Here is a 72089-nt window from a genome sequence, read left to right as displayed (position 1 = left end):
GGTTGTGTTGTGCAGGTTCCACGTTGGCGCCGGAATCCCTGGTGTTGCGCCGCACTACATCTCGCCGCCATCAACCTTCAACGTGCTTCTTGGCTCCTACTGGTTCGATAAACCTTGGTTTCTTACTGAGGGAAAACTTGCTGCTGTACACATCATACCTTCCTCTTGGGGTTCCCAACAGACGAGTGCTTTACCGTCACAAGGAAGCTACTACGCCCACGTCAGCGTGCGCAAGCAGCTCTTTTTAAAGCGCCGTTCTTGCAGGGAGATCAAGACACGCTGCAAGGGGAGTCTTCACATCGCAATCTCTTTACTTTGTTTTTGTCTTGCTTTATTTTATTTACTACTTTGTTTGCTGCACTAAATCAAAACACAAAAAAATTATTTGCTAGTTTTACTTTATTTACTATCTTGTTTGCTATATCAAAAACACAAAAAAATTAGTTACTTACATTTACTTTATCTAGTTTACTTTATTTACTGCTGCTAAAATGAGTAATCCTGAAGTTGAAGTTCGTTCTTTTAAACAACAAGGTGGAGAAAGTTTTAAAGATGCTTGGTATAGAATTAGTGATGCTCATCATAGGTGCACTAAGAAACACTCCACTATTATCCTACTTAGGAACTTTTATGTTGGTATATCTAGTTGGAATAGGTATGTTCTTGATACTCTTTCGGGGGGTAATTTCCTAGGTACTCCTGCTTTAGAAGCTAGTTGCATCATTGAGAGTCTAGTTGGAATACCACCTGTTAATGGAACTAAAAGCGAAATCTCTCTTGAGGACGTTATGAAAAAATTGGAAACCATAGAGAAAAATTTTCCAAGCGTTGAAACTAAATTGGAAATGTTGCTTGATAAAACTGATGAACTTGACAAATCCTTAGGAGGAATTGATGAAAGAATTAGTGTTCTAGGAACTTGTGTTGTCCATGATAATCAAATCAATAGGATTGGTGAACTTGAAGAAGCTATGGGAACCTTGGGTTCAACTTTTTCTTCTCTTAAGTATAAGGAGAAAGCTTATGTGGGTAAGGAGCAAAAGTTTATGTATGTCTCTAAGGTGCCTAAACCAAAAAAATATTATTATAGGCCTAAAATTGACAAAGCCCTTAGTACCACTACATATGGGGGAGCTAATGATATCAATGCACCATCTCTTGATAATACTTGATACACACTTTCTGCGCCTAGCTGAAAGGCGTTAAAGAAAAGCGCTTATGGGAGACAACCTATGTTTTTACTACAGTACTTTTGTTTTATATTTGAGTCTTGGAAGTTGTTTACTACTGTAGCAACCTCTCCTTATCTTAGTTTTATTGCATTGTTGTGCCAAGTAAAGTCTCTAATAGAAGGATGATACTAGATTTGGATTACTGCGCAGAAACAGATTTCTTTGCTGTCACGCATCTGGGTCTAATTCTCTGTAGGTAACTCAGAAAATTATGCCAATTTACGTGAGTGATCCTCAGATATGTACGCAACTTTCATTAGTTTTAAGTTTTCTCATCTGAGCAAGTCTGGTGCCTGTTAAAAATACGTCTTTACGAACTGTTCTGTTTTGACAGATTCTGCCTTTTATTTTGCATTGCCTGTTTTGTCATGCTTGATGGATTTTTCGATTCCATTGACTTTCAGTAGCTTTGTGCAATATCCAGAAGTATAAAGAATGATTGTGTCACCTCTGAATATGTGAATTTTGATTATGCACTAACCCTCTAATGAGTTTGTTTTGAGTTTGGTGTGGAGGAAGTTTTCAAGGATCAAGAGAGGAGGATGATATACACTATGATCAAGGAGAGTGAAAGCTCTAAGCTTGGGGATGCCCCGATGGTTCACCCCTGCATATATCATGAAGACTCAAGCGTCTAAGCTTGGGGATGCCCAAGGCATCCCCTTCTTCATCGACAATATTATCAGGTTCCTCTAGTGAAACTATATTTTTATTCCATCACATCTTATGTGCTTTGCTTGGAGCGTCTGTTTGTTTTTGTTTTTGTTTTGTTTGAATAAAATGGATCCTAGCATTCATTGTGTGGGAGAGAGACACGCTCCGCTGTTGCATATGGACAAATATGTCCTTAGGCTTTACTCATAGCATTCATGGCGAAAGTTTCTTCTTCGTTAAATTGTTATATGGTTGGAATTGGAAAATGATATATGTGGTAATTGGTATAATATCTTGAATAATGTGATACTTGGCAATTGTTGTGCTCATGTTTAAGCTCTTGCATCATATACTTTGCACCTATTAATGAAGAAATACATAGAGCATGCTAAAATTTGGTTTGCATGATTGATCTCTCTAAGGTCTAGATAATTTCTAGTATTGAGTTTGAACAACAAGGAAGACGGTATAGAGTCTTATAATGTTTACAATATGTCTTTTATGTGAGTTTTTCTGCACCGCTTCATCCTTGTGTTTGTTTCAAATAACCTTGCTAGCCTAAACCTTGTATCGAGAGGGAATACTTCTCATGCATCCAATATCTTTGAGCCAACCACTATGCCATTTGTGTCCACCATACCTACCTACTACATGGTATTTCTCCGCCATTCCAAAGTAAATTGCTTGAGTGCTACCTTTAAAATTTCCATTCTTCACCTTTACAATATATAGCTCATGGGACAAATAGCTTAAAAACTATTGTGGTATTGAATATGTACTTATGCACTTTATCTCTTATTAAGTTGCTTGTTGTGCGATAACCATGTTCCTGGGGACGCCATCAACTACTCTTTGTTGAATATCATGTGAGTTGCTATGCATGTCCGTCTTGTCTGAAGTAAGGGAGATTTACCACTCATTTAATGGTTAGAGCATGCATAATGTTAGAGAAGAACATTGGGCCGCTAACTAAAGCCATGAATCATGGTGGAAGTTTCAGTTTTGGACATATATCCTCAATCTCATATGAGAACATTAATTGTTGCTACATGCTTATGCATTAAAGAGGAGTCCATTATCTGTTGTCTATGTTGTCCCAGTATGGATGTCTAAGTTGAGAATAATCAAAAGCGAGAAATCCAATGCGAACTTTCTCCTTAGACCTTTGTACAGGCGGCATAGAGGTACCCCTTTGTGACACTTGGTTAAAACATGTGTATTGCGATGATAATCCCGGTAATCCAAGCTAATTAGGACAAGGTGCGGGCACTATTAGTATACTATGCATGAGGCTTGCAACTTGTAAGATATAATTTACATGATACATATGCTTTATTACTACCGTTGACAAAATTGTTTCTTGTTTTCAAAACCAAAGCTCTAGCACAAATATAGCAATCAATGCTTTCCTCTTTGAAGGACCTTTCTTTTACTTTTATGTTGAGTCAGTTCACCTATTTCTCTCTACCTCAAGAAGCAAACACTTGTGTGAACTGTGCATTGATTCCTACATACTTGCATATTGCACTTGTTATATTACTCTACATTGACAATATCCATGAGATATACATGTTACAAGTTGAAAGCAACCGCTGAAACTTCATCTTCCTTTGTGTTGCTTCAATACCTCTACTTTGAATTATTGCTTTATGAGTTAACTCTTATGCAAGACTTATTGATGCTTGTCTTGAAGTACTATTCATGAAAAGTCTTTGCTTTATGATTCAATTGTTTACTCATGTCATTTACCATTGTTTCAAATCGCTGCATTCATTACATGTGCTTACAATAGTATTGATCAAGATTATGTTGGTAGCATTGTCACTAAGAAATTATCTTTGTTATCGTTTACCTACTCGGGACGAGTAGGAACTAAGCTTGGGGATGCTTGATACGTCTCAAACGTATCTATAATTTCTTATGTTCCATGCTACTTTTATGATGATACTCACATGTTTTATACACATTATATGTCATTATTATGCATTTTCCGGCACTAACCTATTAACGAGATGCCGAAGAGCCGATTCTTTGTTTTCTGCTGTTTTTGGTTTCAGAAATCCTAGTAAGGAAATATTCTCGGAATTGGACGAAATCAACGCCCAGGGGCCTATTTTCACACGAAGCTTCCAGAAGACTGGAGGACTAACGAAGTGGGGCCACGAGGCGGCGCCACAGTAGGGCGGCGCGGCCCAAGCCCTGGCCGCGCCGGCCTAGCGTGTGGGCCCCTCGTGACTCTCCCGACTCTGCCCTTCCGCCTACAAATAGCCTTCGTCGCGAAACCCCCAGTACCGAGAGCCACGATACGGAAAACCTTCCAGAGACACCGCCGCCGCCAATCCCATCTCGGGGGATTCAGGAGATCGCCTCCGGCACCCTGCCGGAAAGGGGAATCATCTCCCGGAGGACTCTTCACCGCCATGGTCGCCTCCGGAGTGATGAGTGAGTAGTTCACCCCTGGACTATGGGTCCATAGCAGTAGCTAGATGGTTGTCTTCTCCTCATGTGCTTCATTGTCGGATCTTGTGAGCTGCCTAACATTATCAAGATCATCTATCTGTAATGCTATATGTTGTGTTTGTTGGGATCCGATGGATAGAGAATACTATGCTATGTTGATTATCAATCTATTACTTATGTGTTGTTTATGATCTTGCATGCTCTCTGTTATTAGTAGAGGCTCTGGCCAAGTTTTTACTCTTAACTCCAAGAGGGAGTATTTATGCTCGATAGTGGGTTCATGCCTCCATTAAATCTGGGACAGTGACAGAAAGTTCTAAGGTTGTGGATGTGCTATTGCCACTAGGGATAAAACATTGATGCTATGTCCGAGGATGTAGTTATTGATTACATTACGCACCATACTTAATGCAATTGTCTGTTGTTTGCAACTTAATACTGGAAGGGGTTCGGATGATAACCTGAAAGTGGACTTTTTAGGCATAGATGCATGCTGGATAGCGGTCTATGTACTTTGTCGTAATGCCCAATTGAATCTCACAATACTCATCATGTCATGTATGTGCATTGTCATGCCCTCTCTATTTGTCAATTGCCCAACTGTAATTTGTTCACCCAACATGCTATTTAACTTATGGGAGAGACACCTCTAGTGAACTGTGGACCCCGGTCCATTCTTTTAATCGAATACAATCTACTGCAATACTTGTTTTACTGTTTTCTGCAAACAATCATCATCCACACTATACATCTAATCCTTTGTTACAGCAAGCCGGTGAGATTGACAACCTCACTGTTTCGTTGGGGCAAAGTACTTTGGTTGTGTTGTGCAGGTTCCACGTTGGCGCCGGAATCCCTAGTGTTGCGCCGCACTACATCTCGCCGCCATCAACCTTCAACGTGCTTCTTGGCTCCTACTGGTTCGATAAACCTTGGTTTCTTACTGAGGGAAAACTTGCTGCTGTACACATCATACCTTCCTCTTGGGGTTCCCAACAGACGAGTGCTTTACCGTCACAAGGAAGCTACTACGCCCACGTCAACTGTGCGCAAGCAAGCCCATCTTAATGGCTATAAAGAAAGCACTTCTTGGGAGATAACCCATGTGTTTATTTTGCTACAGTACTTTTCTTTTATATTTGTGTCTTGGAAGTTGTTACTACTGTATCAACCTCTCCTTATCTTACTTTATTGCATTGTTGTGCCAAGTAAAGTCTTTGATAGTAGAGTTGATACTAGATTTGGATTACTGCGCAGAAACAGATTTCTTGCTGTCACGAATTTGGGTTGAATTCTCTGTAGGTAACTCAGAAAATTCTGCCAATTTACGTGAGTGATCCTCAGATATGTACGCAACTTTCATTCAATTTGAGCATTTTCATTTGAGCAAGTCTGGTGCCTCTAAAAAATTCGTCTTTACGGACTGTTCTGTTTTGACAGATTCTGCCTTTTATTTCGCATTGCCTCTTTTGCTGTGTTGGATGGATTTCTTTGTTCCATTAACTTTCATAAGCTTTGTGCAATGTCCAGAAGTGTTAAGAATGATTGTGTCACCTCTGAACATGTGAATTTTTGATTATGCACTAACCCTCTAATGAGTTGTTTTGAGTTTGGTGTGGAGGAAGTTTTCAAGGATCAAGAGAGGAGGATGATACAATATGATCAAGGAGAGTGAAAGCTCTAAGCTTGGGGATGCCCCGTGGTTCATCCCTGCATATTTCAAGAAGACTCGAGCATCTAAGCTTGGGGATGCCCAAGGCATCCCCTTCTTCATCGACAACTTATCAGGTCACTTCTCTTGAAACTATATTTTTATTCGGTCACATCTTATGTACTTTACTTGGAGCGTCTGTTTGTTTTTATTTTTGTTTTGCTTGAATAAATGCTTGTGTGGGAGAGAGACATGCTCCGCTGGTTCATATGAACACATGTGTTCTTAGCTTTTAATGTTCATGGCGAAGGTTGAAACTGCTTTGTTAATTGTTATATGGTTGGAAACAGAAAATGCAATATGTGGTAATTGGTATAATGTCTTGAATAATTTGATACTTGGCAATTGTTGTGCTCATGTTTAAGCTCTTGCATCATGTACTTTGCACCTATTAGTGAAGAAATACTGTAGAGCTTGTTGAAATTTGGTTTGCATGATTGGTCTCTCTAAGTCTAGATATTTTCTAGTAAGGGTTTGAACAACAAGGACGACAGTGTAGAGTCTTATAATGCTTGCAATATGTTCTTATGTAAGTTTTGATGTACCGGTTCATACTTGTGTTTGCTTCAAACAACCTTGCTAGCCAAAGCCTTGTACTGAGAGGGAATACTTCTCGTGCATCCAAAACCTTGAGCCAAAACCTATGCCATTTGTGTCCACCATACCTACCTACTATGTGGTATTTCTCTGCCATTCCAAAGTAAATTTCTTGACTGCTACCTTTAAAATTTAATTCCTTGTCTTTGCAATATATAGCTCATGGGAAAATAGCCTTAAAAACTATTGTGGTGAAGAATATGTCGCTTATGTATCTTATTTCTTATAAGTTGCTTGTTGAGCGGTAACCATGTTTCTGGGGACGCCATCAACTATTACACCTTTGTTGAATATCATGTGAGTTGCTATGCATGTTCGTCTTGTCTGAAGTAAGGGTGATTTACCATGAGTTGAATGGTTTGAGTATGCATATTGTTAGAGAAGAACATTGGGCCGCTAACTAAAGCCATGATTCATGGTGGAAGTTTCAGTTTTGGACAAATATCCTCAACCTCATATGAGAATATTATTTGTTGCTAAATTCTTATGCATTAAAGAGGAGTCCATTATCTGTTGTCTATGTTGTCCCGGTATGGATGTCTAAGTTGAGAATAATCAAAAGCGAGAAATCCAATGCGAGCTTTCTCCTTAGACCTTTGTACAGGCGGCATAGAGGTACCCCTTTGTGACACTTGGTTGAAACATATGTTATGCAATGATAATCCATGTAAATCCAAGCTAATTAGGACAAGGTGCGGGCACTATTGGTAATCTATGCATGAGGCTTGCAACTTATAGGATGTCTTATACATAACACATATGCTTTATTACTACCATTGACAAAATTGTTTTTTGTTTTCAAAATAAAAGCTCTAGCACAAACATAGCAATCAATGCTTCCCTCTGCGAAGGGCCATTCTTCTACTTTTATGTTGAGTCAGTTCACCTACTTCTTTCTGTCTTAGAAGCAAACACTTGTGTTAACTGTGCATTGATTCTTACATACTTGCTTATTTGCATTCATCATATTACTTTGTGTTGACAATTATCCATGAGATACACATGTTACAAGTTGAAAGCAACTGCTGAAACTTGTATCTTCCTTTGTGTTGCTTCAATGCCTTTACTTTGAATTTATTGCTTTATGAGTTAACTCTTATGCAAGACTTATTGATGCCTGTCTTGAAAGTACTATTCATGAAAAGTCTTTGCTATATGGTTCAATTGTTTAGTCATTGTCTTTACCATTGCTTTGAATCGCTGCATTCATCTCATATACTTTGCAATAGTATGATTAAGATTATGTTGGTAGCATGTCACTTCAGAAATTATCTTTGTTATCGTTTACCTACTCGGGACGAGTAGGAACTAAGCTTGGGGATGCTGATACGTCTCCGACGTATCGATAATTTCTTATGTTCCATGCTTGTTTTATGACAATACCTACATGTTTTGTTCACACTTTATATCGTTTTGATGCGTTTTCCGGAACTAACCTATTGACGAGATGCCGAAGTGACAGTTCCTGTTTTCTGCTGTTTTTGGTTTCAGAAATCCTAGTAAGGAAATATTCTCGGAATTGGACGAAATCAACGCCCAGCATCTTAGAATTCCACGAAGCTTCCAGAACACCCGAAAGTCACCAGAGGAGGGTCCTATGGGCCCCACACATGTAGGCGGCGCGGCCAAGGGGTGGGCCACGCCCCCCTATTGTGTCGTTGCCTTGTCAGCCTTCCGACTCCGCCTCTTCGCCTATTTAAGCCGTCCTGACCTAAATCTTCGATACGAATAAACCACGGTACGAGAAACCTTCCAGAGCCGCCGCCATCGCGAAGCCAAGATCTGGGGGGCAGGAGTCTCTGTTCCGGCACGCCGCCGGGACGGGGAAGTGCCCCCGGAAGGCATCTCCATCGACACCACCGCCATCTCCATCAACGCTGCTGTCTCCCATGAGGAGGGAGTAGTTCTCCATCGAGGCTAAGGGCTGTACCGGTAGCTATGTGGTTAATCTCTCTCCTATGTACTTCAATACAATGATCTCATGAGCTGCCTTACATGATTGAGATTCATATGAGTTTTGTATCACTATTCATGTATGTGCTACTCTAGTGATGTTATTAAAGTACTCTATTCCTCCTCCATGATGTAATGGTGACAGTGTGTGCATCATGTAGTACTTGGCGTAGTTTATGATTATGATCTCTTGTAGATTATGAAGTTAACTATTACTATGATGGTATTAATGTGATCTATTCCTCCTTTCATAGTATGAAGGTGACAGTGTGCATGCTATGTTAGTACTTGGTATAGTTGTGTTGATCTATCATGCACTCTAAGGTTATTTAAATATGAATATCAAATATTGTGGAGCTTGTTAACTCCGGCATTGAGGTGCTCTTGTAGCCCTACACAATTAGTGGTGTTCATCATCCAACAAGAGAGTGTAGAGTGGTTTTATTATGTGATCAATGTTGAGAGTGTCCACTAGTGAAAGTATAATCCCTAGGCCTTGTTTCCGAATACTGCAATCATCGCTTATTTACTGTTCTGCTGCATCTTTACTTACCACACGCCAGCAAGCACTTTTCTCGGCGCCGTTGCTACCGCTCATATACATTCATACCACTTGTATTTCACTATCTCTTCGCCGAACTAGTGCACCTATACATCTGACAAGTGTATTAGGTGTGTTGGGGACACAAGAGACTTCTTGTATTGTGGTTGCAGGTTGCTTGAGAGGGATATCTTTGACCTCTTCCTCCCTGAGTTCGATAAACCTTGGGTGATCCACTTAAGGGAAACTTGCTGCTGTTCTACAAACCTCTGCTCTTGGAGGCCCAACACTGTCTACAGGAATAGAAGCGCGCGTAGACATCAATGGGCCGCAGTACCGCTCGGCCCACTCCGACACTCGCTGGCTCCCGCACGCAGCACTACCGGGCCACGCAAGATGGCACCTCCGGCCTGCCCCCTGGCACCGCCGGCCGGCCCAGCCTTCGCGCCCTGGCTCCACCGCTCGCTCCTGGCCGCCTACCGCGTGCCTCTAGCCTAGCCGCGCGTCGCTCACTGGCCCAGCCAAGCGCTCGCTCGCGTGGTGCGCTGCGTCGCTCGCTCGCCAGCCTTAGCGCTGCGCGCCGGCACGCATGCTGCTGCTTCTTGCTAGCGGCACTGCCGGCCTTAGCTGGCCGGTACTGCCGGCCTTGCCTGAAAAGCCCCAACGGGCAGAATTTCTGGCAGCCCCTTTAAATAGCCTTCTTCGTCCTCTCGTATTTTAGGGTTCCTACACACTTTTTGCTCTCTTCCATTGCCAATATCTGAGATCCTCCTCTACCCCAAATCCTTCCACGATTCTTGCTCAAATTTTAGGAAAAGAGAGAGGAGACCTAGATCTACAATCCCACCTATCATCTTTCCCTCTTTGTGAGGGAATCTCTAGATCTAGTTCTTGGAAGAAATTTGGTGTTCATCTTCCTTTTTGTTCTTCCGCTCTTATTCTCCCAATAGCTTTTGTAGCTTTATTGGAATTTGAGAGAGAAGGACTTGAGCATCTTTGTGGTGTTCTTGCCATTGCATTTGGTGCATCGGTTTGAGTTCTCCACGGTGATTCGTGGAAGTGAAAGCAAGAAAGTTGTTACTCTTGGGTTCTTGGAACCCTAGACGGATTTGAGGCCTTTGTGGCTATTTCTTGGGAGCCTCCAATTAAGTTGTGGATGCGTGCCCTAAGCTTTGTGTAAGGCCCAGTCTCTTATTAAGTTGCTTGTTGTGCGATAACCATGTTCCTGGGGACGCCATCAACTACTCTTTGTTGAATATCATGTGAGTTGCTATGCATGTCCGTCTTGTCTGAAGTAAGGGAGATTTACCACTCATTTAATGGTTAGAGCATGCATAATGTTAGAGAAGAACATTGGGCCGCTAACTAAAGCCATGAATCATGGTGGAAGTTTCAGTTTTGGACATATATCCTCAATCTCATATGAGAACATTAATTGTTGCTACATGCTTATGCATTAAAGAGGAGTCCATTATCTGTTGTCTATGTTGTCCCAGTATGGATGTCTAAGTTGAGAATAATCAAAAGCGAGAAATCCAATGCGAACTTTCTCCTTAGACCTTTGTACAGGCGGCATAGAGGTACCCCTTTGTGACACTTGGTTAAAACATGTGTATTGCGATGATAATCCCGGTAATCCAAGCTAATTAGGACAAGGTGCGGGCACTATTAGTATACTATGCATGAGGCTTGCAACTTGTAAGATATAATTTACATGATACATATGCTTTATTACTACCGTTGACAAAATTGTTTCTTGTTTTCAAAACCAAAGCTCTAGCACAAATATAGCAATCAATGCTTTCCTCTTTGAAGGACCTTTCTTTTACTTTTATGTTGAGTCAGTTCACCTATTTCTCTCTACCTCAAGAAGCAAACACTTGTGTGAACTGTGCATTGATTCCTACATACTTGCATATTGCACTTGTTATATTACTCTACATTGACAATATCCATGAGATATACATGTTACAAGTTGAAAGCAACCGCTGAAACTTCATCTTCCTTTGTGTTGCTTCAATACCTCTACTTTGAATTATTGCTTTATGAGTTAACTCTTATGCAAGACTTATTGATGCTTGTCTTGAAGTACTATTCATGAAAAGTCTTTGCTTTATGATTCAATTGTTTACTCATGTCATTTACCATTGTTTCAAATCGCTGCATTCATTACATGTGCTTACAATAGTATTGATCAAGATTATGTTGGTAGCATTGTCACTAAGAAATTATCTTTGTTATCGTTTACCTACTCGGGACGAGTAGGAACTAAGCTTGGGGATGCTTGATACGTCTCAAACGTATCTATAATTTCTTATGTTCCATGCTACTTTTATGATGATACTCACATGTTTTATACACATTATATGTCATTATTATGCATTTTCCGGCACTAACCTATTAACGAGATGCCGAAGAGCCAGTTGCTGTTTTCTGCTGTTTTTGGTTTCAGAAATCCTAGTAAGGAAATATTCTCGGAATTGGACGAAATCAACGCCCAGGGGCCTATTTTCACACGAAGCTTCCAGAAGACCGGAGGACTAACGAAGTGGGGCCACGAGGCGGCGCCACAAGAGGCGGCGCGGCCCAAGCCCTGGCCGCGCCGGCCTAGCGTGTGGGCCCCTCGTGACTCTCCCGACTCTGCCCTTCCGCCTACAAATAGCCTTCGTCGCGAAACCCCCAGTACCGAGAGCCACGATACGGAAAACCTTCCAGAGACACCGCCGCCGCCAATCCCATCTCGGGGGATTCAGGAGATCGCCTCCGGCACCCTGCCGGAAAGGGGAATCATCTCCCGGAGGACTCTTCACCGCCATGGTCGCCTCCGGAGTGATGAGTGAGTAGTTCACCCCTGGACTATGGGTCCATAGCAGTAGCTAGATGGTTGTCTTCTCCTCATGTGCTTCATTGTCGGATCTTGTGAGCTGCCTAACATTATCAAGATCATCTATCTGTAATGCTATATGTTGTGTTTGTTGGGATCCGATGGATAGAGAATACTATGCTATGTTGATTATCAATCTATTACTTATGTGTTGTTTATGATCTTGCATGCTCTCTGTTATTAGTAGAGGCTCTGGCCAAGTTTTTACTCTTAACTCCAAGAGGGAGTATTTATGCTCGATAGTGGGTTCATGCCTCCATTAAATCTGGGACAGTGACAGAAAGTTCTAAGGTTGTGGATGTGCTATTGCCACTAGGGATAAAACATTGATGCTATGTCCGAGGATGTAGTTATTGATTACATTACGCACCATACTTAATGCAATTGTCTGTTGTTTGCAACTTAATACTGGAAGGGGTTCGGATGATAACCTGAAAGTGGACTTTTTAGGCATAGATGCATGCTGGATAGCGGTCTATGTACTTTGTCGTAATGCCCAATTGAATCTCACAATACTCATCATGTCATGTATGTGCATTGTCATGCCCTCTCTATTTGTCAATTGCCCAACTGTAATTTGTTCACCCAACATGCTATTTAACTTATGGGAGAGACACCTCTAGTGAACTGTGGACCCCGGTCCATTCTTTTAATCGAATACAATCTACTGCAATACTTGTTTTACTGTTTTCTGCAAACAATCATCATCCACACTATACATCTAATCCTTTGTTACAGCAAGCCGGTGAGATTGACAACCTCACTGTTTCGTTGGGGCAAAGTACTTTGGTTGTGTTGTGCAGGTTCCACGTTGGCGCCGGAATCCCTAGTGTTGCGCCGCACTACATCTCGCCGCCATCAACCTTCAACGTGCTTCTTGGCTCCTACTGGTTCGATAAACCTTGGTTTCTTACTGAGGGAAAACTTGCTGCTGTACACATCATACCTTCCTCTTGGGGTTCCCAACAGACGAGTGCTTTACCGTCACAAGGAAGCTACTACGCCCACGTCAACTGTGCGCAAGCAAGCCCATCTTAATGGCTATAAAGAAAGCACTTCTTGGGAGATAACCCATGTGTTTATTTTGCTACAGTACTTTTCTTTTATATTTGTGTCTTGGAAGTTGTTACTACTGTAGCAACCTCTCCTTATCTTACTTTATTGCATTGTTGTGCCAAGTAAAGTCTTTGATAGTAGAGTTGATACTAGATTTGGATTACTGCGCAGAAACAGATTTCTTGCTGTCACGAATTTGGGTTGAATTCTCTGTAGGTAACTCAGAAAATTCTGCCAATTTACGTGAGTGATCCTCAGATATGTACGCAACTTTCATTCAATTTGAGCATTTTCATTTGAGCAAGTCTGGTGCCTCTAAAAAATTCGTCTTTACGGACTGTTCTGTTTTGACAGATTCTGCCTTTTATTTCGCATTGCCTCTTTTGCTGTGTTGGATGGATTTCTTTGTTCCATTAACTTTCATAAGCTTTGTGCAATGTCCAGAAGTGTTAAGAATGATTGTGTCACCTCTGAACATGTGAATTTTTGATTATGCACTAACCCTCTAATGAGTTGTTTTGAGTTTGGTGTGGAGGAAGTTTTCAAGGATCAAGAGAGGAGGATGATACAATATGATCAAGGAGAGTGAAAGCTCTAAGCTTGGGGATGCCCCGTGGTTCATCCCTGCATATTTCAAGAAGACTCGAGCATCTAAGCTTGGGGATGCCCAAGGCATCCCCTTCTTCATCGACAACTTATCAGGTCACTTCTCTTGAAACTATATTTTTATTCGGTCACATCTTATGTACTTTACTTGGAGCGTCTGTTTGTTTTTATTTTTGTTTTGCTTGAATAAATGCTTGTGTGGGAGAGAGACATGCTCCGCTGGTTCATATGAACACATGTGTTCTTAGCTTTTAATGTTCATGGCGAAGGTTGAAACTGCTTTGTTAATTGTTATATGGTTGGAAACAGAAAATGCAATATGTGGTAATTGGTATAATGTCTTGAATAATTTGATACTTGGCAATTGTTGTGCTCATGTTTAAGCTCTTGCATCATGTACTTTGCACCTATTAGTGAAGAAATACTGTAGAGCTTGTTGAAATTTGGTTTGCATGATTGGTCTCTCTAAGTCTAGATATTTTCTAGTAAGGGTTTGAACAACAAGGACGACAGTGTAGAGTCTTATAATGCTTGCAATATGTTCTTATGTAAGTTTTGATGTACCGGTTCATACTTGTGTTTGCTTCAAACAACCTTGCTAGCCAAAGCCTTGTACTGAGAGGGAATACTTCTCGTGCATCCAAAACCTTGAGCCAAAACCTATGCCATTTGTGTCCACCATACCTACCTACTATGTGGTATTTCTCTGCCATTCCAAAGTAAATTTCTTGACTGCTACCTTTAAAATTTAATTCCTTGTCTTTGCAATATATAGCTCATGGGAAAATAGCCTTAAAAACTATTGTGGTGAAGAATATGTCGCTTATGTATCTTATTTCTTATAAGTTGCTTGTTGAGCGGTAACCATGTTTCTGGGGACGCCATCAACTATTACACCTTTGTTGAATATCATGTGAGTTGCTATGCATGTTCGTCTTGTCTGAAGTAAGGGTGATTTACCATGAGTTGAATGGTTTGAGTATGCATATTGTTAGAGAAGAACATTGGGCCGCTAACTAAAGCCATGATTCATGGTGGAAGTTTCAGTTTTGGACAAATATCCTCAACCTCATATGAGAATATTATTTGTTGCTAAATTCTTATGCATTAAAGAGGAGTCCATTATCTGTTGTCTATGTTGTCCCGGTATGGATGTCTAAGTTGAGAATAATCAAAAGCGAGAAATCCAATGCGAGCTTTCTCCTTAGACCTTTGTACAGGCGGCATAGAGGTACCCCTTTGTGACACTTGGTTGAAACATATGTTATGCAATGATAATCCATGTAAATCCAAGCTAATTAGGACAAGGTGCGGGCACTATTGGTAATCTATGCATGAGGCTTGCAACTTATAGGATGTCTTATACATAACACATATGCTTTATTACTACCATTGACAAAATTGTTTTTTGTTTTCAAAATAAAAGCTCTAGCACAAACATAGCAATCAATGCTTCCCTCTGCGAAGGGCCATTCTTCTACTTTTATGTTGAGTCAGTTCACCTACTTCTTTCTGTCTTAGAAGCAAACACTTGTGTTAACTGTGCATTGATTCTTACATACTTGCTTATTTGCATTCATCATATTACTTTGTGTTGACAATTATCCATGAGATATACATGTTACAAGTTGAAAGCAACTGCTGAAACTTGTATCTTCCTTTGTGTTGCTTCAATGCCTTTACTTTGAATTTATTGCTTTATGAGTTAACTCTTATGCAAGACTTATTGATGCCTGTCTTGAAAGTACTATTCATGAAAAGTCTTTGCTATATGGTTCAATTGTTTAGTCATTGTCTTTACCATTGCTTTGAATCGCTGCATTCATCTCATATACTTTGCAATAGTATGATTAAGATTATGTTGGTAGCATGTCACTTCAGAAATTATCTTTGTTATCGTTTACCTACTCGGGACGAGTAGGAACTAAGCTTGGGGATGCTGATACGTCTCCGACGTATCGATAATTTCTTATGTTCCTGTTGACTGCCAAAACCCACCGGCGGGCAGCGGCCTGTCAACACAGTGGAGAGCCGGGAAGAGCCTAGAGCTGCGGCTGGCTGAGACCCCTCCGAGCGACGGCCCGCAATGCTCTTCTGGTCACACGCGGCGATGCAAAGTGCAAGGGCGTGCCACCTGACCTATACCTGGTCAGGAAGGTGATGGGGATGCCTCGCTTAGTTCCTGCATGGCATGCACGTAAACATTAAATACGAGCCTCGATCGGCTCTCAGGTTATCCTGTGAATCGGCTCAAAGAGCCGATTCACCCATGATCCGTACGGGGTGCACGAATACTTGGTGATCCTGCTTGATCAAGATATAGCTAATGAGATCTACGACGATTTAGGGTTTTCACCGCATAATCGGATCATCCTACTCCAGGTTGGGCCTCGCGGCCACGCACGGTGCTCATAAGCCGATCCTAAACAAGGCCTAAAAACCAACATGACGTTGATCTTCGGAACATCCTGTTTAGGACTTGCGAACGCCACCCTACGTGCCGCTGGATCCTCCACCCCTTTGTAAGGCCTAACTATTGCAGATATTAAACTAATCCTTGCAGAGCAAGGAGCAATCGTAACGGATCAGATCTACCAGATGATGAACAAGCAGGGTGCCGCCCCCACGCCTGAGATAGGCGTGAGGGCGGCTAGACATGCAAGGGCTGCACTACGTAAGCATGTTATACGAAGAACTATGCTAACCCTAACACATCTATGATAACTACGTTGCTCGCCATCAAAGACGCTTCAGTACGAGCAACGCATGAACAACGTGGGGCTTGTGCTGCCTAGATCGCAAGATGCGATCTAGGCAGCATGTCGCTTACCTGATTGAAACCCTCGAGATGAAGGAGTTGGCGATGCGCCGAGATTGGTTTGTTTTGGGTTGAACGTGAGTTGTTGTTTATTCCATAAACCCTAGATACATATTTATAGTCCAGGGGACTTTCTAACGTGGGAATATCCCACCGTGCACGATACAAACTCTAATCTTGATCTAAAACATAACCTACTATAATTAAAGATACACGGGCAAACTAGCCCAAATTCTCCGTGCAAGGCCGCTTCAGAGATCTTCCACGTGTAGTCTTCCAAGCCCATCTCTCTTACGGCCCACCTCTGGATTTGTCCAAAATCTGGTGATAACACATGCCCCCCTGGTTTTGGAAATAATTTTTCCAAAATCATTATGCTTTCCTTTCGAAGGGTCATGTCATGGCAGATCAGAGTTGTTGCAGTATCCGTCATCATTATGCCCTGTCTCCTCAGCTCCTCTGCAAAATTCGATAGCTCCGGCGTCATCTCCTTGGAAACTGTAATGACATTAAATTTCCACCAGGCTTCTCATTATTTAACTGTGCCGATCAACTAGCTTTCTTCGTCCCCTTCCTCTGTTCCAGCCATCGGCACTCAAAAAACCCTCTTCTCCCCCAGCCATGTCTTCCTCTTCCTCCTCCTTCTCAAACCTCTTCCCCCCATTCTCGCCGAAGAAGAACGAGGACAAGCCTCATTCCGAGGTGAACCCCCTCCCCTCCGATAATGAGAAGAAAGAAGGAGAAGTAGCGAAGGCCAAGACCTTCCCCTCCGCCAAGCTCCCGCTGAAGAAGCGCTCCCGTATGTGGGCGGACAGCGAGGATGAAGATGACGACGAAGAAGAAGAAGAGGAGGAGGAAGATGAATCTTCCTCTTCCGCCGGGTACCCGCCAACCAAGCGCTTCCGCTCCTGGGCGGACAGCGAAGACGATGATGATGACGAGGAGGAAGAGGCTCCGGCCACGGGCTGGGGTAGCAGCGACGAGGAGCTCCCTGGGAGCAGCGCCGACGACATTGACGGCGGTGACGACGAGGACAGTGATGATTAGTAGAATAGGACTAGTAGTAGTAGTGCGCTAGGTACTAGATCCCTCTTTTGAGAGCCAATCGGCTCTTCTCTCTTTTTTTTGTAAAGCCGCTCCTCTGAATTAATGAAATTGTTCTTTTGATTCATCCTTCGATTGCCCCAATTTCATTCCTTCCGCCTGTCTTGTCAAGACCGATAGCAATGTATCGGATTTTTTTTTTCTTTTGGACGCCCATGAAGCCGGACCCTCATGTCGATAAGCTCGTAGGCCAAGAACTTCTCAATTTCAAGCTGCGATTTGGTATCTGACCACAATTTTTCGCAATCCCTTAGCCGATGACTATTCATCGGCTATTTTGAGAATCTAGCCCCTTTCTTCCTCTTGCAGCGACAAGACGGTCCAAACTTGTAAAAACTGACGGCCTTCTACCCCGATCCAGAGGAGATCACAATGCAGGGCCAGTCGATGCGACTCCAATCGGCTTTCCAAAACAGAGCAGTCACCAGCCAGCTGCCCCCCGAGTCTCAGTCGAGGCGAGAACGGTAATGGATCAGCCGAATGTGCCGCCTACGCAGAGTTAGCCGATTTCAACAAAATCGGCTCCCCAAAGCAGAGAACCTTCAGGGTGAGCTGCCCCCCGAGCCTTAATCAAGGCGAGAATACCGGCGAGGATGCACATGTCATTGATTAGCACCCCTCCACTGAACGACGATGTTGTAGATGAAACACCAAACCGAAAACCATCCTAGCGAAAACGTGAGCCTTGAGCACATCTTGCGATAGCCAGTAGGTCTTGGTCTTGATCTTGGTCTGCGAATTTTTTTTTTATTTGGCCGATTTTTCTCCTTAATCGGCCCCCAATGTTCCACTGCGCGCAAGTTTGCACATGTTTATCTGCACATGTTCATCTGACTATATGCCCCCCGAGCCGAATCTGCCAAATGACTGCAGATATCGGCTTTCATGGTTAGTCAGGGCACTGCACTTGCACGTCGGCTTCACAAAGATTCACGCTGACTTTCATCTGCCGACGTGGCTGCCGCCCAGTGGATCGTTGCTGAACACAAACAGAATATGTGCAGAGGATAATTTTGGCCGATTGCTGGAATCGGCCTCCACATTGCTTGTTCGATGAAGGTTTTGTAATGTCCCTCCATAAATTTTTTGGGGCCAATCACAAGGATCAGCCTCGCACGGTTTGCTCATTGGTTTAATCTTGCTACTCGGTTAGGCTGGATAAAACCAACCCAACCTCTGACTTGAGGCGCCTGCTGTCGTCCACCCTGAGTGCATCGTATAATCGTGGAGCACTAAACTCTGTCGGCAAGACGAGCACCATGTTTGTGCCAGCCGATGTTTCATCGTCGGCTTTCTTTTGCTTGGGACGCCACTCCATTCTCCGTGGACGACCCTCTTCATCCAGGGCTCGCTGAACCTTTGCAGCCAGATCAGGTCGTGCCTTCCTTAGCGTGTGCAGGTATAACCTTTCGGCTTCCTCCAGGCCGCGCAACCGCTGAACCCTGCGTTTTTGTGAACGGCTGAGTCCGTCAGGGCACCACCTTGGACGGTGGTACCTGTCTTCTTCTTCTTCTAGTCCCTCGTCTTCGGAATCCTCAAGATCTGCCCAACGAGGTGACTCAGCACGTTTGCTCTGTGGCGGGAGAGGCCCTAAGCGCTTGAACACAGACACGTTGGCTGCCTCCTTCTTCTTCTGGTTGCATTCTGGGCAATTGCCGATTGTGGGCAATCGGCTCATTCCTGAATCCCAGCAGTGTCTGAAGAAAGGGCAGTCCCAGTGTCTGGCGTTGTCATCTTGCTCCCTTGATGTGTCCGTGGCACGGCGCTCGTGCTCCTCCTCATCGCGATCCTGCCGACGATGTCTTCTGGCTTCTCTAGCCAGACGATCTCCTTCATCATCATAGTTGGACCGTCGGCGTTGGTCATACTGACTCACATATTTGTTGAGGAGGTGATCAGAGAGAGGTCGTTGATATCTTATGTTCTTCACCTCTCCCTCTGTGACGTAGCGCTTGCCATCATGATGGAGCCGATCGCGTGGAGCGGCCTCCTCTGTATCCTTGCTATGAGAGCAGCTGCCCTCATCTCCATCTTTGCCAGAGTGGTTCCCAGGTCCTACCATGTTGATGCTGAACATGGGACCTGGCTGGCAACCCTCAGGGTAGATGACTTCTACCATGTTAACGGCGGGGAAGGGTTGGGTGTCGACCTTCATGGCGTACTGGTTGAAAATTAGACGCCCCTTCTCTATCGCCGCTTGGATGTGCTGACGCCACACCCTGCAGTCGTTGGTGGCATGGGAAAGCGAGTTGTGGAACTTGCAGTACGGCTTTCCGTTTAGCTCTTGCGCCGTGGGGAACTTGAGACCTTCAGGAATCGTCAACTGTTTCTCCTTGAGCAGGAGGTCGAAGATTTGTTCAGTCTTGGTCACGTCAAAATCAAATCCCCTGGGCGGCCCTGGTGGCTTTACCCATTTGCGTGGACACGGGGGCTCCTCCCCGAGTCCACTCAGCCACTGCTACTTCTTGGTCTCCCGCAGGCACCTCATCTTCCTCTGTATCGACCATGACTACTGCACGCTTGAACTTGTCTTGGTACAGGTCTGGGTGGCGCTGTTCATATGCTGATAATTTCTGAACCATGTGCGCCATCGAGGGATAATCTGCTTGGGAGGCCATGTCCTTGAGCTGTGTTGCAAGGCCAGCTACTGCCAACTCGACTGCTTCCTTTTCAGTTATACGAACCGAATAACATCGGTTCCTAAGATTCCTGAAGCGCTGGATGTACTCTGTCACCGTTTCTCCGCGCTTCTGACGTAGTTGTGCTAGATCGGCAATGCTAGACTCGGAAGCTTCTGAATGGTATTGCGTATGGAATTGTTCTTCCAATTGCTTCCAAGACTGGATGGAGTTTGCTGGCAAAGAGGTGTACCATCCAAAAGCCGATCCCGTGAGGGACTGTGAAAAGAGCCTCACGCGTAGCTGATCCGACACTGAAGCCGGTCCCAGTTGCGCCAAATATCGGCCGACGTGCTCGATGGAGCTGGAGCCATCTGATCCACTGAATTTGGAGAAGTCAGGGAGCGGATATTTAGGTGGCAGCGGGATCATCTCGTACTCGTCAGGGTACGGCTTGGAATAGCCGATTGCCCTTCTTTTCGGCACCATGCCGAACTGGTCTCTCAGTATGGTACTGATCTGATCCGCTGTGCTGGCTGCAGAAGTTGCACTCTGAAGATTCGCCGGGGTGGCGTACTTAGCCAGCCATGCTTGCTTTTCCAGCTCTGAGCCAACTGCAGGAGCTGGGCTCGGGAGTTTCGTCGGGGTGGCGTATTTAGTTAGCCACGTCTGCTTTTCAAGCTCTGTCGCTGACGTTTCTCCTGTTTTCGCCGGAGTCCCTGATGTTGTGGCCTGGTTTGAGAGTACCCAGTTGCCACAATCTGGCACATACGTGCACGCGTATCCTTGAGGGATCTCCTTAGGCGCCTCAGTCAAGAACTGGTAGTCACTAGGGTCACCACCAATCTTGTAGACGACGAATGCCGGTGTAGCCGGCACTTCAGGCGGTGCTGCCAACGCATATGGCAGCGGTGGACGGGACTGGAGCGGCAACTCTCCTTGATGCGTCCCAAGAGCTGGTCCTGACGGCGAGTACTGGTGGCTCATGATCTCCTGGATCACGCGCAGAGCGAGACGCTCCAACACGTTGACCAAGTTTTCAGAGTGGCGGTGTAGTGAGTGAGCCACCAAGTAGTTGATCTCCTGCCGTAGGCCCCTGGTGCGTTCCTCCGACGGGGCAGAGAGATCTATCCCATCGAGTGCACCTTGCGGTGAGAATCCCTTCCATCTGATGCCATGGGAACGGGTTCTCTGAAAAGAGCCGATGAGGTCGGCTTCGAGGGTGACCTTGATCTCATCATATCTCTTCTTGAGCTCGTCAGGCAGCTCCTCGTAGGTGACTGGCGTGCCGTCCGCCGCCATCTCAGATGTAGATGGCGATGTGGTTGATGTAGATGATGGTCCCACCGGGCGTGCCAGAATGTGTTGACTGCCAAAACCCACCGGCGGGCAGCGGCCTGTCAACACAGTGGAGAGCCGGGAAGAGCCTAGAGCTGCGGCTGGCTGAGACCCCTCCGAGCGACGGCCCGCAATGATCTTCTGGTCACACGCGGCGATGCGAAGTGCAAGGGCGTGCCACCTGACCTATACCTGGTCAGGAAGGTGATGGGGATGCCTCGCTTAGTTCCTGCATGGCATACACGTAAACATTAAATACGAGCCTCGATCGGCTCTCAGGTTATCCTGTGAATCGCCATGATCCGTACGGGGTGCACGAATACTTGGTGATCCTGCTTGATCAAGATATAGCTAATGAGATCTACGACGATTTAGGGTTTTCACCGCATAATCGGATCATCCTACTCCAGGTTGGGCCTCGCGGCCACGCACGGTGCTCATAAGCCGATCCTAAACAAGGCCTAAAAACCAACATGACGTTGATCTTCGGAACATCCTGTTTAGGACTTGCGAACGCCACCCTACGTGCCGCTGGATCCTCCACCCCTTTGTAAGGCCTAACTATTGCAGATATTAAACTAATCCTTGCAGAGCAAGGAGCAATCGTAACGGATCAGATCTACCAGATGATGAACAAGCAGGGTGCCGCCCCCACGCCTGAGATAGGCGTGAGGGCGGCTAGACATGCAAGGGCTGCACTACGTAAGCATGTTATACGAAGAACTATGCTAACCCTAACACATCTATGATAACTACGTTGCTCGCCATCAAAGACGCTTCAGTACGAGCAACGCATGAACAACGTGGGGCTTGTGCTGCCTAGATCGCAAGATGCGATCTAGGCAGCATGTCGCTTACCTGATTGAAACCCTCGAGATGAAGGAGTTGGCGATGCGCCGAGATTGGTTTGTTTTGGGTTGAACGTGAGTTGTTGTTTATTCCATAAACCCTAGATACATATTTATAGTCCAGGGGACTTTCTAACGTGGGAATATCCCACCGTGCACGATACAAACTCTAATCTTGATTTAAAACATAACCTACTATAATTAAAGATACACGGGCAAACTAGCCCAAATTCTCCGTGCAAGGCCGCTTCAGAGATCTTCCACGTGTAGTCTTCCAAGCCCATCTCTCTTACGGCCCACCTCTGGATTTGTCCAAAATCTGGTGATAACAGTTCCATGCTTGTTTTATGACAATACCTACATGTTTTGTTCACACTTTATATCGTTTTGATGCGTTTTCCGGAACTAACCTATTGACGAGATGCCGAAGTGACAGTTCCTGTTTTCTGCTGTTTTTGGTTTCAGAAATCCTAGTAAGGAAATATTCTCGGAATTGGACGAAATCAACGCCCAACATCTTAGAATTCCACGAAGCTTCCAGAACACCCGAAAGTCACCAGAGGAGGGTCCTATGGGCCCCACACATGTAGGCGGCGCAGCCAAGGGGTGGGCCACGCCCCCCTATTGTGTCGTTGCCTCGTCAGCCTTCCGACTCCGCCTCTTCGCCTATTTAAGCCGTCCTGACCTAAATCTTCGATACGAATAAACCACGGTACGAGAAACCTTCTAGAGCCGCCGCCATCGCGAAGCCAAGATCTGGGGGGCAGGAGTCTCTGTTCCGGCACGCCGCCGGGACGGGGAAGTGCCCCCGGAAGGCATCTCCATCGACACCACCGCCATCTCCATCAACGCTGCTGTCTCCCATGAGGAGGGAGTAGTTCTCCATCGAGGCTAAGGGCTGTACCGGTAGCTATGTGGTTAATCTCTCTCCTATGTACTTCAATACAATGATCTCATGAGCTGCCTTACATGATTGAGATTCATATGAGTTTTGTATCACTATTCATGTATGTGCTACTCTAGTGATGTTATTAAAGTACTCTATTCCTCCTCCATGATGTAATGGTGACAGTGTGTGCATCATGTAGTACTTGGCGTAGTTTATGATTATGATCTCTTGTAGATTATGAAGTTAACTATTACTATGATGGTATTAATGTGATCTATTCCTCCTTTCATAGTATGAAGGTGACAGTGTGCATGCTATGTTAGTACTTGGTATAGTTGTGTTGATCTATCATGCACTCTAAGGTTATTTAAATATGAATATCAAATATTGTGGAGCTTGTTAACTCCGGCATTGAGGTGCTCTTGTAGCCCTACACAATTAGTGGTGTTCATCATCCAACAAGAGAGTGTAGAGTGGTTTTATTATGTGATCAATGTTGAGAGTGTCCACTAGTGAAAGTATAATCCCTAGGCCTTGTTTCCGAATACTGCAATCATCGCTTATTTACTGTTCTGCTGCATCTTTACTTACCACACGCCAGCAAGCACTTTTCTGGCGCCGTTGCTACTGCTCATATACATTCATACCACTTGTATTTCACTATCTCTTCGCCGAACTAGTGCACCTATACATCTGACAAGTGTATTAGGTGTGTTGGGGACACAAGAGACTTCTTGTATTGTGGTTGCAGGGTTGCTTGAGAGGGATATCTTTGACCTCTTCCTCCCTGAGTTCGATAAACCTTGGGTGATCCACTTAAGGGAAACTTGCTGCTGTTCTACAAACCTCTGCTCTTGGAGGCCCAACACTGTCTACAGGAATAGAAGCGCGCGTAGACATCAATGGGCCGGCAGTACCGCTCGGCCCACTCCGACACTGCTGGCTCCCGCACGCAGCACTACCGGGCCACGCAGTACAGCACCTCCGGCCTGCCCCCAGTGGCACTGCCGGGCCGGCCCAGCTTCGCGCCCTGGCTCCACCGCTCGCTCCTGGCCGCCTACCGCGTGCCTCTAGCCTAGCCGCGCGTCGCTCACTGGCCCAGCCAAGCGCTCGCTCGCGTGGTGCGCTGCGTCGCTCGCTCGCCAGCCTTAGCGCTGCGCGCCGGCACGCATGCTGCTGCTTCTTGCTAGCGGCACTGCCGGCCTTAGCTGGCCGGTACTGCCGGCCTTGCCTGAAAAGCCCCAACGGGCAGAATTTCTGGCAGCCCCTTTAAATAGCCTTCTTCGTCCTCTCGTATTTTAGGGTTCCTACACACTTTTTGCTCTCTTCCATTGCCAATATCTGAGATCCTCCTCTACCCCAAATCCTTCCACGATTCTTGCTCAAATTTTAGGAAAAGAGAGAGGAGACCTAGATCTACAATCCCACCTATCATCTTTCCCTCTTTGTGAGGGAATCTCTAGATCTAGTTCTTGGAAGAAATTTGGTGTTCATCTTCCTTTTTGTTCTTCCGCTCTTATTCTCCCAATAGCTTTTGTAGCTTTATTGGAATTTGAGAGAGAAGGACTTGAGCATCTTTGTGGTGTTCTTGCCATTGCATTTGGTGCATCGGTTTGAGTTCTCCACGGTGATTCGTGGAAGTGAAAGCAAGAAAGTTGTTACTCTTGGGTTCTTGGAACCCTAGACGGATTTGAGGCCTTTGTGGCTATTTCTTGGGAGCCTCCAATTAAGTTGTGGATGCGTGCCCTAAGCTTTGTGTAAGGCCCAGTCTCTGCCTCGAAGGAAATCCCTTAGTGGAACCATGACCTAGGCCTTTGTGACGAGGGCCACCAGAGAATAAGGTGAGGCGCCTTCGTGGCGCTCGGTGTGTGGTGTGACTCCTGCATCTTGGTGTGAGGCCTTTGTGGCGTTGGTGGGCATCGAGCAACCACACCTCAAGGTGAGGCCTTTTGTGGCGTTCGGGAGAGCTAAGCCACCGCACCTCTCCAACGGAGATTAGCACTTGCAAGAGTGTGAACTTCAGGATAAATCATCGTCTCCCGCGTGCCTCGGTTATCTCTATACCCGAGCTCTTTACTTATGCACTTTACTTTGTGATAGCAATCGTGCTTGAAGTTATATATCTTGCTATCACATAGTTGCTTGTATTGCTTAGCATAAGTTGTTGGTGCACATAGGTGAACCATAGTATATAGGCTTTGGGCTTGACAAAGTAAACGCTAGTTTTATTCCGCATTTGTTAAGCCCATCTCGTAAAAGTTTTAAACCGCCTATTCACCCCCCTCTAGGCGACATCCGTGTCCTTTCACAGGCACCTCGCTGCCCAATAGGGCGCCATACAGGATGAACCCCGAAGAGACGAAGGAAATACAAAAGCAAGTACAAGCGCTACTCGACAAATATTATATTCGCATAAGCCTAGGTCCTTGTGTTGTTCCTGTTATTCTAGTTCCTAACAAAGATGGTACATGGCGCATGTGTGTAGATTGTAGAGCGATAAACAACATTACTATTCGATATCGTCATCCTATTCCTGTTTAGAGGATATGCTAGATGAATTGAGTGGTGTTGTTGTTTTGTCTAAGATTGATTTGCGTAGTGGTTATCATCAAATTAGGATGAAAGAGGGGGATTAATGGAAAACAGCCTTTAAAATAAAATTTGGTTTATATGAGTGGTTAGTAATGCCTTTTGGGTTAACTAATGCACCTAGTACTTTCATGAGGATGATGAACCATGGTTTGCGTGATTTTATTGGCAAGTTTGTGGTTCTGTACTTTGATGATACATTAATTTACAGCCGCAATGAATCATATCATACTATGCATATTCAACATGTTTTGCAAGTGTTGCGTGATAATAAACTCTATGGTAATCTTGAGAAGTGCACATTTTGCAAAGATAAGGTCATATTTCTGGGTTATGTTGTCTCTAAGCATGGAGTAGAAGTAGATTCATCTAAAACTGAAGCAATCCAAAATTAGTATACTCCCATGAATGTGAGTCAAATACGAAGTTTTCATGGTCTTGCTGGGTTTTATAGAAGATTTGTGCCCAATTTTACTACTATTGTTGCACCTTTGAATGAATTGACTAAAAAGGGTGTTGCATTTGAGTGGGGCGCAGCCCAAGATCATGCTTTTGATGAAATGAAACGATTGTTAACTTTTGCACCGTTGCTTGCACTTCCTGATTTCAATAAGCAATTTGAGATTCAATGTGATGCTAGTGGTATTGGAATTGGTGGTGTGTTGATGCAAGAGGGTCGCCCAATTGCATATTTTTCTGAGAAACTTTCTGGTGCTAAGTTGAACTATCCTATATATGATAAAAAATTGTATGCTTTAATTAGAGTTCTTGAGGTTTGGCAACGTTATTTGTGGCCAAAAGAATTTATCATACATTCTGATCATGAAGCTTTGAAATATCTAAAAGCTCAATCTAATTTACATAGGCATCTTGCTAAGTGGGTTGAGTTCATTGAGTCTTTTCCATACATTATTGAGCATAAGAAGGGAAAATTGTTGCTGATGCTCTGTCTAGGAAGAACATGCTATTAACTCAACTTGATGTTAAAATTCCTGGATTAGAGATTCTATGTGATTTGTATGCTACTGATCATGATTTTGTTGAACCATATCGCTTATGTGCTATTGGTAAAGCATGGGAAAAATATCACATAGATGATGGGTTCTTATTTAGAGATAACAGACTATGTGTTCCAGAATTGTCTGTGCGTTTGCTCTTATTGCACGAATCACAGGTTGGAGGTTTGATGGGTCACTTTGAGCGTGAGAATACGCTATTCATGCTCGTTGATCACTTTTATTGGCCAAAGATGAGGCGGGATGTGGACAGGTATGTGAAGAGATGCATTACTTGCAACAAGTCAAAGTTCAAACTGAAGCCTCACGGTTTGTATATTCCTTTAACGGCACCTACTAAACCATGGGAAGATACTAGTATGGATTTTGTGTTGGGTTTGCCGCGTACAAAGATAGGCCATGATTCTATTTTTGTGGTAGTGGATAGATTTCCTAAGATGTCGCACTTTATTGCCTGCCACAAGAGCGACGAAGCGTCGCATATTGCTAACCTATTTTTCAGGGAGATTGTACGTCTACATGGAGTCCCGAAGACTATTGTTTCTGATCATGACGTCAAGTTCATGAGCTACTTCTGGAAGACACTTTGGGGAAAGCTGGTGACGAACTTACTTTTCGGCACTACTTGTCATCTCCAAACTGATGGTCAAACCGAGGTGGTGAACCGAAAATTGTTACAACTATTGAGATCCATGATCGAGAAGAACTTGAAGAAGTGGGAAGATTGTTTGCCGCATGTGGAGTTTGCTTACTACAGGGCGGTACATTCTACCACACAGATGTGTCCGTTTGAGGTGGTGTATGATGTTTTGCTACTGAAAGTTTGTGTGATCTATCGTTCCACTGGAAATTGGGAGATTGCAATTACCGCTTCGTGGTCGGCGGCTACGTGCGCAAGTGTGTGGAGTTGCGAATATCTTACAAGGTTGAGAGCTGTTGCATTAGCGGCATGCATCAATCGAGAGACTTCGTCGGTGTCATACAAGTTATCATCCACTTATCATCGATTCCATCTGTTGTGTTCATCGTGTGTTCATCACCATCCACCTCGCTTACTGAGAAGATCGGGCAACCCCTTATCATCTTCGCCGATCTACATGATGGTGTCACCTATCCTGAGTTTGAGGAAAGCGCAAATGCAACATATCATCAAGCCTATGTAATCACGGGAGCATGCCGTGAAGCTGACGAGGAATCTGAGGCTTTCGACAATCTAGGAAACCCTTACGTCGATCCCGCAGATCTTACGCGTGGAACTGGAAGCAAGTATATTGGAGCGGAATGCTGCTAGCATGGTAGTAGTAGCTTCCTTGTGACGGTAAAGCACTCGTCCGTTGGGAACCCCAAGAGGAAGGTGTGATGCGTACAGCAGCAAGTTTTCCCTCAGTAAGAAACCAAGGTTATCGAACCAATAGGAGTCAAGAAGCACGTTGAAGGTTGTTGGTGACGGAGTGTAGTGCGGCGCAACACCAGGGATTCCGGCACCAACGTAGAACCTGCACAACACAATCCAAGTACTTTGCCCCAACTTAACAGTGAGGTTGTCAATCTCACCGGCTTGCTGTAACAAAGGATTAGATGTATAGTGTGGAAGATGATGTTTGCAAAGAACAGTAAGAACAAGTATTGCAGTAGATTGTATTCGATGTAAAAGAATGGACCGGGGTCCACAGTTCACTAGTGGTGTCTCTCCGATAAGAATTAGCATGTTGGGTGAACAAATTACAGTTGGGAAATTGACAAATAGAGAGGGCATGACAATGCACATACATATCATGATGAGTATTGTGGAATTCAATTGGGCATTACGACAAAGTACATAGACCGCTATCCAGCATGTATCTATGCCTAAAAAGTCCACCTTCAGGTTATCATCCGAACCCCTTCCAGTATTAAGTTGCAAACAACAGACAATTGCATTAAGTATGGTGCGTAATGTAATCAACACAAATATCCTTAGACAAAGCATTGATGTTTTATCCCTAGTGGCAACAGCACATCCACAACCTTAGAACTTTCTGTCACTGTCCCAGATTTAATGGAGGCATGAACCCACTATCGAGCATAAATACTCCCTCTTGGAGTTACAAGTATCAACTTGGCCAGAGCCTCTACTAGCAATGGAGAGCATGCAAGATCATAAACAACACATAGATGATAGATTGATAACCAACATAACATAGTATTCCATATTCATCGGATCCCAACAAATGCAACATGTAGCATTCCAGATAGATGATCTTGATCATGTTAGGCAGCTCACAAGATCCAACAATGATAGCACAATGAGGAGAAGACGACCATCTAGCTACTGCTATGGACCCATAGTCCAGGGGTGAACTACTCACACATCAATCCGGAGGCGATCATGGCGATGAAGAGTCCTCCGGGAGATGATTCCCCTCTCCGGCAGGGTGCCGGAGGCGATCTCCTGAATCCCCCGAGATGGGATTGGCGGCGGCGGCGTCTCTGGAAGGTTTTCCATATTGTGGCTCTCGGTACTGGGGTATTCGCGACGAAGGCTTTAAGTAGGCGGAAGGGCGGAGTCGGAGGGCTGACGGGGGCCCCACACGCTAGGGCCGCGCGGGCCCCCCTTGGGCCGCGCCGCCCTAGTGTGGCGGCGCCTCGTCGCCCCACTTCGTTTCCCTTTCGGTGTTCTGGAAGCTTCATGGAAAAATAAGCCCCTGGGCGTTGATTTCGTCCAATTCCGAGAATATTTCCTTACTAGGATTTCTGAAACCAAAAACAGCAGAAAACAGCAACTGGCTCTTCGGCATCTCGTCAATAGGTTAGTGCCGGAAAATGCATAAATATGACATAAAGTATGTATAAAACATGTGAGTATCATCAATAAAGTAGCATGGAACATAATAAATTATAGATACGTTTGAGACGTATCACGGAACCACAAGAAAAAGTGCAGCTATCACAGGAAGCATGGGACAGAGCTACAAGATCTATAAACGGCACGGAGCCGATGACTACACGAGCTTCGGCAGCAGTGCTACAAGCATATCAATAGTCGTTCTAGACGCGAGTTGGAAAAATTACAACAAAAACTCGACGAAAGAAGGGCTGCAACAGACACTTCCAGCGAGCTTGGAGCTAACCTGAGTCAGCACTCGAGAAACTCACCACATAATCATAGAGATATCCGCGGAAGAGCAAGATCTCGGTTTGCAGGCTTACCTGAAGCTGAGCGAGATAATCTGATCCAAAACCTCGACATGTCCTTCATGTCGATATATATGAGAGGACATATAATCTGAAAACGCTAGAGGTAGGATACATGGCAATACACGCATATCTGATGGCATCCAGGCCACCTCAAGGGGACCCTCGATCATCGTTGTATCAAATGGCTATGGCAGGAGTCGGTGTCATGGGTGCGGCAATAGCAGGAAGAGAAATAGTACAACAACCCGAAAGTGCTCCACGCCGAAATAGTACAAGACAAAATAGTCACCAACGCACCGTGGAGGCACCTCGAGATGGTCCAAGAGAAGGCGATGCGAGAAACACCACAGCCCAAGCTCGAGTCGACAGAGCACGAGAGGAAAGAGGTCGAGAAAATAGAACTCGATAAAGTCGTCAGGCAGCAGAGGATAGCGATGAAGACTTGTGTGGACTCCCTTGCTTTACCCGAAGGGTTCGCAAAAATCGAGTACCCACTAGGTTTAAACTACCCGACAACTATAAAAAGTTCGATGGACTTCAAGATCTGGAGGACTGGTTGGTCGATTATCTAGAAATAGTGAAACTGATGGGTAGCACGAGAGCAACTGCTATGAAAAGCATCCAAGTCCAACTCAACGGAGCCGCAAGATCTTGGATGAGGAAGTTGCCAGAAGGATCAATAGATAGTTGGGAAACCTTTGAGGACATGTTCGTGAATAACTTTCGGTCCACTTGCAAAAAAAAAGCGTCAATAGAGCAGTTAAGAATGTGTAAGCAAAAAACCAGACGAGTCAAGGAGACTGTATATCCAACGGTGGAGTATCATCAAAAATTCGGCTGAGCACGTGTCTGATGAAAGGGCAATCGATGCATTCATCGCGGGCATCCACAGAAGGGATCTCATTGAAGAATTGGGAAGATCTAACCCAAGAACAGTAGCATAACTCATGGAAATAGCAAATAGGTGGGCTGACGGTGAAGATGTGGTCCACAATAAGCGACATCGATCGCCCGAGGAAGATCACAATAGAAATAGCAACCATAACAGGCGATGTTTCCGCAACTTTGCAGAATACGAACCTCCCGGCCAAGTTTCGGCTGGCTTCCGAGGTAACGATGGTGGAAACCATCGCGATGATTATCATAGGAGCAATGAGCAACGAAGTGATAATAGAGACGCACCAAATTCCAACAGACAAAATAGTCGACCCAGGTTTCTGCGGCCGTACAATGTTGTAATATCCCAGTATTTGGGGTGACAAAATACAGGAAACAGATGTGTGCATTGCATTCATGCATAGAAAATCTGGGGAATTTTCGCGCTTTAAAGTAAAGTAGTCACAGTAACTGAAGTTTCACTTGACCTTGGTGGAATTGAAGTAGCTAATCAAGTCCAGTGCTATAAACCTCAATGTGACTTTGCTAAAACCTTATTTTGGGTAGAGATGATTTGATCTAAGGGGTTAGATCAAATAGAATTAAAACCAACACAAGAACATATTAATGAAGGATCAATACTTGATATTATTCAAGATCTTAACATGGTATTCCTTGCCATAACATGTGAACATCCATTTAATTGGTAATCAAGTAACCATAATTGGAGAAACTATTCTTAACTTATCTTTTCCATGTCTTAAACTAATCCATGTTCCTACCATGAATCTCATGGTATTCATTCCACTTAATTCTTGGAAACAAGACAAGGAGATCAACTCTAGAAATATATATTCTTCACTATTAGAACTTACTATACACCAAAACCTAAAGAAGAGAGAGTTATATATTTATTAGAGAAGACTATCAACCTTGAGCATATGGATGTATTCAAATCATCAACTTTAAGAAGAATCCTAGGATATTATCCAAGACATCCCTAGAGAGAGAACCCATCTATGTTAACCATAGATATTGGTGACCACATCATTATCTTTGGAGAATAAACTTAGGTTATTATTAAGGTACTTCCAAATAAGAGAGACCATTTATACCAATCTTAGATTTACCTATCTAAGAATAAAGGACAACCTTTGAACTAAGGTATTAGGTTGTAAACCATTTCACCTTGGAGTGGTGAGATAACTTAATATCAAATGGAATACTATCATATCCATGAATTGATAAAGTAAGGAGGAGATATTAGGAGAACACCATAAACCCTAGAATAACTATTCCTATATGAGAGAGATCAAGCTATGGTGTTACACTCAAGATAGTTGAGGCAACACTTGGATTTAAGGGAGAGAACTATTCATAGAACCAGATGATTATATCATCATTCCTTGGAAGAACTCCAAGTGAATATCTCAGACATTCTCTTGGGATATAATCTATTGAGACAACCATATCCATGTCCATCCAAAATATTATAAGAAAGGTACTATACTTAGTTGATCAAGACAATACTTGATCTTGGAAGTGAGAAACCTAGTACATGAGAGATACCTTAGGAAGCCAAACCTTTGATCATTACAAATTGGGTAATGATCTTATACTCTAAGAATTGGGAGTATAAGCCATTGAGAATAAGTTGCTCATGCTAATGACATGACCTTGCTATGGAGAAATAGAAGAATAAGCCATGATTTAAATCCTATATGATAAGTAGATATCGTTCACCACATGAAATTATAGAGAGATCACTGGTAAGCAACCCTAGGCTTATATCTCAATCTTAACTTGTGAATCACTTGATGATCATAAGTAGAATCCTACCACATCTACATTCCACTTATTCCTCAATTAAAGAACATAAGAAAACCTTAGATTCAAACTCTATACTTTATATGGTGAGAAACCATTCATCACTATAACCAAAGTTAACTATAAAAAGAACCTTAGCCACTTTAGTTACTTTAATGATGGATTAAGAACAATACTAGAAGTCTGTTGGTAGATGATAAAATCAATTCTCAAATCCTTAGTAACTAAAGGAGAACAACAACTCTTGTTAAATTCTGTAATTAAGACCATGTGTGGTGATCAACCACTTATCCTTATAATTAGACCAAACCATGATGAGAGTAGTATTTATATTTCAAGGTGCTATTAAAATATGATAATAGTGCTAACCTTGAAATAGGGTTATAATAAACCTTACAAGACCTTAATAAATGAGTGTTCACATAAAATCATATGGAAGTGAAAATATTCTCAAATGAGAAATTAAATCCTTAGAAAACTTAGGACACATGAAATAACACTTGAAATCCTATTCTAAAATAAGAAACTAAGCAATGAGATCACAAGTCATTAATCAATTCCTACAATATAAAATCAAGTAAACATATCATCTATTAATTAAAAGTATTATGAGTATTATAAAAATATGTTGAATCTCATAAGAAATAGAATGGAAATTATATTTGTTGGCATACCTATTCAAAAATATTATGTATGTTGAATTTATTACTATATTAAAAATCAAAAGAGCATGTCCCAAGTTGTCATTATTATTTAGGAGATAATTGCCAAACTAAAATAATTACAAATATTTGTAAACAAAATTGAATTCAAAATTTGATTTCAATAAATGAAATTGAAAACATAAAATAAAAAATATAAAAGAAAAAGAGAGGAGAAGAGGCTTACCTGGCCAGTACAACCCAGCAATGAAGCCCAACACCATCACCACACCCCAGCCAAATCAGCCCAGAGTCGGCCCAAGTACCTCTTCACGACAAAGACACGAAGACATCCATCGTCTTCATCCTCTCTGGCATGCTCGATACGGTGACAACGTGACCGACTTTGCCGGCCGTCGTTTTGGACCCTCGGCGGATGTCAACGACGAAGCCAGAGTCTAGAAGGATAGCACCTACGTCCGCGACCAACTGGAGCACTGTTGTATCCCGGTCGTCGGTGATGGATTACTATCGATTCCGAGGTCGCCTTGAGCTATAAAGCCACGGGTACGACCGCCAAAAAACCCTAATGCCTCGACACCCTCTAAATCCCTCGCAATCCCTATGTATCACTCACAGTTACTCGGAGCATCTCGTCGGCGTTCTTCTTGCCATCGTCAGTAGAGGCCACTCCGGAGCCAGTGAAGGAGCCAGGAGGAGCGCCTCGTTGTTTTGGTCATCAGGAAGAAGCCCAAGATCGAGGGGAGATTAGAATCGGTCTAATTCCTCCATTCCCTTACGCTGGTCATCACCTGGAACGGCGAAGTGGAGCTCGCCTCCGTCCACGATTCACTCCGGCGACCATCTAGGAAGAATCAGGGTGAGCATCCGCATCTCACAACCTATTATTGCATCTTAGGGATCACCGTAGCTCGGTGCCGCCGTAAGCCGTCATCCGCCGCCGCAGACAGAGCTCGCCTGAGCAACTCCGGCGACCTATTCGAGGGGGCGCCGCTACCTTTAGGTCCAGTAGGAAGCCACGCATCCACCCAGACCATTCACGCTCATGCGGGAGCCGAGAATCCTCGAAGCCATCCTCAAATCCCGCTGGCAGAGAGACCCCGTGCCCAGTCAGCGATTTTGAGTTCGGTCAAGCCCTCGTGGCAGCTGCCCTGGCAGCGGACCCAAGATCTGTCCGGGTGAGTTTAGTAGTTTTTATTTTATTTCAAATTCCATAAAGTTCTGAAACTTTACCACATTATATAAAATTCATTTTACTTCAGAAAAATACAAATGAGATATCAAAATACTCATAAAAATAAATCCTATCCAAGAAAAATATAATATGAAATTATTTATTTTAAATAAAATTTTAATTATTTGACCTTTATTATTTAGGGATTTCTATTTTCATGCCTCGGGTCCTTAGTTGTACTCAGTTTTCCCCAGCCCCTTAGTTTTTCCCCAGTTTTCCCCAAGCCTTTGTCTGATACCCACAGAAGGAGCTCAGACGGAAGGAATCCATTTATTTGAACGTTCCGTGCTGACGTGTGGGGCTGCGTCGTCTGTGGGGCCACGTCGTGTGGGGTTGGTAGGAAGGGGCCGCGTGGGACAACACGAGACCATGTTTGGTTGTACGTGAGAGCTGGGTTTTGTCTCTCTCGGCCCAAATTGGCATTACTAAGAGCAGCTTTTCCCCTCTTTCTCTCTTTGTCTTTTTCACCAAATTAGTATCAAATCTAGAGAAAGCTTCTATTTCTGTCTTTCTTCAATTATTTATGCCTTTTGGCCCTCGTTTTTTGCCCAATATGGCAGCAAATTTAGAAGCTACTATATGATAAATTCACAGCAGTATAATTAGAAAACTAAGTATAATACATAAACTGCATACAACAGCCAAAAGCAGCCAATAACGTTGTTAATGTTCATGACAAACTAAGCTGAAAAAAATACAAGACGCTCATTCCTCATATATTTCTTCGTCGCTCCATTCGTGCATTATCCCAAGGAAATATTCATTGAACTCCTTCCGTTTGCAGTGTGCGGTCAATACATCCTCCAAACGGTTTGACCTATGTTCATTTCTCAGACTGTAGTTTCCTATTCTATCCACATATCGTGGCCACTCATCCCAGGCCTTTGTATCATGAAAGTACTCTCTGATATAACCCAAATCCGCGTAGTAGATGCAGCCAGGTCGAAGTGTCGGGTGCACTCTGGTGTCGACGGAGATACACCGGATATAATGCACGAAGAAGGCATGACTGCCAATGTTATTGACCGGATGGAGAGAGCGGCTCTGAGTGTCCACATGGTACACCAATGGTTGGTCCTCCAAAAGCATGTTGTCCAACAATGTTACTGCCAATGTTTCGTGCGTGAGCGAGAATGAGACGTACTGTGTGCAGAGGGAGGGAGAGAGGGGCTTACGCGCCCTAAATGCGACCACGTCCTATGCATCCACTATTGCACGTTTGCACCGCGACACGCGTCAACAGTGGCACGTCTTCCACTTCTGCACCGCAACACGCATCCTCGAGTCTAACCCTGGAAATTTAGATATACTCAGGTATACCCTCGAGTCATATACTAACATTTTTGTGTGCTCAGTTTTCCCCTTGAGTGCTAATACTGGCTAGTGCAATATACTCAGTTTTACCCTCAAGTGGCTGGTCAACAGAGAGTCAACAAATAGGATTAACTAGTTAAATGAGTTATTTAATGTGCAAAAAATTCCGAAAAAGAGTGGCACTTACTCATAGAGTCTTTACCACAAATTGCCACTTCTCAAATCATAGATAAATCGTAGATAAATCAAGTTTTACCACAAATTGCCACTTCTCAAATCACCTAGTAGCTATGAAGGTGCATGGTTTTCCATAATAAGCCCTACCCAAAACAGCTTTCCCCAAAACATACTTTGTCTGAATGAGGCCATAATTTTCACACTCATGTATATTTGTATTGCAAATAGTTTGAGGTAGGCCAAGATGGGTTTCATTGTACAAAACACGCATTTTCCATTTTTTAAATCTCATATTTGAATCTCTTAGTCTGTTTACTACTCACTTGCCCTTGGTTTCGTGATACTACTCAGTTTTGCCCTCTTCCTTCACAAATTCTCACAGACGCCCAACATTGCCCTGATTGGTCTAGCCCATGTCACGCGGATCGCGCCCGCCGACCGTTGATCATATGATTTAACGGGCAGGATAACCCCTATCTCTGTCTCTGGTCGGGGCCACCACCATCTCTCTCTGTCGGCGGTTAGCTTCCACCCTCTATGTATGCTAAAGGGCGGTTACCCAGTACGCTAAACTTTGGTTTTCTGCATTATTTTTCACGAGCTAAATTATAAACTTTTTTCGGCATTATTTTTCACTCAAAAAATGATTGTAGCCATTACTTTTCACGCAAAAATGATACACCATCACCCATTTCTTGTAGCCATTACTTTGCACGCAAAAAATGATAAACCATCACCAATTTGTTGTAGCCATTACTTTTCACGCAAAAAATGATACACCATCACCCATTTCTTGTAGCCATTACTTTCCACGCAAAAAATGATAAACCATCACCGATTTGTTGTAGCCATTACTTTTCACGCAAAAAATTGATGAACAATCACCGATTTCTTGTAGCCATTACGGTAAAATGATAAACTACCACGTATTACCATTTCTTTCAGGCATTACTTTTCACGGTAAAATGATAAACTATATCACGAAGTTCCATTTCCATCAAGATAGTCCGCATTACTTTTTTGTTGAGATATATACCCCCACAACAGCCATCTCCTCCTTAATTTATTGTGTAAACCCCCACAACGGTCACCTCCTCCTTAATTTATTGTGTAAACCACTACAACGGTCATCTCTCCCTTATAAACAACCACAACGGCCATCCCTTGTGTCAATAGGTTTTGCCTCTCTCTTCTTCGTTCGCATACACTTGATCCATTTTCATGGCTTCCACGTCTCGGACGCGGACCGGAAGGGGAAGGGGAAGGGCGGCTAGGGTGGTGGATCATCATCATTGCCACCACCACCGTCAACACTGCCATTGATCATAGAGGAGTTCTTCATCGTCGTCTATGAAGACCCTTTGGTCAAGAAGGTACGTACGCGTTCCCACATATATGATGCATGTGATTAATTATGGGCATGTTCTAAAAAACCTTTAATTTCAAACGATCGGCGCTCCATTCCTTTGCAGGCACTCCCAAAAAAGTTTGCGGACTATCTTGACGGCCAGGAGCCAGCTAAGGTGTATCTAGGAGCAACTGACTGTGGTCCTCGTCTCTGGACCGTGGAGGTCCTATTTGACGGTCAAGGCCGGATGTACCTCGACAAGGGATGGGAGAATTTCACCATCGCGCACGGTGTGGATTTCGGCTGCTTCGTACACTTCAAATATGAAGGCGATGATGTGCTCACAGTGAAGGTGTTCGACGGAACAATGTGCAGGAATTACTACTACTCGGACGACGAAGATACTGACGATGAAAGCGAAGATGACGTGAAGCCATGCATCCATCCCCTTTAGATAAGGGGATTATGACCAAGAATATATATATAGCTTCATATGCATCGATTTAGAGATCTAGCTGTTTTCTATATATTATGCATTTAAAAAATTAGATCGCAATTTCCACCATGATTCGAGCACCATAGCCTCCAAACGATGCCGATGCTAATGCCGATATCGGCATGGTCAGAACGGCTATGCTCGCCGCCACTGCTAGGTCACCATCGGGATGCACCATGTTTAGCATAAGATTCACTTTAGATTAAGCTGCGAAAATAGTCACCTGCCATTGGCTGAGGAGGCCCCACAGAGCGGCTCTATATGATATTCTCTAAATAAATAGACGACCCCAACGGTCATTGGCTGCGGAGGCCCCACAGAGCGGGAATATATGATTTTCTCTAAATAAATAGACGACTCCACTGGTCATTGGCTGCGGCAGCCCCACAGAGTGGCAATATATGACTTTTCCTGAAAAATAGACGACCCCACTGGTCGTTGGCTGCGGCAGCCCCACAGAGCGGTAATATATGTCTTTTCCTCAAAAATAGACGACCCCACTGGTCATTGCCTGCGGCAGCCCTATAGAGCGGCCCCATTTGTCATTGGCAGCAATATAATCAGGAAATAAAACAGCCCACGCGTCAGCGACAGATGGATGGCTACCCGTCAACACAAGACGATCAGAGAGGAACTACCCTCTGTGCAGCCCCACCCGTCAGATTAACGGTAACGGTAAGGCCTGTGACCTGACGGCAACCCTCCCGTCCGAGCGTCTACGAGGGGTTTCAAACTAGAGGGAGAGGAAAACTGAGGAAAAGTTAAGAGGCTGGGGAAACCTGAGCACAACTAACGAACCAGGGGCACGAAAACAAAAAAACCCTATTATTTATGCCTTTTCTTTTATGCTAGATTCAATTAAAATTCAATAATTAGGAAAACTTTCTAAAATAAAAAACCATTAAGTAAATAAGGAAAACATTAAAACTAAGTTTTCCTTTATTATTATTAAATCCTTATGAGAGGGATTTCAATCTAAATAAAATTTAACTTAATTATTAATCTTATAAAAATAATAAAATGCCAAAACCACTATTATTTTTATTTCAAAGTTATTAGTAACTCAAACTTGATCACCAAGTTATTACCTTAAGACTTGCACCACAAATAGGAAACACTAGTTTCATATGAATAAAGTTATAGTTTTATAATCTCATGTGAAACCTAAAACCCTAATTCCATTTAGGAACCCTAGCTCCAGTATTTCATGTGCACCCTAATTTGCTTCTAACCTAAACCCTAGGTTATAAAATATGATCATGGTAATTTCTTTTAACTTATAGCTCCATAATTAGAAGCTAAATGCATAACCATGTTCACATGAAATATAGGAAGCCTTTTTGAAATAAATTGGTATTCCATGTGTTCATCTTAATCAAACCTAAATGATCAAATAGGATAAACCAAGAGTAAACCCTAGATCCTATTACCAAAGCCATCATCTATAATTATCCTTATTTAGCATCACACCATTGTGATGAACTCTAATAGCAACCATGCCTAATATTTTGCATCATTTACCATACTCACTAAACCCTAATAGTGTTAGGTGTTTATAAACCATCCTATTTAGGAATCAACTATTCTTTACTTGGTGAATCCAATAGCAAACCTAGACAATCTCAACCTTAATTGAAATACTTCTTATTACTTAAATACTATGTTCTTCAAAAGTTATTCTTTTGAAGAAATAAAGAATCATCATCAACCCTGCCTATTAGGACCTATAGCCAATAGCTAGCTATCACCAGCGAGATGAACCAACCTTGATAGCAACCATGTATAAATAATTGCTTAGGATGCCTAGGCTTAACTCAACCTTACAAGCCCTAGGTGTTGATGAATCCAACATTGTTGGGATCCATCTAATACTTACTCCAGAAACTAGTTGAAACGATAATAAACCATAGAACTCCACAACCCTAATTATCATACATGTTCTTTATCAAAGAACATGTTCTTCAACCATACACTATAGGACTTAAAATTGACAATTGTCTTCTACTTATTATACAACTACTATTCATGGGTATGTATGATTGTTATTATGCATTCTACCACTTGTTAATGATTCTTAGACAACAAAACCCTAATAAGAACCTTGTTTGTGGAATCACTCTAAAAGTGCAACACACCATAAACCAATCATACCATCTCACTAATCCTAAAACACCGGGGTTAGGTCACGCTTAGAGCGATTGCATCTCATACTTATGCATTATTGCATCCTTGCCAATCTTTTAAACATCGTCCTTACCGGACGATGATGCTATTTCAGAATTTGGAGTTATTGCGTATCGAAGACCTTGCCTGCATAATCTTGCAGTCAAGAAAGGCAAGTTCATCGCTTGCTCATGCCATTTGAGTATTTTTACCAAATTACTTGCAAAGTACTATACTTATCACTCTTGCATGAAAAGCAAAAGTACTATTTTCATAACTATGAATATGACTATGTGGTGGGCAATGGAACCATGGCATGTGTTGATATGGTGGAGGTTCCATTGCAATGGATTTATATCCATCTAGGATTAAACAACAAATGTCGTCCAGTGATTCTTGTGCCGTAAAACTCGTGTTAACCATAAGATCTGGAGTGGGACGGAGTAGTCAATTGTACTTCCACCTCTCGTTCATTAACGGATGCGCTTACCGTAGACACTTGATCCAGAGAAGGACAAGCGGTAGGGTGGGGGTCCCAACAAAGTCCCCACGGTAATGCGGTCTATGATGGGTTGCATCTACCGGCGAAGGAATTTATGGTAGAGCCCTGAATTGTCATCGTGGTCGGGGGCTATCCCTACGGTGAGGACCCAGGGTCGGGGATTGCAACAAAGGGTGGGTGTGCGAGGTAGCGGAGGAGTATAATTGGCTAGGACCTTATACCGGGCCTCACACCAAAGGAAGTGTGAATGGGGAAATTGTCCGGTTGGCACCAAGGTTAAGATCTCTTATGGGTAAAGCAACACACCTCTGCAGAGTGTAATGAATCGTGACCTGTCACTCCCTGTTCCGAGATATGGAACTGTGAACGCTGCCGGAAAGGAACTCCATGAAGTTCTAATAAACCGGTGAAGGCTGACGGACATAGTTCTTCTGAATAAAAGCAACCTTTTAAAGAAATGGTTATGAAAACCTGCATTGGTATTAGACTTTCTGGTCTAATGTTGTAGCTAGTGCATTAAACACCTCTTTCCTATAATGAACTTGTTGAGTACGCTCGTACTCATCCCACCCTTAAATCCCCTGCTTAGATATGGAGGCCATGAAGGAGGATCTACAGTACAACTCGAAGACCGAGGAGTCAACAACTACTTCAAGGGACAGGAACCTGCCGGAAGAGTCATATACCACATCCACCACGGAGAAAACCTAGATTAAGCAGTAGAAGGGAACTAGCTCCCTAAACCTAGCTCCTATTTAGCTAGAATCTAGTCATAGCCTCTATAGCTAGTCAAATGCTCTATAAATATAGTCCGTGATAAGATCAGACCACGAGTCGTTCTTCTGGAGTTTATTTGCAGTTTTACCTCATTGTAAAGTAGGAGGCTGTGTGGATATTTTGTAAAGAGTCAGTGTTGTAATTCTATAGACATGCCTTGGACCCACATATGTTTCTGTTGTACCACTCTGAGCGATATAATACTAGTGGAACGGTTTTTCATTGGTGTTATATCAGACTTGCATACTACACCATGCAGTGGTATGACGGGTCACCACAAATGTGTCACCCGAAGAACTTCAGAACGGACCGTGCCAGATGCACTTCTATGTCGAATCTGACGGAAGAAAACAATCGGGTCACCTCCAGAAAAGATTGCTGAACATTTCAAGTTTTGCGAAGAGCGACAAAGAGCACGCAGGCAGAGGCAATGAGAAGAGGATACACACAATGACCAAGGAGTGAGGTGCATGTACCATTGCCACCACCACCCGCAATCACCAGTGCGAACCAGCATCAGTTGCAAATTGCAGGTCCTCCAAACACCAATGATGATTTCACCCCTACAAGAGGAGCAGTGTCGATGATCCAGAAGGGAAGATCGTCGAATAGATCGCAGAAGCTGATATCGCGACAAGTAAACATGGTAGTGTTGGCACCCCCGCCAACTTTTGAGTATCTAAATTGGTCACGTCAACCGATAGGATTCACCATAAAGGATCATCCACCACAGGTGCCGCGGCCAGGACACTCATCAATGGTGTTACCAGCAGTTATTGAAAGATATGATGTCTCTCGCATATTCATCGACGGAGGAAGCAGCATAAATCTCATTTATGCGGATACGTTAAGGAAGATGAACATCTCATTGGCTAACCTGGCGCCAACAGACACACGTTTTCATGGCATCACACCCGAGAAACCAACTTATCCCTTGGGCAAGATAGCACTCGACGTGCAGTTTGGAACCAAAGAGAACTTCAGGAAAGAAAAGCTTGAGTTCCAGGTGATAGATTGGCCATCACAATATCAAGCACTCTTGGGACGACCCGCATATGCCAGATTCATGGAAGTGCGCCACTATACATATCCGCTATGGATGATCCCTGGACCTAAGGGTCCAATAACAGTTAAGGGAAGTTTTGCCCTATTTGATAAGTGCGACAGGGATTTTCACAAACTTTCCGAGTCATTCGGAATGCAAGCTGAGTATGAGGCAACTAAGCTGACCACTAATCACGATGTGCTGCCAGACGGAGGTAAATCCTTGCAAGAGCAAGCTTTCGACACCTCCAAAGACTCCAAGGAAGTGCAGATCCACCCAACAAATCCTAAAGACAACATCCATCGCAACCAACTTGGACATCGCATAGGAAAGCGCGCTCGTCGAGTTCCTCCGTGAGCGCTGGGAAATCTTCGCATGATGTCCAGCTGACATTCCAGGAGTACCCAGGAAACTAGCCGAGCACACACTTAATTTGGATCCAAGAGCTAGACCAATTCAACAACCTTTACGATGTTTTTCCGTGCCAAACCGCAAAGCCATGTTATCTGAAATCCATCAACTTGAAGAAGCTGGTTTCATCAAAGAATTAAAGACTGAGGCTACTTGGGTCGCCAACCCAGTTATGGTCCCGAAGAAAAATACTGAAGTCCTTCGCATGTGCGTCGATTTCACGTGTCTCAATAAACATTGTCCAAATGATCACTCCCCCTCCCAAGGATCGATCAAATCATCGACTCCACGGCAGGTGTGAACGTCTTTCCTTCCTGGACGCGCATTTTAGTTACAACCAGATTCGATTGAAAGAAGAAGATGAAGTCAAAACAACTTTTATAACCCCTTACGGCGTGTTCTGTTATAGAACAATGCCCTTCGGGTTAAAAAAACGCGGGAGCAACGTATCAGAGGATGATGCAGAAATTCCTAGCCACACAGATTGGCAAAAACATCCAAGTATACATCGATGACATAGTTATCACAACAAAGCAACGATTGTCCCTCATTGATGATCTTCGGGAAACATTTGATAATCTCGACAAGTTCCGCATCAAGCTGAACCCGATAAAATGTTCCTTTGGTGTTCCTGCGGGAGAACTCCTCGCATACTTGGTGTCAGCGAGAGGAATCGAGGCGAACCCAGAGAAAATACAGGTTATTCTGACGATGAGGAAACCAACCAAGTTCAAAGAAATACAAAGTTAACGGGGCGAGTCGCGGATCTAAGCAGATTTGTCGCAAGGTTGGGAGAAAAGGCGTTGCCCTTTTATGCGCTTATAAAGCAAGGAGAAAAGTTTGAGTGGAACGAGGAAAGAGACAAGGCCTTTGAGCACCTGAAGCACACTATTTCAACACCACCAGTACAGGTGGCGCCACGAGAAAAAGAGCCCTTGCTGCTGTACATTGCAGCCACACCTCAGGTGGTCAGCACAGTTCTCATGGTAGAGCGGGAAGAGGAAGGAAAGATTCATGGAGTTCAACATCCAGTATACTTCCTTAGCGAAGTTTTATCCCCATCCAAGCAGCGCTACCCGCATTACCAGAAGCTAGCGTATGGAGTCTTCATGTCAGCAAGAAAGCTAAGGCATTACTTTTCGGCACACCCGATAGTAGTGGTAAACGAGGCGCCCCTCTCGAATATTCCGAACAATGCAGAAGCTACATGATGTGTCTCCCTTTGGGGAATAGAACTTTCCCCTCGGGACATCACATATGAAAAAAACAAAAGCAATTAAGTCACAGATTCTGCCTGACTTTATCGCAGAGTGGATGGAACTCCAAAACACAAGACCGCCAGATTTATCGAGTACTTGGCATACGGATTTCGACGGGTCCAAAAGAGTAGAAGGAGCAGGAGCAGACGTGATACTTGTCTCCCCGCAAGGTGACAAGATGAAGTACATACTACGGATGACTTTCCCCAATGCATCAAACAACGAAGCAGAATACGAAGCTCTTATCCATGGGATGAAGATAGCAAAGGCATGCAGCGCCACACGCCTGAAAATCTTTGGTGACTCTCAGTTGGTCGCACAACAGGTGCTGAACAAGTGTGATGTGCACCATCTTGCGTACTCCTTGGCTGACGACCTCACAACAGATCCGAGAAAGGAACAACAATGATTAATAAGGAGATACAAGAACAAGCATATGGATCTGGATGCACTAGATGAAACAAGATGTGTAGATAGGATGGAGAACAAACCTGCAGATAAGAAAACACAAGAAAAATCATACATATCCGAGTCTCTTCAAGATCCGGTGCGGCTTCGAGAGCGACGCAAGATCCAGTGTGACTTCAAGAGCCGCGTAGGATCCGACACAACAAGGCAAGATCCGATGCGCCTTTGAGAGCGGCACAAGATCCAGTGTGTAGAGTTCGCCTAGTAATTAGCAGGGGGATGAGTTGTAAGAACTTGGATTGGTGGAGAGCAGTAGTGCAGAGTGGTGGGGTTTGGTTGTGAGAGTGGAAAGTGGGGTTAGGGTTCCCTATCCGTTATATAAAGTGTAGGAGTGAAGAGTAGTAAGTGAAGACACGGCTCGCTATTTGGGCTCTTTGAGCAAGTGCGGTTCAAGTATATGGGTTGCACTTGCTAAAAGAGCCCATAATGGATAGTCAACTCGAATTGGCTAAATTCCACCTCTAAGAAAGCTCAAGATGATTTGGATCCACGTGGATTTGGTGCATATAGATGCCATAACAGGCATGTTCATTTGAAGTTTGAAACTCCCAAAATATAAATTGTTCATGTAACATGAAACATTATTATTTCGGATACAGCTAACATTATTAGTTATATATAACTATTAACATTTATGAAACACACAACAATATTATAAATGTTTCAGACCTATAGCCTCAAAGTTGTGGGTCACACCAGTCCGTGAGACAAGGTTGACCGGTTAACACGCCGCTCATGATCCATGACGCACAACTATGTACCTCCCTTAATTTGCCGCGGCATTACCGGGTGGTAGGCTTGAATGCCGTCTACCACAATGTATATTTCTACTGGCATGGGATCTAGCACAGCGGATTCAGTGTGCTGGCCTTGCTTTCCTCTGGGATTGCTTATACGCCGACCAAAATAAGTTCACAGACAACTACGACTTGTGTCATCGAAAAAAATCAGCCAGGTAAGGAGGGATGTTTTGTAGTGTCGTCTGTTATCCCCGGCGGCATCGTCTTCTGCTGTGTCTGCCTGCGCAACTTAACTAAAGCCCCATTCATGTCATTCGCCCCCTTCACCGCCTTTTGCGCCTTCAGAGTTTTCGGCGGCATGGCACGACCACGTGGGCTGGGAGACTGAATTGTGTTGGCATGATGGCGTGTGGGCGAGAGAAATGAGGGAAGAGTGCTGACATGGCAGGAGAAATGAAAAGAGAAAGGAAATTGCCATCCAAATAAAGATCTCCATGTTCAACGACAGGGTGGATCAGAGATGGCTCGAAAACTCCGACGGGTAATTGAGCTACGCCTAGAAAAGAAAGGCTTTTAAATTGCACGGTTAGACAACATGTTTTGTCCGATGTCTCTAAATCTCTTTGAAGGGTTGTGTGAGGGACGGAATGTTCTGTACATCCTTACGGGGCAACCAAACAACTTATGGGATCCACATCCATGTAACCAAAAATCACTTGTGAAGCTCAATTAAGTGGAATGTTCAATAGTTTGAGACGGTCGTTTTTCTTGTTAAGGTAAAAGGTTGAACTTTTTTTCAGAGTCACTACTGAAGACTGGACTTTGTCTCGGTAAAAGAACAGTTTGCTAGAGGAAGTTTTTCCACCTCGCTTTCAGCGAGCCATCCATTTTCCATCGTTGCCAAAACAGAGAGTAGGATGGAACAGAGCTGGTAAATTACTGGTGAATACTTAGCTTGAACGGATGATCACCGGTCAAACTCCGACATACATATGCACTTTTCTCCTTTCACAAAAGGAGGCAAATTTACAGATGGTGCATGCGATGCGTGATAAGGATGAAAACGACCGATTCACGCTGGAAGAAAAGGATGGATGCGTCGTGCACTTTATTTTTGCGTAAAAGCGTTGCCTCTTTTTTTTCTTTCTCTGCGGTTCTCCCTGGTCAGAGACACATGACCTCGTGCGTCTTGTTTACAATTTCAGGATTACGCGTAGGAGCCGCTGTTGTTGTGGGATTAACAGCTGCCCAGCTCAGCGCCAACTGATCAGGGGCTAAGCTAGCTGTGCCGTATCTTGGCTTCTTTTTCCATTCGATGATTCGGACTTGTATATATCAGCCGTGGGCCACGATGACGTATCTGTGTTGTCACTTTTTCCTTTTTTTCCTTTTGGATCAAAAGAGGCAAAGGATGGCAATTTCTCATAACCCTGGCATATTTCCATGGATTTGTCAAGGGTTTTCTTATGAAACAAAAATATATTTTTGGTAATGCAGTGATTGAAGATTTTGCTAATTTTCGATCAGGTAAGAATCAAGTTAGAGCTCATTCAACTCTACAACCGTTCAATTTGCACCGTGACCCGTGTGGCTTGTCAGTCGCACATGAGTTGCAACTGAGATTTTTTTAGTTACATATTTACATATGGATTGCATGGGCTGCAATTGGGGTTCTTTTAATTGCAAATGGGTTGTATGGAAGTTGCAACGATTTTTTTTCTCAGTTACACATGGGTTTGCACTTGAGTTGCAACTCAGATTTTCTTACTTACCAATGCATTGAAGATGAGTTGCAACTCTATTTTTTCAGTTACACATGGGTTTGCATGTGAGTTGCAACTTAGTTTTTCTCAATTACTCATGGGTTGCACTTGAATTGCAACCCGATTTTTCCCAGCTACATACCTTTTTTTGAAACGGAGGCAAAAGTTTTGCCTCATCCATTAATTAAGCAGAAAATGAACAGTTTTTAGGAGAAAACCGAGCGAAAACCATACAACAAGACACCACAGGGCCAAGCCCCCACTCGCCACGCCACAAGGGCAAGCCCACTCAAACCCACTACTGATACAAGCAGACGACACACTCGCGAAGACCAGCTTGCCAACCAACCAAGCCGGAGAGAAGACGCCTTGCCTACTATGGGAGGAGCAGACATGGAACACTCCAACGTAGCTGAAGAAGACGAACCGCTCGGAGAACTACGCCAAAACGACAATTAGACAGAGATAGACAGTTACAACTAGGATTAAGTGATGTCATCCGAGTGAAAATTAAGCAAATTCTCATTTGAATGAGCCATAGTCGACCCCTTTCTTAATATACTTGCCATTTTCTGAAGTGTCAGGATATTTAACATTGCTCTAAGAATCCTACCTTATCCTTGCAAAATGCTTGTTCTTCCCGACATAACCACATAACTGGCTAAACTACTAACTGGACATGATTAGTTAAGATAATTGAACGGACTGGTTCTAGGCAAGATTTGCTCCTATCTATATTCCTATATTAGTCCATAGAATCCCTTGGATGTAAGGAATTTTTGAGACCCAGCCTATCATGGCACTATGTTCTTTTGACTCACGGGGGAAGATTTCAGAGGGTGTTGTAATCCCAGATCTCTCCATGGATTTAGTCGGTGCAGCTTGACGGAAGCATTCCAAACTGCCACCACAGGAATCTTTGCCCCCAGATATAGAAGCAAAGGATTTCGTAGAACTAAACAAATAAAGGAGTACTCAAGCTAAAAAAAAAGGAACATGACGCGCAGCTGAGTTGAAACTTGAAACCTTGCAATGCTACCAACTCAAAGATAAAAGCCACGATTAATTAATTAAACACACTAATATAATCTAGACACAAGTTCATATTGGTAGTACTAGTAGAAATGGCTTGGCTTTTGTATAATGTGCACATGCGAGGCCTGTGCCCAACTGTCAGCTTGGATTCAATCGTAATGGATGATGTGCATCGTGTGCCCCATTTGCTCTGTATTTTAATTTGATTTCCATGTAGTACTGCAGTAGACGACTACACAAAGAGAAGATTCATAGAAGGGTTATTATAAAGCATCAACCGGCCAAGTGTTCGTTGCTGATCTGATCAACCAATAGACGGTAGCTCATGTACACATATATAATAGATTAATAGCCCTGTGATCCTTTTTGGTGAGGAAGACCTGAGCGATTAAGGAACAATGACAAGAGGGGAGGAGAGTATCTATGGCGCCATGTGAGATGTTTATTCTCCGGTGACAGATGGTGGGAGGGATGGAGCACAAAGAATATTTGCGCATCATGCTCCTCGCGGGAAATTAACAAATTTTACATACAGAATACCATTTCCAAGTAAACTCTTGAACAGTGAAAGCATATGTATATAACGACACGTAGGCTGCAGCTCTGCCACTCGATTATTTATGGGGTTATTTATTTATTTTTTTCTATGGTAATTTAGTTCATACACTGTCTGGTGACAACCTCGGTTGAAATTAGATAAGACTAAAGATGGATATGGCATTTGGCATATCAAGTGAGAGAAGAAGCAATGGACAGCTCACTACTAGTTTACTCGACTTGGTCCGTGGATTTGGTCACGTTGGTGTGTTGAGAGGTTCGGTAAGACTAATGCGGTGAAGAAGTGTTAATTAACCTGTGTATGTTAGTACAGTAGAAGATCAGTTCTTGTAAAAAAAAATTGATAAAGGAAATATATTAATATCACATCGCGTAATATGACTAAGATTATGCTTCATATCACGATCTTACAAAATCGGAACACCAAAGTGACCCCTAAGATGAATACACTCCTATGAATTTAGGTTAGTGATTGAGGCTACAATTTAGATTCGCTTATAACAAAATATAGAATGTAAACAAAATTATCATGCTTTTTTATCACAATACCAAACATAACATAAATCATCTCCTAGGTTTTGTTTGATCCAAATGACCTAAGGACAGAAATGAGGTTATGCAATCCAATGCTTGGAGAAAAATCCATGCAATTTAGGCACTCAATGTTGAATCTAGCACTACCTTTAGAAGGTCACGACATAGGTGCATCAACATAGTGTGATTAGAGATCATTTGTTTCCACCCGAGTGAGCATACTCAATATTGAAGCCGCCTCTACCATCATCCATTGTTTGGCCACAAGCACCTCAATAGTGCGGTACCACTCGAGGAGATGCCGAAAAACATAGATGTCCCATACTGCCTCGCCTCCCATCATTATCGCACACCACATTTTGTCCTGCAGCAACAAGCCACGCCTCTATAGGAGCCACCATGCGTAGACCATGTCAGCAAGACCCATGACTTGGCACCACCACTTGAGTCGCCGTGTTTAGCACATGCTAATGATAGTCATGAGTAGAACCAGCTGCAATAGTCACAACATGTAGCACTTGATGACCTGGATCAAACCCAATAGGTGGGTGGAGGGGGCATCCCATACGCCGCCAACCACAAAAAGTCCATCACCATTTCGAGATGTAGCCTTTGTAACATCCACAAACCCATGATGCACTCCGCCTAACCACGACCGCCGCCCCTATAACTGAATTCTCGCGCCACCATCAGATGATTTCGCAACAATCATATCCCGATGAGACCACCATGTGTGGTTGAGAGTGACTTCTCAATTGCTAATTAAAGTCTTATTGATATTATTATGTCCCCCTTGAGTCGAACTAAATTTGGGTGTACTTCCCATCGAAGATTTCAGTGATCCCCTATACTTGTGGGCATCATCAAGCTGGAGTGAGTTAGAGACACACAGAGGCGATTTTGGCAGCGGTTCAACCGTTTGATCTCCGCCGACGGTGGACTACAGAATCTCTATTTTTTTTTTATCTCCACCTTCGTATGTCGTGAGGAAAACCGCTAGAGAGTATATATAGAAGGTCTTTGGTTAAAGGACACTCGTACGCAAATGATTGAGGTCAGTCGGACGGTCGAGGGAGGAGATGGACCCCATGGCGTGACCTAATGCCCTTGTGGTGCCATGGGCTCCTATTTTGAGCCCATTGACCACATGTTGGCCCACTTTATCTCATTAGATCCATCTCAAAATTCTGAAGCGTGCTTTTTGACCTTTCCTTTTTGGAGTCCCGAATTTCACTGAAAGTCCAAAGTACTAATAGAATATTTTTCTGCCAAACATAGTTAGAACCAAAGTAAAATGTATCTTTTGGAAACTCCACGAAATTAATGAAAAGGAAGGTAATAAACCATAATATGATGGAAATATGATGGAATAGAACACAATAAATTACAAAGAACATAGATGAATTTTACATGCATGAGTGACTCGAGTTGGTCTAATGTCTGGAGAGTATATTTTTATGCTGGAAGTTCAGTAGATTCAAATTCAAATACTAGTTGAGTGTTTGCACACGACATTGTAATTCCTTACTGCTCATTTGAAGGCTGGCACTATAGGTAAAAAAAAAAGTCATAATGTTACATGCCTCAGTTTTCCCCTCCGTCCGCTCTCACGCACTTATGGTTTGAGAGTCGCCGCCGCCCTTCTAGGGCATCTCCACTCCTCCTTCGACGGCCTCGCTGAGTGGAGTGGGAGAGAGGAAGAGGTTGTATGGCCCTCGTAGTAGTTAGGTTAGCTTGTATATCCGTTGCTTTACGCATGTTTGGTGGTCTCACATTGTTCCGTTTTTGCGTTGTTTGTCTCGTTCGTGGCTTGGTAATGGCCTCATCCTCCAATCCCCCATTGTGGTGGCACAGAGGGTGAAGGTGGCCTACCCCTTTTGATGCCTTGGATCCGCGGGAAGGTGGAGCTTGCGCGGTCGGGAGCTCCATGAACTACTCTTCATGGCAGAGTTCTTCGACGCCGGAAGCTTTGCTCCATGGTTATCCAAGGCCAGAGAAGCCACTATGCACTCGGACTTCTTGTCAATCTGAGCTTCTTCTTCTTCGACGACCTTGGTGCGGGATTCATCGATGAAGGTGCCCCAAAATGGTTCGTCCTCAGCGGCGCCGCTGGCGCCCAAGGCTGGAGGCCGAGCAATCATGGTGTTCAAGAACATGGAATCGATTGCGTTTCCGAAACTCTTTGTAGGGTCATGTGTGTAATTTCCTAGGGCTATGTTGTGTTTTCCCTTTTCTGAGGGTCCTTGATGTAACTTTATACGAACCGTTTTTTCATTCAGTATGCAGTCCTTCGGGGCCATTCCCTTTTTTTTTTAAAACAATGTCACATGTCCGTGATTCTCGACGGAATCTGAGCAGTAGTATGAACAGGGCTGGACGCCTCTCGCAGCCGCCCGTAACACTAGAGCACCGGCCATTTTTAGTTAATGCTACTCTAGACAGATAAACAATTCTCTCGTGGTGATACGATTTGGCCATGCTTGGTTCAACAACAGGAGAACAGTACGATGTGACCGTACGTCGAGCTGGGACAGAGCTCAGGAGAGCTCGAGCTCTGTCTCGTTGCTGTGGCAGTGAATGCACATCTGGAACATGTGCAAATCTCAACCGTAACCTCGCCGTAATAATGGATGGGTATACTCTACTTGCTCGCGTGGGCACAGCTGCGCACGACACCATAAACACGGATTTTGACCGACTGGTGGGAGTATTTTGATTTGAAGCTCCACAAGTCCGATCTTCTTGGAGGCCAAGCTCCGCTGCTCCATTTGCTCAGGGGCCTACAAGGGAGCTTGGACTGAAAAACGAAGCACGTCTCCTATAGCTATATTTTCTCTGTTTGGAACGTACATCTTCCACGCGGTACGTACGTAATCCATGTGCTCACATAAGCACGATTTGATGCACTGGGGTCATATTTCCATTTTGAAAAAAACAAACATAAGCACCACAGAATAATTTTTTAAAACATAACTCGAGTCTTGGGGAATTGTTTTAGAGTAGTACTTGGCTTAACAAGTACCTTTTCTAACAACTCAGGTCCACCGGTCAGATGCCATGTCGTAGAGAGAAAATTCTATATATGAAGTTTCCCAATGCAAACTAAACAAAAAAAAATAGTTTAGCTAGTGAACCGAATATGACTATGTTGGCGTGCGGAAACCATATGTAAGCGTAATGGCGGTAAATTCACTCTCCATAGTTAGTGACCATTCTCGCCCAAATTCTTGATAGGTTCGATTTTACTCTTCATGATTTCTGAGGCAACACATATGTCCAGGATGTGCGCTAATGTGAAGGAAAAAAAAAACACAAATGTCTTGCGTCAATTCTTGCACGTCAACTTTGTCTTTTCTATTCTAGCTACTAGGTCGAGGGCCGCAAATGAGGCGTAACAACTCTAAATCGCTAGTCCGGTGCAATGGCACATCAAATTCAAGTCTCCTTCGACACACAAAATTTCTAGATATTCAACATTGTGTAGCCAAGGACGGAGCCAGCAATGAAAGATGGGGAGGGGGCAAAAAGTATAAGCATAAACAATTGGTCTCACAACACAGTAAAATTTAATAGGTCTACATAATAAAAATATGCGCTTTTCCTAAAATATAAATAAAATTACATATCTATCTAATTGAACTCGGCTTTACGAGCACAAAGATCAAAGGTCTCGATAATTTCTTCAACACTAAACTTTTCTGCTATTTCCCTCTCGATGTAGACTATGAGACAATGGCGAAGAAAATCATCTCCCAACTTAGTGTGAAGACGTGTCTTGACTAGTTTGATAGAAGAAAATGCTCGCTTTGTTGTTGCAATCGACACCGAAAGAGTGATCACTAACCGTAACAACTTCTCAATTATTCCTTTTATCAATTCAGCAAGTGATTTGTAATTTTTTATCACTGGTGACAAGGTATCAACTTGTCAATGCCTATGGATTGTAGGCTAGGGTTTAGTTGGAAGTAGAGGGTAAGTAGATCTCGAAGGTTTCAGCCGGAAAGTACTCGACGAATATGAAAACTAAGGTTTGCAGACAATGATTCGATTGATTCTTCGTCCCTCGACTCCCCCTTTATATAGGAGGTGGAGCCGAGGGATTCGTGCTATACAAGTTTACAGAATCCGGGACGGTTTCTAACTCATCCCGCCAAATTACAAACAACACTTCCTATTACAACTCTTATCTTTCCTTAATAAATCTTGGGCTCCCGAATCTTCTTATTCTTCGGGTATTGGGCCTCCAGCAAACCCCGGGTACCATCTTCGGCAGGCCCATTTGGGATGCCTATGTCAGTAGCCCCCGAGATTTTGCTTGAATCGTAGAATCAAGGAAAATCTCCACTGTTTATTTTTATTCGGAAGCTTTAACTTTTTTATACTTCTTCACATAAAATTCTATATTGTACAAGGATAATGGTAGTTGGGGCTAGTTCATCTGACGGATCAGGTACTAGTTAACTGCTCTAGTGGCAATCCGCAAAAACCTACTTCAAAATCACGTCCCTGGACATGATCTCGGGATACTGGTGTAAACTTCGACAGGTGCCGCTTAAGGTCTTACCATTCTGTCGAGTCCCAGTCGAATTTATCGGGTACCTAACGCGTCCGTTAGGATTTTTCTTCGTATCTGTTGATACGGATAAAAGTAGCAGAGCGCAGTCTTTGGCGATGCCACGCCCAGCAGAACGGATCTGGGGTCTTACCTTCGCAAATTTGCGGCATTCAGAAATTGATCGCAACTTCGGCGTTCTGAGAATATATTGTCGAGTGCTTTTCCGGCTGTTGGAATGGCACATTTTATCGAGTCAAATATGACTTATACTGCTCTCCCGATGGAAGTATATGTAGAGTTAATTATAACTCGAAATATACTCTCTTACTTTTCCATTTTTTCTTTGTTAATTTCATCGGGCACGCGAACAGCGTTCCCGATGGGAGTAGCCCCCGAGGCTACAACCAAGAACTTGTGCTTGGTTGTAGGCTCAACATTTTAATCCACCTTGTCGCTATATTGTCATTATTTCCCAATATGATCTTTTTCTTCTTCTCTCTTTTTTATTTCTCGGGTGCGCGAACAGCGCTCCCGATGGGAGTAGCCCCCGAGGCTACAGCCAAGGACTTGTGCTTGGTTGTAGGCTCCCGCAATTTCTATATTTGTCATACTCGAAAATTTACTTTTTTCCGAAGTAGCCCCCGAGCATTTGGGCAAAAACTTGTATTTGATCAAAGGCTCCCGAAGTATTGAATAATTCTTTCTGTCGCCACTCTTCCTTAACTTTTCTTATCGACATGCTTCCCTTAACCAAATTTACTTCATCCTTCTCGAATAGTCGTGATCTTTCTGCCCTGTGGGTCCATTGCTTCCACCACGTTAACACGTCGTGCAAGTGGGGGACACACGTCCTCCGCTTTTTCTGGCGCACGTACAGTAACGCCTATCTCAGTAAAAATACCTTTTTACCCTTGTATCTAGAAGATCTATTCTCACCATACGATTTCTTCATCCAACGGCACACTGCTTCACCCGATTCTTATATAAACCTTTCTTCAACCTCCGTTCATCCCCTCGCTTGCGCCGCTCGCCTGTTACTCTTCGCAAAACTTCTCCTGCGCCCAATCTCTCTCTGATTTTCCGCACTCACACACATTGCTCTGTCATTGCCATTGATGCCACCGCGCGCGCGTCTGACTCGCCACAAAGACTCCGGAATCCAAGATGGCCGCCGAGGATCTTGAGTGGGAGAGATCCAAAATCTCCAACCAAGACACCAACATGCTGAAGAGGCTTGGCCTCTTGAAGAAGGAGGACGCCATCCGCTTCCCTAGCGAAGAAAGCTACCCCAAGCCTCCAATGGAGTATCGGGTTAGTTTTGTTGATCATCTCATCCGCGGCCTTTCGACCCCAATCCACGATTTCCTCCGCGGTCTTCTTTTTGTTTATGGGATTCAATTGCACCAATTGACTCCCAATTCCATCCTTCACATTTCTATTTTCATCACACTTTGCGAATGCTTCCTCGGAATCCCTCCCAATTGGGCTCTGTGGAAACGCATCTTCTGCCTCCGCCGCAATGGCTCCCACAACGTCACTTATAACATAGGTGGCGTTGTTATCTGTGTTCGCACCGATGTCGATTATTTCGACGTCAAATTCCCTGATTCTGTCCAAGGATGGCGCAAAAAGTGGCTTTACATTCACGAAGAAAGCGCCAATTCCGTTGAGCACAACATAGTTCCTTTCGACGGAAGTGCCAAAATTCAACGCCGCCGCTCCTGGGATGCCGAAGCTTCCGAGGAAGAGAAAAAGGCGACAGAGGCGCTCATGTCTCGTATTCGCCAGCTTCAAAATACTCGAGGCAAAGAGCTTTCTGGTGTTCAAATTACTGCCTATTTCCTTAGGATTAGAGTGCAGCCTCTCCAGGCTCGCAAAAATCCCCTTTGGACATATTCTGGCAAAAATGACGCCAACAGAATCTCCGGTGATCTTTCCACCAAGGACTTGGAGAAGTTGATTCGAAGACTTTCTCGCCTGGGTAAAGACCCAATTCCTTCCTCTTGTCGCGTGGAACCGTACAGCGCCGCCAATCCACTCCCCGAGGTATTTTGTCTTGCCGAGTTTTTTACCTTATTTTGCACTTTCTCTGCACCTCATTATATTGTCATCTCTTTTAATTTTCCTTCTGGTCACTATTTTTTACAGAACCATCCTATCATGACTTCCCTTCCTCCTCTTCCGGAGGGTGGAGAAGTCGAAGAACAGGCCATCGTTGCCGAAGATACTCAAGGTTCTGCTATTCGTGAAAGTGAAATCGCGGGTTCTCACAAATCTGCGGCTTCTCATGAAAAAGAAATTGAGTCTGAAGCCAGTGAATCGACGCAATCCCTTCCTCCTGCTGTTTCTCCCAAGAACAAAAGGAAAAGGACTGATGTTGAAGATTCTGGCACCTCTAAGGCTGAAGAAGTTGTTCCTTCTCATCCGAAGGCAACTTACGATCTTTATGCCGAATCCCTCATCAGCTCGTAAGTCGTCTTTATTTCTCTCTATTTTTGTACTCGAAATATTTAGCTTGTCTTGCTTTTCATGCTGCCGATTTTTTGATTATTAGCGATGACGAGGAAGAAATTCCAACTACTGACGTGGCTCCTCGGACAAGCACGTCACGTACTGTACTTGCCTCAGACACGCTAGTTGAAGGAGAAGAAACTTCGCCTCCTCAACAAAACGTCGTCACCACTACTCCGCCATCCAGCCCCCTTGCTCCTTCACCAAAAAGGGCAAGGGTTGAAAAGATTGTTGAACCTGCCCCTCAGTTGGGCTGTTCGTCGACTCTGCTCCTAGATGATGTAAGCTTGTCGACATCTATATTTTCCTTATTTTGTTTTTTCACACCTTCTCTCTTTTTCATGCCGATGTTTTTCTTTCTGTGTTCACGTTGAACAGCCTATGATCAAGGATCTTCTCCGCATCGGTTCCCAATTTGTTGGGTACCGTGAATATGCTAATAGAGCCGAAGGTAACGACTTTTGTACTTGCTGTTTTTCCTTGATTTTTTACTCTTGGTGCTTGTCGCGATTTTTGATCTTGCTCCTCTCTTTTTTGTTCACATCCCGACAGAGAAACTTGCGGAGGCTAACAAACGCGCCGACGCACTTTCTCGAAAACTTGAGCAAAGTGAAGCGGCTCGCAAAAAAGCGGACCTCGCTGCTAGCAAAGCCAAGACCGAAGCTGATGAAGCCAAGGCGAAAGCTGCTGGTGTCGAGGAACTGCAGAAAAAGCTTAAGGATGCTACAGCTGCTTTAGATGAGCACAAAGCTGCACAAGCTTCTCGTGAAGAAGGAATCCTCAAGCGCCTGAAGACTCAGAGTCGCCGTACTTTCGGTGATTTTACTGCTCCCTTCTATTTTTAGGAGAACCTTTGTTTCTTGCCTTTTCACTAATACTTTGTTTCCTTGACAGTCCAAACAAACCAGGATTTTGACCTGACGAATCCTGTCGATGATCCGGTCCTTGACGCACTTTCCTATCTAGAGCTTCATGGATCCGAGATTCGTGAAGGTGTATCGAACGCAAATGCAGTATTGTCGGCCTTGTTCCCCTACTTCTTCCCGAAGAAGGAGGAACCTGCGACTTTCCTCAACCTTGCCAAGATGTTCAATACACCGGAAGACCTTGGACTGAAGATGCGCCAAGAGAATATGAAGGTTGCCGTTGAAACCACTGTCGCCTTGGTTGCTGACAGTCGACAAACTATCGACTGGATGAAAGTTGGCGACACCGAGCAAATAGAACAATCAAGGTGGAAGTCGTTGATCAAGGCGGCCAAGCCCAACACGAAGAAGATCTTGGCCTATCTCGGGATTAAGCCAGCGTCGACTCCTAGCTCGTCAAGGCCGGAGGTCTAGTTGCATGCCTCTGTTTTTCTTTGTTTCTTTTGCTTTTGTCGCCAAAGTAGTCGTTTAGCGACACGTATTTCCTTAGCTCCACTGTAATGCCCTTGTAATTATTCCAAGAGATTAATGAAAAATTCTATCTTTGCTTGTCGTTTGATTTTATCCTGTTTATATTTCAGTTGATATTTGATAACTACACTCCAACTTCCGCTCCTTCCAATGTGTCGCCTTCTTCTTCTCACGCGAGGAGAACTTTTGCTGATACTGCACCTGTCGACGATACCTTGTCGCAAGAACTGGACGAACTTCGACAGCAGCTTCAGTATGCGAAGAAGCAAACACTTGTGATGATGGAACAATCTCGCAAGTCATCTGAAGCCGAGAAAGTTGCTCTTCAACAAGCTCGCGAGGCCGTGGCTGCCAAGGAGTTTGCTGCTTCCGAGGCTGAAAAGGCGACTACTCGAGAAAATTTCATGCTCGAATTAATGAATGAAGCCAGTGCAGATATGTCGGGTATGCCTGTTTCATCCTTTGATATCTTTCATCTTCATGCTATTGTCTCTTAAAGGTTTCCACTTCTTTGTTCTGATAGGTGCCTTTACTGATGCTGCTGCCGAGGAAGAGAGAGTAAGTGCTAGGACAAACCTCCTTGTTAATCTTTCCCTGGATCATGGTTCTTTGTTTTGGGCTACCCCGGAGAGGACTCGCCAAATTGTCAGATTTCAAGATCGCACCTCTCAAACTCGCGATTTCCTTGACTTCTGTACCAAGACCTTGTCCATGGTTTACAACTCCATGTTTCCTCGGAACGTCCAACCAAAAACTCTTCCTGAATTGATGGAAAGGTTTAAGGATGCTCGCAGTATCCATGATTTTGTCAAAGCTCAACTAGTAGCTGGCGCCAGATTTGCTCTTATCATGCTCCAGATCTGCCACTCGAAACTTGACCTTGCCCAGGTTGTCGAGAAGGTTCACCAAAAGGTAAAACGTCGGAGAGTTGGTGTTGACAGGATTAACACGAAGGTTACGCCCATAGCCGAAGAAATGATCGAGGACCTGCTTCGGATGGATGCCGACTTTTTTGCCGATGGCCATTATGCCGATTTTCTTGGTGCTGCTCCTGAGGAAAACAGAGTTACTCTTGATGACATACTGAATCAAGACTAGTTATTTTCTTCTTGTAAATATTTCTTCTTTGTAATCCATGACTATATTGCAAAGCAATCATTATATTTCTCTGTTTGTCTAGCCTCCGAGTGTTTCGGTGACTCTTGACTATATTTGTATATTTGCGAGGTTTTAAACCAAGGCATATATATATTTAAGGTGAATATGAGCCCCCGAGCTTTTTGCTGAGTACTATTTTGTATTTTTATTGACTCACGAGGTATTTGAATACCAAGGCAAGGTTTTTCTTTTGTCGATGAACTATATTGAAATTCGTCGGAGCAAAGATTTTGGTCATGTCGATAAAGAAGAAAAGTTATATTGTCACTATCTTTATTATATTGCAGCACCGCGAGCCCGCCTCATTAAAAACCTTCTCCGGCCCCACTCGGTGCCCCGAAAAAGGAAAAGAGTGCGTCTGAAAACTCGCGGGCGTTTCAGTACACTGAAGTTTTACAAGGACTATATTTCGACTCTAGGCGTAGAACCGCCTAAGTTGCGCCACGTTCCAGGGGTTTGGCTCCTCCACCCCTGTCTTCTTGTCCTTTATCCTATATGCTCCTCCTCCGATTACTTCCGTGACGATGTAAGGGCCAAGCCATGGTGACTCGAGTTTTTCATGACTTTTTTGCGTGAGCCGAAGAACTAGGTCGCCCACCTGAAAAGATCTTGGCCGCAAACGTCGACTGTGGTAATTCTTCAAGTCCTGTTGATATTTGGTTACCCGAGATAATACTTCATCTCGAGCTTCATCAAGTGCGTCGACGTCGTCCTCTAGCGCTCTTCTCGATGTTTCTTCATCATATTCAGCGACACGTGGAGAGTTGTGCTCTATCTCGATTGGTAGTACTGCTTCGCTCCATGAACCGTAAAAACGGAGTTTCTGCGTTCTTGTGTTTGGTGTTGTTCGGATGCTCCACAACACGCTTGGTAGTTCTTCTGGCCAGGTATGTCGAGCTTTTTCCAGTGGTCCTAACAAGCGCTTCTTAATGCCATTGCAGATGATACCATTGGCTTTCTCGACTTGCCCATTGGTTTGAGGATGTGCAACTGACGCAAAGTTCAGCTTGATACCCACCTCTTCGCAATAATCTTTGAATTCATGGGATGTGAAGTTACTGCCGTTGTCTGTGACGATGCTATGGGGCACTCCAAATCTGAAGATGAGGCCTTTTACGAATTTTACTGCGGATGCTCCATCTGGTGAATTTATCGGCTTCGCTTCTATCCATTTTGTAAACTTGTCGACAGCTACTAGCATGTACTCCTTTCCTCCTGGCCAGGATTTGTGTAACTTACCCACCATATCAAGTCCCCATTGAGCAAAGGGCCATGACAATGGTATTGGTGCTAGCTCTGCTGCTGGAGAGTGAGGTTTTGCGGCAAACCTTTGACACGCGTCGCAAGTTCTTACTATGTCCTTGGCGTCCTCGATTGTTGTCAACCAGTAAAATCCTGCTCGAAAAACTTTGGCTGCGATAGCTCGACTACTTGCGTGGTGGCCACATATTCCCTCGTGTACATCCTTCAGAATTATTCTTCCTTCCTCTGGTGTGACGCACCTTTGCAAGACGCCTGAAATACTTCGCTTATACAATTCTCCCTTGACCACCGTGAAAGCTTTGGAGCGTCGAATTACTCGCCTTGCCTCAACTGGATCGTCGGGTATTTCTTTCCTCAGGATGTATGATATGTACGGCTGCATCCACGGTATCTGTATCACCATGACCAGGTCCTGATCTTCTTCTTCGTCCTCTTGCTTTTCCTTGGTAGCCCCCGAGGGTTTCTTCTCCTTCTTTTTTGACTTTGTCGATTTAGTGGATCTCTCTGTTATTTCTTCCCAGAATACACCTGGCGGGACTGCAAGGCATTGCGACCCGATGTTTGCAAGAACATCGGCTTCGTCGTTGCTCAATCTGCTAATATGGTTTACTTCGCATCCATCGAACAACTTCTCGAGTTCATTGTATACCTCCTTGTATGCCATCATGCTATCATTGATCGCATCACATTGGTTCATAACTTGCTGTGCCACCATTTGTGAGTCGCCAAAGATTTTTAGTCGAGTTGCTCCGCATCTTTCGCCATCTTCATTCCATGTATGAGAGCCTCGTATTCTCGCTTCATTGTTAGATGCGTTAGGGAACGTCATCCGAAGGATGTACTTCAACTTGTCGCCTTCGGGTGATATGAGTACTACTCCTGCGCCAGCTCCTTCCGATCTTTTGGACCCGTCGAAGTTCATGGTCCAAGTTCTCGATAAATACGGAGGTCCTGTATTTTGCAACTCCATCCACTCTGCGATGAAGTCCGGCAGTATTTGCGATTTTATTGCTTTTCTTTTTTCATACGTGATGTCCCGAGGGGAAAGTTCTATTCCCCAAAGGGAGACACGACCCGTAGCTTCTGGGTTGTTCAGTATATTTGACAAGGGAGCTTCATTGACCACTATGATCGGATGTGCCGAAAAATAGTGGCGCAATTTTCGTGCTTTGTCGTGAATACTCCATATGCTATCTTTTGGTACTGCGGATACCTTTGTTTAGATGGTGATAGAACTTCGGCCGACGAAGTATCTTGGCCTCTTACGCCGTGGAGTTTTCCTTCTTCTTCCCTTTCGACAACTAGCACCGTGCTCACCACTTGGGGTGTGGCTGCGATATATAGCAGAGGGGTTCCCTTTCTTTTGGTGCCACCAGAATTGGCGGTGTCGAAATTGTGCGCTTCAAATCCTCGAAAGCTCTGTCGGCTTCTTCGTTCCACTGAAATTTATCTCCTTGTTTTATCAAAGCGTAGAACGGCAGTGCCTTTTCTCCCAGCCTAGCGACGAATCTACTCAAAGCTGCGACTCGCCCGTTAGCTGTTGTATCTCCTTCAACTTTGTTGGCTTCCTCATTGTTACGATAGCTTTGTATTTTGTCGGGATTTGCTTCAATCCCTCTTGCTGATACTAGAAACCCCAAAAGTTCTCCTGCTGGGACGCCAAAGGAACACTTCGTCGGGTTCAGTTTGAGGCAGAACTTATCAAGGTTGTCGAAAGTTTCCTTGAGATCTTCGATCAGCGTTGCCCCCTTTTTTGATGTTATGACGACATCATCAATGTATACTTGCACGTTCTTCCCAATCTGTGTTGCCAAACACTTCTGCATCATCCTTTGATATGTTGCTCCCGCATTTTTTAGACCAAAGGGCATTGTTCTGTAGCAAAACACGCCGTAAGGTGTAATAAACGCGGTCTTTACTTCATCTTCTTCTTTCAACCTGATCTGGTTATAACCAGAATATGCATCCAGGAAGGAAAGACGTTCACATCCAGCCGTGGAGTCGATAATTTGATCGATCATAGGGAGGAAAGTGATCCTTTGGACAATGTTTATTGACACACGTAAAGTCGACGCACATGCGAAGGACCTTAGTGTTTTTCTTCGGCACCAAGCACAGATTTGCTACCCATGTGGCTTCGTGAATATCTCTTTGATAAAACCAGCTTCTTGTAGTCGATTAATTTACGACGCATGGCTTTGCGGTTTGGTTCCGAAAAACGTCGCAAAGGTTGTTTGATTGGTCTCGCTAGTGGATCCAAGTTTAGGTGGTGCTCGGCAAGTTCCCTGGGTACTCCTGGCATGTCAGCTGGACACCATGCGAAGATTTTCCAGTGCTCACGGAGGAACTCGACGAGCGCGCTTTCCTATGCGATATCCATGTCGTTTGCGATAGCTGTCGTCTTTTTTGGGTCTGTCGGGTGAATCTGCACCTCTTTTGAATTTTTCTCGATCGAAAGTTGATTCTTTGTTTGGCCTTCCAACGTCGCAAGACGTCGTAATCAGTCATGCTTTTTGACGCCAAGTACTCAGCTTGCATCCCGAAGGTTTCGACAACCGGTGGAAATCCTTGTCGCACTTATCGGCTAAGGCAAAGCTTCCTTTAAGCGTGATTGGTCCCTTTGGTCCAGGCAACCTCCACAACAAGTATGTATAGTGTGGCACTGCCATAAATCTAGCATATGCTGGTCGTCCCAACAGAGCGTGATATTGCGACGGAAAATCCACGACTTCAAACTCGAGCCTCTCGATTCTGTAATTTTCTCGGGTCCCAAACTGAACGTCGAGATTGATCTTTCCTAATGGATAACTTGGTTTCTCCGGTGTGATGCCGTGGAACCTTGTGTCTGTTGGTTTCAAGTTTGCCAAGGATATGTTCATCTTCCTCAATGTATCTGCATACATAAGGTTTAAGCTGCTGCCGCCGTCTATGAACACTCGAGAGACATCAAATCCCGCGATAGCTATCTTGTGAGAATAAGTGCTGACTGCCCTGGTCGAGGAACTTGCTGCGGATGATCTGCTATTGTGAAGCCGATATCTTGTCCCGACCAATTAAGGTACTCAAGCTGTTGGTGGAGGCATTTTTCGCCATAAACACCTGTCGTGAGATTACTTTCGAGCTCTATTGGACGGCCTTCCCTTCGAATCATCAACACTGCTCCATTGGAATTAGGATCAACATAAGGTGGTGGTGCAGTGTCGCCGCTATTCTGAGCCGATGCCGATTGTCATCTGTAATCGCGGGAGGAGGCGGCAAGTGAATCTCGCTTCTGGGTTCTCGAGGATTTCTCTGTGCTGCCCGCGCATTAGCGTTCTCTGCATACCGTAACATTGCTTGAAAATTTCGACAATCCTTCTGCAAGTGCCCTGACTGTCTTTTTCCGTTGCTGTCGAGGAAAAAATGCATCTGGCATGGTCCGTTCATCATCTCTTCAGGGGACACGAAAGGTCTTGGGAACCTAGGCCCGCTATTTTGCCTGTTGCGTGAATCATCCCTGTTATCACCTCGCTGCTCACTGCTTCTCTGATAATCATCTCTGTTGCTTCCTCCTGTGTTTGTCCGAAAACCTGCCGAAATTTGTCCTGGAGCGTCGTAGTTCGGTACGTCCGAGGAAATCTTCGCCTCGGTTGATAGTTTCGACCGCGGTCCTCCTCTCGGCGACCTGTGTCGTTTGTTGTGGACGGCGTCTTCTCCGTCTGCCCATTTATTTGCTATCTCCATTAACGCGGATCTTGTCTTTGGATTGGTCCTTCCCAAATCTTCGACGAAATCTCCACGCCTGACTCCTGCGACAAACGCATCTATTGCTCTCTCGTCAGATATGTTTTCTGCTGAGTTTTTAATGATATTCCACCTCTGGATGTACTTCCTCATTGGCTCATCTGGCTTCTGTCGACACGCTCTCAACTCCTCTAATGACGCGGGTTTTTTGCACGTGGATCTAAAGTTCTTGACGAACACATCCTCGAAACTTTCCCAGCTGTCGATGGATCCTGGAGCGAGTTTCTTTATCCAAGATCGTGCGGCTCCACTCAAATGCACCTGGATACTTTGCATGGCTGTTGCCCTAGTTCCTCCTGTGAGCTTCACCGTCTCCAGATAGTCGACTAGCCAATCCTCTGGATCTTGAAGGCCGTCGAACTTCTTGAAATTATCGGGTAACTTGAATCCTGAGGGGACTCGAGTTTTCCGGACTCTCCTCGTAAAGCATGGCAAGCCACACATATCTTCATCGGTCAATTCCGGAGATTGCCGATGATCTCTTCTGCTTTGCCGCGCTCTGTCGACTCTTGCCTGTGCTGCTGTGTCTCTTGCTCCACTTGGCCCTTCGAGTCTTTGCCGCCTGTTGCTGCTGCAGGTCGTGGACTATTTTGCCTTGCCACTCCTTCGGGAGGCGTTGATACAAACGCTGTCCCCATAGCTCCAACTCCTGCTACCGCCATATTGTACAATGTTTCCCTTGGATCACCTGGAGGTGGTTTAGACGCAAGGATAAAAGCATGTGTCGCCATATACCCAGCCTCTGGTGTCTTAGGGATGATGTTTCCTCTTGTATCTATCGACATGAAGGACATGTCGAGGTTCTGGACCAAGTGCTCTCTTTCTGCTTCGGGTATGTGTTGCAGCCTTGATCTTGCTCTGTTCCGCGCCTCCCGGTGGCTATCACCTGTAGTTCTAGATTGTCGACTTAGATCTGCCCTTCTCCTGCTGGATGCAGAAGCTGCCTCCTTTCTCCTGTTCAACTCAGCTGTCTGTTTTTCCAATTCCCTGGCAGCTCGTGCGAGCCTATATTGATATGCTTGCAATTCTTCTGGTGTGGCTGTGGTAGCCATTGGTTCTGTGCCGTTCATAGCTCTCGCGGCTCTGTCCCACGCTGCTTGTGAAAGTTGAACTCTATCTCGCGGCTCTGGCCCGACGTATTTGTTGCCCAGGCCTTGTCGCAGATTGGAGGGATCGACGTATGGATTTCCCAGACTGTCGAAAGCCTCAGATGTTTCCTCTTGATCTTCAATGGCGTAAATCTGATGATACTTTGTACTCAGATCTACGTTGGGTTTGGTGACATCATCGTTGAGATTGATGAAGACCTTGCCCACTGTGAGAGATTTGTCGATGAAGTCGTAACTGTCGACATCGCTTGAGCCATCGCTTATATATGAGTCCGCAGATGACTCAAACGACATGTCGTTTAAGATCTTGGCGAGTTTCTCTCTTGCTCTGGTGCTGACGTAGCGTGTCGCCGAGGTTTCTTCTTCTCCTGACTCGGTTGACGATGCATAGTTTGAAAAATCGGAATCGACCACCGACGATCCCGACGAAATCGGAATCTCGACACGATACGATCCTTCCTTCTCGACGCGAAAGTGAAACCTTCCGAACGTCATCTCCATGGGCTCCGCCAGATACGCATATGCATCCAAACGGGAGGGTGGGTGAGGAACAAAATCGACAAGACCAGCAGCGATCTGTTTACCTCGATCCATTGTGTTGCTTGCGGTTGACGATGTCGAAGATCTTGAGCGTGCCATCGAGATCAGCTCCTTACGCCTCTAGTTCCCACAGACGGCGCCAATTGACAAGGTATCAACTTGTCAATGCCTATGGATTGTAGGCTAGGGTTTAGTTGGAAGTAGAGGGTAAGTAGATCTCGAAGGTTTCAGCCGGAAAGTACTCGACGAATATGAAAACTAAGGTTTGCAGACAATGATTCGATTGATTCTTCGTCCCTCGACTCCCCCTTTATATAGGAGGTGGAGCCGAGGGATTCGTGCTATACAAGTTTACAGAATCCGGGACGGTTTCTAACTCATCCCGCCAAATTACAAACAACACTTCCTATTACAACTCTTATCTTTCCTTAATAAATCTTGGGCTCCCGAATCTTCTTATTCTTCGGGTATTGGGCCTCCAGCAAACCCCGGGTACCATCTTCGGCAGGCCCATTTGGGATGCCTATGTCAACTGGATAGTTGCATGTATGAAGCTGGAAATGTGGAATCCTGCACTCCAACCTATCTGTCTCTTGACTAGAAAAATCGGCAGGATAAAAAAATTCTACTAGTCTGCATATCTTGGACTTGTCAAAATTATCATATCTAGGATCCAAAGATGTACAAAGATCTAGAAGCTCAGTTACTTGAGAACTGAATCGATGATTCAAGATCTATTGCAGCATTAAACACATCTACTTTGTAGTGATGAAATAGTGTGGTCTTGTCATGCTTATTTCGAGATTTATTCACATCAACATACCTAAAGTTGCAACAAATATCAAAGAAATGTAAATCAGTGTCACTATTTAGACACTAATGAGTATGTTTATAAATGGGTAAGTGACTAATGGAAAAGATACTTATTTTCGTGATTATAATTGTCCCTGGCCCTGGCTCAATGGAATTAGGATTATTTTCTTTGCCTGCTTGCACATCGTCTACTTGTTCATGTGGATGTGACTGTGAGCTTGACCCAATTGGCCTGAAAAATTTCTGAATTCCAGCTCTTTTCCTCTTCATGTCTACAGATGCACAATACACAAAGGGGACAATAGAAATTTTCTAGTTAATCATCAAATCTGCGAGACAATTACACACATAGGAGCAAGGAGGGAGTAGAATTGTAGAAAACCTTTCTTCCTTCGATTTCCACCGTCGTCGTCGCTCATCATGTGTAGCTGTGCGGCCGGCCGTGTTTGGTCTCGGTGGAGCTGTGGAGGAGTCGAGGAGAGGGCGCGAGGCTGAGGCGTCAGCGTGTGCGCCCCAGATGGCTAGAAGAAACGACCATAAATACGATCGTGTGTGCGTGCTAGCTAGCGAAGACGGTTGATCTACTTCACGTAATCAAGTTTTCCTCTAATGGGGCCTATTTGTTGGGCTTTAGATTCTGGTTTTTTTGAAACGGAGATTCTGGCTTTTTGACTAGTATTGCGAGAATGGGGTGGGGGGGGGGTGGCTATGCCCCCTTCCCTCCGTCCCTGTGCATACCGTATCAATGTAGTCAAGCGAAGAAGCATGTATGCATAACTTTGTTAATGCACTACCGTTTTCCACCCTTGATGTAAGGGGCTTGAACCTCTCTTGAACAAAAGTATCCTATGCGATGAGACAAAAACATGTAGTTCTTCCAACATGCAAAAAGACATCATCCGCGGAGGAAGAGAAAAAAACACCATATATTGGGGTTTCATGGTTCAACCATGAAAGAGGAGATAGCTTTGTCATTCTACAAAATAATCTTTTACCCTACTAGAACCCACTTTTTTTTTTTTGGCTGAGCTAATAGGCCCTAGCTCCCACATTACCAACTCCAACAAATAATAACCAAACTAATGAGAAAACTTGGCAAAGCTGCTAATTATTAATAATGGATTATTAAAAAACCAAACAAAACATAGGAAGATAAAAGGTACTCTTCAGTTGCAGGCCCCACATACCCCAACAATGTTGGACCCACCAACCTACACCACCCATGACCCATACCATAGTCCCAGGCGTCCTCTCTATAAATGGAGGAGTCCCCCCACAACATCCGGCTCAACTCAAGTCTCCGCACTTGCAACCTCGCCCAGCCTACTCGCCCTCTCATCTCTCGCTACGTCTACGCACACACCCACCTACCCAAATAACTACCTCCACCTCCACCTCGTCGGCGAGAACCACCAGCCTTCCCTAACCCCTACCACCGCACGCGGAAGGCGATGGCAGTGGAGGCCATGGCGGAGAAGGACGCCGGCGCCGCCGGAGGAGTGGCTCCGGAGAGCAGCGTCGGCGCTGGCGGCGAGAGGCTGTCCTCCCGGTTCCGCCGGATCTGCGTCTACTGCGGCAGCGCCAAGGGCCGCAAGGCGAGCTACCAGGACGCCGCCGTCGAGCTCGGCCAGGAGCTGGTACGTTATCAAATCAACCCTCCCCCTTTCCACGCGTCAAAACCCCCCTGGAAATCAAATCTGCTGTGGGTCTCCCTGCCGGATTAAAATTTTGCTCCATCCAAAAAGTAGCCGTCTTCCTTCTCGCCGTCCCATCTCCCTAGCCCCACGCATCATGCTCCCGTTCTTGTGTGGCGGCGAGTTCTTCGGGAGATGGCACGGCACGAGCGTCTGCTGGCTGCTGCTGAGCTGTAGCGCGTCGTGGTGCACAGCGCACTGCATGGATCACGCCTCGCATGCATGATCATGCCATGTACATGTACATGTGGCATGGCAATTGGCACACACACACACACAGCTAAGCCATGGCCGCTCGATCACGCCTCACTCGCAGCACGGCACGGATAAGTACTGGTCCCAAAAGTTTCGTTTGCCATTTCTGCTCTTGCGGTTGAGTCATGGTCATGGATGACAATGATGGTTGTGACCTCGCTTGCTTCCTCGAAAGAACAATGTTTCTTGTTTGCTGCTTCTTCTACTTCCCTATTTTCCACATATATTTAAAACAAGGAGAAGAAACCCAACATTTTGGTCTGTCCTTGATTCGTCTTGTCTTTGTGTTGATTGCAGGTGGAGAGGGGCATCGACCTGGTCTACGGAGGAGGCTCCATTGGCCTCATGGGCCTCGTCTCCCACGCAGTTCATGATGGAGGACGCCATGTGATTGGGTGAGTTCATCATCCCTCTGTCTACCTCTCTCTCTCCCCCCTCTCTTTCTCTCTAGTCTAGTCGTTTGCGTGCCAGCAGGTGCTCCTCTAGCAAGGCTCTTCTTTGATGAGTGCTCCTCCTGTGGCTGTGCGTGCATGCTTCCTGCGCCTTCTTTGTATCAAAATGGCAGCCTTTGCTTTCTCTCTGATCACCACAGGGGAGCAGTGGCCACTGGGGTAGGCCGTAGGCGATTGAGTCCTTGGCCATATCATCTCTCAGTGGGAGGCATTTTGAATGCCTCTGGGTTCCATTCACGGAAGTGGAACCACCTTTTGGGCTCGCTTCCGAAAGGCTCCTATCCTGCATGCTCAAAACCAGCCCTTGCCTCTCGGAGTGCTACCACTGCTTCCCCTTCTTTGCTCTAATTATTGTCTAGTGCTCATTCGGTCCATCTCTCTCTACGCACAGACACACTCACACACACACACTGTAGCTATCTATCTGTGCATTGCCAGTTTCTTGCCATGGAAAAAAAGCTGTGGCCTTACTGTTTGACTGCTTTATGCTAAAATCTGACGAGTCTTTCTGTTTGCCCTTCTCTTTTCTCCTGCAGGGTCATCCCCAAGTCCTTGATGCCCAGAGAGGTGAGCCATCCATCCACTCCTGGAAACCCCCTACTATTTGGTTGATGCTTCTAGTGCTAGTACCATTAATTCGCCCTCCATTTTGCTAGCCACTTCAATTCGCTGTGCCTTGTGTTTCGTGGGGAGGCACGGCGCATTTATGCTCCTCACATGAATCTAATGCGCCTTTCCAACGGCAATGAGTACATGGATTTATGATCGCTACATAGAGTGCATAGCAGCATGCGCTTGCCTTGCCATGCATTGGAACTTTACCGGATATGCAACTACTAATAACCTAAAAAATTACTTCCTAGCCGCAGAATACAAATGTGTCATGGGTATTGACAATAATGCATTACGTGGAACTGGTCTCTGTAGTATATGGAGTATGTGATGAGCTCATGTAGTACGCACACAGCTTTGCGTGTTATGCTAGCATGCTTCACATCAACAACTTCTTTACAGTTTACACACATCCTTCTCAGGGCATTTTTTGCACTGCTAGTTTCAGTACAGGTTTTCAATCACTGCTGCTGGTTAACAGTCTAGTTACTGCTTAAAATCTCAGGTCACTGGAGAGCCTGTTGGGGAAGTTAGAGCCGTCTCCGGCATGCATGAGAGGAAGGCTGAGATGGTTCGGTTCTCCGATGCTTTCATCGCTTTGCCTGGTATGACAATTTTCAGCTAGTACTACCAAGATCTCCTGTTAATTGTTGCCTGCAAAATTCTGAAACTCTTATGTGTTGTGCCACAGGTGGCTACGGCACTTTGGATGAGCTGCTCGAGGTCCTCACCTGGGCCCAACTAGGAATCCACAAGAAGCCGGTAAGGACCGATTTCGATTCCTTGTTGCTCGAGAACCATCGTGTCAAATAGCCTTTTTGCTAATAATTAGGCAATAATAATAATTTAAATATCATGTGTGCTGCCTGCATGTTTCCGAATCCTTCTCTTGTCTCAGTTGCAGCTATCTAAGAAATTAGTTTATCACAAAGTCGTTTAGAACCACTGCGATCTTGCGCTAACATCTTGCCTTGATTGCGGCTGGCCTGGTGGTGCCCGGCCCCATCCCATGTGATTGTCTAGAAGCTTTCGCCATCCAGAGGCAAATCATTGATCAATAGTTTAAGCAGCCTACCATCTCAGAATGTTACATAGTCGATCTGGGGAGCATGCGATCTGCAATCTCCGTTGTTAATACCCTGTGCTAGTAAGATAAGAGTTTAAATCTTTCTGAAATGTTGAAACACAGCTAACAGAATGATGTCCGAAGGATCCTGTACGAGTCAGATTTACATTGAAAAAGGAACGTATTGTTGGCATCCATATGGTAGACTATTGAGCCACGAATCAGGAGCTGTAGAGAGGTGGACGGTCTGAATAATCGAATTGTTTAAATGTTAGTCCAGTTCGATTCATCATATAGTATCGCTATTATTTGTGCCTGATGGGCCCTACCAAATGTTGGACTGTCATCTAGGATTCGTGGCCCTCCGTGGAATGGATCCATTCGAGTATTATTTTTCCGAATAAAATCTGTTTGTGAATCTTAATGGCTAGGTGTTCCCCCTTTTGCTATTATCAGTATACAAATTAGTACTAGTACTACTAGCTAGTGGTTAACGACTCGTCTCTTGAATATTTTGACCAGATCGGGCTCCTGAACGTTGACGGGTTCTACAACTTCTTCCTGTCGTTCATCGACATGGCCGTCAGCGAGGGTTTCATCAAGGAGGATGCTCGGCGCCTTGTCATCTCAGCGCCTACCGCCAAGGAGCTAGTTCTGAAGCTCGAGGTAAATGAAGTTTCTGAGTTGGATCTTCCCACTACATTATACATTGCTATACTCAAATTTACCTATTGAAGTATGTCAAGAACACAAATTTATCATGTAATATGAATTTTGCAGGAGTATGTCCCGGAGTATGAGGTCGGGTTGGTGTGGGAGGATCCGAGCCAGATCCCGCATGGCTTCACGCCGGAGCTGGAGTCCGGCATTGCGACGTCCTGACCGGTTCCGGATTCTAACCAGCCGCAGAAGCCGAATTCATCCTGGAAGCGTTTGTCAACCAGGCCAACTAAGTAGTAAGTAGTAGCAACATCTAACTGAAAACCACCAAAAAAAAAGAAGGAAGAAGAAGATCCAACCGGTGTGCTGGTCCCTGTCAATGGTTTGCTTTTGTCACTGCCAGTGCCATGACGGTGTTAGCATTAATCAGGAGTGCGCTTAATTTGGTGATGGTGTTCTTTTGGTCGTAGCTTAATTAGCTAGAGCTTGTTCTGGTCTAGCCTAGAAGGAAGGAATTGGATGATGTATAAATGTGTTATGTAGCAGCAGCAGATGTGTCTCCCTCCGTGTTGGTTAGTAGTATTAGTATCAATCAAGAATGAAAAGATTTGTCTCCCTCTGCGTTTGCACGTGTGGATGATCATGGATGTTTCCTGGGTTCGTGCGGTGTGATACGGCGTACTGTTTCGTCTCAACGAACTGTACGCGGCAGCGTTTGTTGGTCGTGGCCGCGCTTTTTGAAAGCAGAGCGGGGTTGTCGCCGTCGCATCGCACGAGCACGCACGCACGTCGGCGACGTGACCTGTCCCTCCAGGGAAAGGGAGCACTCAGGCCGGCCGTGCCGGGATCGTGTGTCGGCAAAGGGACAAGGGAGACACCGGTGGGCCTCGCCGACGGCGACCAAAGTGCCGCCCTGGAGTGAGCCATCGTCTTCCTTCCCC

The 72089-nt window shown here is 44.5% G+C and overlaps 1 protein-coding gene across 1 annotated transcript; it reads left to right on the top strand.

Annotated features, from left to right (window-relative positions):
• Positions 1 to 67703: 67703 nt before the first annotated feature.
• On the top strand, positions 67704 to 71763 carry LOC127342780 (cytokinin riboside 5'-monophosphate phosphoribohydrolase LOG). The gene is made up of 7 exons (XM_051368788.2): positions 67704 to 68046; positions 68656 to 68753; positions 69347 to 69377; positions 69928 to 70027; positions 70114 to 70184; positions 71011 to 71154; positions 71269 to 71763. Exons 1-7 carry the CDS (start codon positions 67861 to 67863, stop codon positions 71368 to 71370), a joined length of 732 nt encoding a protein of 243 aa, XP_051224748.1. The 5' UTR covers positions 67704 to 67860; the 3' UTR covers positions 71371 to 71763.
• The last annotated feature ends 326 nt before the right edge of the window (positions 71764 to 72089 follow it).

The sequence above is a fragment of the Lolium perenne genome, chromosome 3 (assembly GCF_019359855.2).
Source record: "Lolium perenne isolate Kyuss_39 chromosome 3, Kyuss_2.0, whole genome shotgun sequence".
In the NCBI taxonomy this organism is placed as follows: domain Eukaryota; kingdom Viridiplantae; phylum Streptophyta; class Magnoliopsida; order Poales; family Poaceae; genus Lolium; species Lolium perenne.
Note: the sequence above shows the minus strand (reverse complement) of the source record. Positions and strands in the feature narration are given on the sequence as shown.

Bases quoted from the DNA above. Each gene is read 5' to 3' on its own strand.
- LOC127342780 (XM_051368788.2), top strand. From the start codon at position 67,861: ATGGCAGTGGAGGCCATGGCGGAGAAGGACGCCGGCGCCGCCGGAGGA. The intron at 70,028-70,113 runs GTATGACAATTT...GTTGTGCCACAG, and splicing joins TGCTTTCATCGCTTTGCCTG to GTGGCTACGGCACTTTGGAT. The intron at 71,155-71,268 runs GTAAATGAAGTT...TGAATTTTGCAG, and splicing joins AGCTAGTTCTGAAGCTCGAG to GAGTATGTCCCGGAGTATGA.